Source organism: Ruditapes philippinarum, unplaced genomic scaffold, assembly GCF_026571515.1.
Source record: "Ruditapes philippinarum isolate M1 unplaced genomic scaffold, ASM2657151v2 ctg6517_1_1_1_1, whole genome shotgun sequence".
NCBI classification, from domain to species: domain Eukaryota; kingdom Metazoa; phylum Mollusca; class Bivalvia; order Venerida; family Veneridae; genus Ruditapes; species Ruditapes philippinarum.
Window position 1 is genome coordinate 1 of NW_026852578.1, and position 63,575 is coordinate 63,575.

Genomic DNA, 63,575 nt, shown 5'->3' on the forward strand with positions numbered 1-63,575 from the left:
ACACCCATAAAATTTAGTTGTTTGCACACTGTAGTGCTTTACGCGTATAAAATATCTTTTTGTTGAATAGTCAAAAAGTAAACATCCGTTTCCAACGGAAGTAATTGCAATGTAAATAATTATGTGTCAAACTGGTTGATGCAGACGATTTATGCATGCAACAAAAAATTATTTAACAATTTGAATCAGTGAAAAGATACATATATGGTGGACAGACATAGGATTTCATCGTTTTTTTGTCAAAAACCATGCTTTGAATATTCTGGATACAGAAGGATCAGATTTCACATATCATAACCGTATAAATGGGTTAGTGTTTTGTTTTCTAAATAAAACACAGCTTATTGCATGTTTATGACTAGTAGATATCATCACTTGTTTAAAGAATAAAAGAAAAAGAAAACTTCTCAAGTAGGCCTAAAGTACACTTAAAACTTAAAACAAAATGACAGTTTAGTTATTATTACTCTTGATTTATTTTTGTTACAGTTAGATTTAGTTGACAATTTCAGATCCTCACAGTATTTGTTCGTGGTAATAAATAAATAACACATGGGTTTGTGAGTAACAGTAAAAATATCATCCCTCGTAAAAAAAACTGTTACCCTCGCCTACGCCTCGGGTAACAGTATTTTCCTCGGGATGATATTTTTACTTTTACCCACAAACTCATGTGCTATTTATATACAATTGTGTTGCATCATGTAAGTAGAGTTAATAAAGTACTGTTCTGTTCTGTTTTGTCATAAAATTATATATTTTAATGATAAAGTTTTTGCCTTTATACAACTAGCATTGAAATCAGATAATATATCTGATCACATAATAAAACGATACTTCGTAATTCTTCACATTTTTGCCTAGTCCGATAGTTTTTGGGCTGTTCCGGGTGATACGGCTAGCCAGAAATAATATAGTTATACTTGTTCAAACGAAGTAGCCGGAGATGGAGTGTATCAATAATATAAAAATACATTATAAGATAAACAAATGGTCTTTTGCACAGGTTTTACAGTATTATCTATGGCTATCCTATTTAGGCGGAATCGAATTCAAGCTAGCCGGAACAACCAGAACAACCGGACTAAGCAAAAACAGTTCCGGCTGTCCGGTTTACTTCACGAACTTATTAAATCCAAAGAAAATAAACAGACTAAATTGACCGGTTTTCTTTTCACATGTTTCATATTTTGTCCTTTAGTTTTGACTTAATGTATTTAAAACTAAAAATATTACGAAAATGAACAAGGAATGGCAATCGCACTTTCAATTCATGCATCTTACAAAAAAAATCGCACACGACATGTAATCATGAATCATTTTACTTTTAGATAATATCTAGTACATTTGTCTCAAATTTGATTTTATCACACACCCGTGCCGATTTTGCGACTCCGTAAATATGGTATTGCACGACCGTGCACAACAGTGCATATATTTTAACGCGACACAAACATAGCGTAACGACGCGCTAAATGTTAGCGTTATACTATAGGCGCGTCAATGAAAAATGACGCTTTTTTCACTTTTTGCAGTCTTCATTTTTGGTATGTGACAAATAGAATATTAAATTCGTGTAAGTTCATTACTGTTTTTATTGAACTCGTTGAATAAAACAATATCATGCTCGCCACAGGCTCGCATAATATAAATTTATTCAACTCGTTCAATAAATTCAGTATTGAACTTACACTCATTCAATATCCTCTATTTCTTGAAGTGATAGTCTGCTCATTTTTTGCAAGTTCAGCTGACTTGTCTATATATTTTCATAAGATTGATCTTTTAGATATCAATTTTCCACCGCTGCTCGTAGCTAAATTCAAAGCATCAGAGAGCAACTACAACATAATATTCCTTATTTATTTAATTTTAGGCCACGTCAGTCATAAATCATTCACGTCGCACAATCACGTTACGTCACTCTGATTATATTTGTATGTATTATAATACTGCACGTTTGTAACGTCGCTTTTCATTGTTAATCGTGACGTTTATATTATTAGTTCTAAAGATTTTTGACACGTTATATAGTCCTATATAAACGGTTGTTTGTAAATATAAACCGAGCCGCTAGGTATTTTTAAAATACTGCACGTTTGTAACGTCATTTTTCATTGGATAATCGTGACGTTTATATAGTTTTATATACACTGCTGCTGTCGATTCATGAAGAAATCTTACTTTTTTTTCTATAAAAATGATGCTTGCTGTATTATAAATTCGTTATAAAGATTGTTGACAGGTTATATGGCCGTATATAAACGATTGTTTGCAATATAAACCTCGCCTAGCGGCTCGGTTTATATTTACAAACAATCGTTTATATAGGACCATATAACCTGTCAACGATCTTTATAACTAATAATATACACGGCTGCTGTCGATTTATAAAAAAATATCGCTATATTCCTCTAAAAATGATGCTTGCTGTATTATAAAGTCGTTATAAACATTTCTGACAGGTTATATGGCCGTATATAAACGGTTGTTTGCGATATAACCCTCGCCTAGCGACTCGGGCTATATTTGCAAACAACCGTTTATATAGGACCATATAACCTGTCAAAAATCTTTATTACTTATATAATAAATGCTGCTGAAGAAGGCTAAAAGGCCGAAAGTTACGGCACATTTAAATTAGCGTTTTAAAGTGCATAAGGGTATATATACTAGCACAGTAAAGTAAAACCGAAGAAAAGAAAATGAAGTGGGAAATTATTTATTATATTCCATATAACTCTTCCGGAATTTAAATGGACGTGCCATAAGTAAAATTTCTATTCCATTGGCAAACATAATTTACAAACCGTCTTTAACAATTTATTAAAGACTTAGTATGTACTGAAATCATTCCTAAAATAAATATATAATTTCTTTATTTCAGTCTCATCTTTACATGTATACATAAAATTACATATAAAACGTAAAACACAAACATAAAATACATGAAAAGCCATTCTAAAAAAATTACAAGAGACTATTTATTTTTGCCTCTAAGGGAGACAACTCCACAGACCATATCACAGCAGTTACTGTTTTATGCACTGAGGAGTTTTCCCCCCTAGCTACACAATTATCAGTTGTATTTTAAAAAATATGACCTCAATATATTCAAACTATTGCATGTTTTTCCTACAGAAAGTTACATTGTGGTACAATGAATAAAACGATACTAAAATGTTTAAATGCAAATGGTAAGAAGAAAAATTGACCATTATAAATCATTTAACCTTGGAAAGTATGTCATTTTTTACACTTGATACTTTACAATCTCAAAATATTACTAACTTCAGTATATCAACGATTTGTTTTCTTCAACATAATTTACATGAACATCTGTTTTATCTATACAATATATTGGCTTAAACAATGGATGTTTTATACAGAAGCAACATATATTTGTCCAATATGTAATAAATATGACCATTAAAACTTATACAAGTCAATAAATGACATTTTTAAAACCATATCCTGCCAAATAAAATTTACTAAGACTGTTTTATTATAATTTTTTATACTGTCCAATTAAATTTATCTAGGACTATATAAACTATAAAATAGTATTCACTTTTGAAAAATTGATAGCAATTTAGTCTGGTTAAAATATTTATCTTAAAACCTACATTTCAGTAAAAACATTTACCTATTATTCTTAGTTATACATAATTAACTAAAAATATTGACAGAATATTTTCGAGCCCACCATTTTGATTTCAAAAGACATAATCACATAAATATCATATAAATATCATTTTGAACAAAAACTCTATAAAAACTTTCAACTGTTACAGTGAAACGTGTAAAAGTTCAAACTAAATGTATACTTTTCATCATGATGTAACTTAACACTAGTCAACCTTAAAGATTTTTATTCGATGTTTTGGATCAAGATACCCTATTTCAGAATAAGACACATAAAGTTTTTTAGATTTCTGACAGTATGCCACAGCTTCCGGGTACCAACTATCAAGTTTCTCATTTATCGTTATCTTACACGGCTTACAGATGTCTGATACTCTCCGCAAATTGTCATCACTATCTTGAGTCAAACAAACAATAAATGTACCATCATTTAATTCACAAATATCTCGTAGATATTTTCCTACCTGACGAGGAGTGTGCTGGTTGATAGGTATTTAAAACATTTCCCTGCCAGTCTAGTTGTTTAAAAGCCTGCACAGGATAACCATAGTCACTAACATATATAGACGTTCCAGCTGTATTAACCGTGACATACCAGGGTATGCAGAACAGACTATCATCTTCACTAAAACTTTGCAATATTTTACCTTGTAGGTCAAGAACTAAAACTGTTCCTGGATTAAAGTTACATGACACAACAAGCTTATCTTGGTTGTAAGCAATACCATAACATTTCTCGTTGATATTTACCTTACGTTCAGAAACTATGTGTTGATTTCTTAGCGACATGAAATGAATACTTTTATCACCAGGTACAGTAACGACGAACTTATCATCCGTTATAGCTGCAACATCAAACGGTGACTTAGTTAATTTTATCTCTGATACAACTTTCTTCAGAACTGTATCATAGCATTTAACATTATTATTGTCGCTGTTATCACACATAACTATCTTGTCGAGCTTAATAACTTCTATCCCGGTTATGTCACATTTTGTGCTTCCCGATGAAGAATTCAAATCTATATCTTCAACAACCTCAAGATTTAGCGTCTTATCCTCAGACGGTGTTGATGTAGGTTTCATCACTGGAACATTTTCACCCGTGGATGTTTTCTTTGTAATAAGTTCTCCCAGTTGCTTGTGTCTATCTAACATATCGACAATATCACTGTTTTTGACAAATGATACAGTCTGGAAAACATCTGCTCGACTATATTGTTTTTGCTTCATCCTCATCTCTTCAACTCGTTTCTTTGTTTCTTTCATTTCAACAAACAGCTTATCAAGGCATTTTCTTGGTATCAGGTTATCAATGCGTTTTCGTTTTTCAGTTAGTTTATCTGTGATTTCTTGTACACCTGTTGATAAATCATTTAGATTCGTTTGTTGTTTAAGAAGTATGTTGTCAGCTTCTTTAACAGCATGTTTCTCCATTTCTTCTAGACGTGTATTTATTTCTTTTCTGAATTGATGAATCGCCTTTACTACGTCATCGTGGTTTTTATTTGTTTGGGTCGTCAGACCAAACAAATAATGGTAGCGAAATTTCAGAGTCTAATGTTCTTAATTGCAAATGCCGAAAGTAGTCCACTTTTTTGAAGCGGTTACTTCCCTTTTGTATGTACACTAAAGCCGAAAAATTCAGGGGAGATCACTGCGTAAAGATGGTCAAAGACAGGCGCATCAATTTTCAAGCAAAGTAATTCCCGAATGGTCGAAGATTTCTAATATTGTTTTCTGGTATTTTCTGATCGAAAATAACTAAATACAAAGCGGACATTCAATCTCTGACACAGAAGTTTATGACAAACCTAACAACAAGTAGTTCTCAAAACAGCTTAAAACTAGCGATTTAAAAGAAAGAAATATTTTATTTTGTTACAAGTATCCAACAAATTACAACGCATTTAAAGTTAAACAATAGCGTTGGCTTATAGAATTGTCAATAAATGCACAATCACAAATTACGCGGATGAATATGATTTTATCAATGAAAATACTATTTTTAGCCATGTAGATTACCGAATACTACACAAACCGAGTAGTGGAATATATATAGATTCTACATGTCGGACTGTTTGGGCGAGAGGATTTTCGCTAAAATATTTACTTCAATTTTAAACAACAGGTTTACCCTGAACAAAATACCTCGAAATTAATAAGGATTACAAACCTGAATGCAATGGAAGTTCTAAATTTAGAATGACTTGATATTATTCAGACAGTCTGTGTATAACTTCTCCGTGGTTCAGTGGTAACGCGCTCGCTTAGTGAGTGAGAGGTCTCGAGTTCGAATCCCAGTCGAGGAAATTTTTTTTTTGTTAAATTCTTTTTTTAATTGTTTTTGTTAAGGAAGTAGCCATGATTTACAAGGATAAAGTGTGGCTGTCGTAAAAAAAAGTACATAAATGATTTTTTGATGCAACTCTAGTTATGCAGAATTCCGTATGTGCCTTACAAAATGAATTATAATACATAAAAATAAACTTATACAGGAAAATGCATACAGATATACAGTACGATTTAGATTGCAAAGATCAGAAAATACCAAAGAACTTGAAGCCCTTTGATTCTTTATAAATATACATGCTTATAGTAAGCTTCAGGATTATTTACATCTGTGTTAAACAACAGTTAAAAGTCGTTACAAGCCCTAATTTAGAATAATTTGGTTTTCTTCAGGCCGTTCACATATAAATTTAACCGTGGCTGAAGGGTTTTCGGGCTCGCTTAAGAAGCGAGAGGTCTGGAGTTCAAATCCCAGTAAAGGTAACTCATTTTTTTAAATTGTTAAAGTCAAATAAACATTGGATTGAATATCAGTGTTGCAATTAGTCTTATAGCCAATTTACTACAATTAAAACGCTGGAAAGCATTGGTGGCACTAAACATATAATCTCACAACCTGCACCTTTCTTACATTCTGAGACCCAAACAAATTCAGCGCCTTCTGTGCTTTGATTAGAAATAGCTTTCATCTCATCTTTTATTCTCTTTATCTGTGAGTTATAATTATCCTCCAGTGCTTTCATTTCTGCCATTATTTCATTAAGCTCTTCACTGTCTAGAATATGCTCCGAGAGTTTTGGTATGTAGTCTACAGTACATAACCTGTGTTTCAGCGTTACACAAACACTGCAAGCAACGGTGTCATGATCTTTGCAGTAGAATTTCAGTTGTTCGTTTTCATGATCATCACAACTATCAAATTCGTCTTTTACGATTGGAACGCTTGGTGTAGTTGGCATAGAGTCTTGATCTAGTAGAATATGATGACGTGATGGAGTTTGTTTCTTGTGGTGCTTGTAACAAGTGTCACATAGATGTTCTTTGCAGGTTGAACAATAACCTTTTGCTGGTACCCGGGCACCATCTCTATCACACGGGATACAGAACAAAAGAAAGTCCTCATCAGAGCCCAGTGAAACAGAAAATGTCTTTTTTGGTTTACCAGGAACTTCCATTGTTGGTTCGTTCTGAAATTTATTTATTAATGACAGTTCAAAATAATATGGATGTTAGCACCATAATGGATGTAAGCACCAACTTTTAACAACAAATAAACAAATTATACAAAATACAACGATCTTACTTCTTATTTTTAGATTAATAGTTTCTTTATTCATTGTCCTGAGTTGTCAAGTAGTATGTCAATCTCACCAATCAATTAATATAAACCTGATAACACATACATGGATTTACAATTGATTCATTCGTAATTTCAAACATTAAAAATAACAATAAATGCAAAGATTAAAAAAAAGAACTACATTTAAATGGTAATCAAATAGTCAGTCATCGTAATGCATGAAAAGTGTTATTGATACAACTAAGGTGTTTCTTGTTGTTGTTGTTGTTGTTGTTGTTGTTTTTCCAAAGAATTATACCGGGCCTATGAAATGCGTAATTACGTAAATAGCCAGGAAAAAAAGGGAAGAAAGAAACGTGACACTACATGTGTCCATAAAAATAATCAAAACGTTTATTAAAATTGTATAACATTGTAAAATTCCTTAGTGAAATTGATAAACGCGAAACAAACTGGAACACACTCTTCATATTGAAACAAGATACTATTTTATTACATACTTCTAAATGAAGTCTTGAGAAATATATATGAAATAAAATGCGTATTTTCTTTTTTTCCATTGTCTGTATTGAGTGAAACATATTTTTCCATATTTTGTTCTGAAAACTTGCGACTACTTTCTTCTTAATTCGACCAATACACAAAATTAAAGAAGAGAAGTCTTCAGAGTTGTAAGGTCAAAAAAGGGAACACATAAATAATAAACAGAAAATTCAAGTTCTTTTCTATTCATATAGAAGTTATTCAAGTTTTTTTCAATAAATACAGAATTTATTTTTACTGAGTGAAAATAAATATTCCCAGAGTGATGGTAGTCACGAGTGATATATAATAATTTTCATACCACAAGATGAAAATAAATCCTGTATTTATAGAAAAAAACTTAACTTATCTGTTTATTATATACATTTTTTTCTTCTTTTTTTTACATAAAAATTTGAAAGACTTTCCCCCTTGAATTTTGTGTAAAGGCAGAATTTAGAAACATAGTAGTTCGGCAAGACACCAGTGAAAATACGGAAAATATGTTTCACTGCAGTGAAAAATAAATTTTTACAGTGAAATTACGGAAAATGAACATATGCATTTTATTTCATCAATTTTTCTCAATATTTATTTTAAAAGTACATAATCAACAGGATTTATTATCATCATGTGATATCAAAATTACCATATTTCACATTGGGTTACCGCCACTCGTGAAATACATGTTTTCATACCACACTGTGAAAATTGATACTGTATTTATAGAAAAAATTTTGAGTATCCTCTTTTTATACATTACAAGGTTTATATTATTAGAATAAGTAGAATTAGCGATATATGTTTTACATACGAATGTCCTCGCAAGACATTTACATTCATAAAGTAGAGTGAAGTTACTAGTATTATTACACTATTACATTATCATGTAATGCGAACAAAGAAAATGTAAATCTCAACCTAAAAGACCATGTTTGTCATAATTTATTTGGGAAATATTCAAATTCCAAAATTAAACAAACTTTTAACACGACTATTGAACAGAAAAGTACGGTGGCACAAAGGTGACATGTGTGTGTGTTTTTATTTATCTCGTGGCCACAAGATATATGTCGTGGCCACGAGTTACTAAGTCGTGGCCACGAGTAACTACATCGTGGCCACGAGATACTATGTCGTGGCCACGAGTTACTAAGTCGTGGTCACGAGATAGCTAAGTTGGGCCATGAGATACTATGTCGTGGCCACGAGATACTATGTCGTGGCCACGAGTTACTAAGTCGTGGCCACGAGATAGCTAAGCCGTGGCCACGAGATACTATCTCGTGGCCACGAGTTACTATGTCGTGGCCACGAGATAGCTAAGTCGTGGCCACGAGATAGCTAAGCCAGATAACCTGAGAAGGAATAAGTCCTAGTTTATTTTATTTGGAAGGGACATTGCCCATGGACAGTAGATAGCCTATGAGGTAAATCCTTGTCTGATGAATAATTCAGAAGGGATAAGCCATGGTTTGTATAACCCAGGAAGATCATTTCACCTGATCCGTAGATGACATTTAATAATTCCGAGGTCAATGATCAGTGTCATAGTGACGCTAAATGTAACATTATTGACCAGTCAATAAATTGTATAAATGGCACTTTTACAGACTGGTGAAGTAGGGACATCCTTGTACTATAGCACATGTCTAGTTAATTAGGGAAATTCATATAAATGGTGTAATCTGATTGGTTATTTATCTCGTGGCCACGACATAGCTATCTCGTGGCCACGACTTAGTAACTCGTGGCCACGACATAGTATCTCGTGGTCACGACTTAGCTATCTGGTGGCCACGACTTAGTAACTCGTGGCCACGACATAGTATCTCGTGGCCACGACTTAGCTATCTCGTGGCCACGACTTAGTAACTCGTGGGAACGACATAGCATCTCGTGGCCACGACATAGTATCGCGTGGCCACGACTTAGCTATCTCGTGGCCACGACTTAGTAACTCGTGGCCACGACATAGTATCTCGTGGCCACGACTTAGCTATCTCGTGGCCACGACTTATTAACTCGTGGCCACGACATAGTATCTCGTGGCCACGAGATAATTAGCCAAAAAATAGGGTAGGTAGGGACACCGGAAACAAACAATTCTTTTAGGCCGGCCTAAGAACCTTAAACACAATAGTAAGATTACAAAGAACGGATACGGTATTTTTGGTCTAACCTATGCATGTAAACAATATTTATATAATACTTGAAGTTGTTGACTAAGTTTAATCCAATATATTGAGTAAACATCCATCTAAATTACATAGATATAAAAGTTAACAGTTCATTATCGTGGTTGTAGAAACCGAAAGTACAAAATCATGAACATTTATTTGACATTATTTCGAATAGGATTATAATTCTACTTTTGTAGGCATTTTTAAATTGAAAGATTGTCAGACATACATGTATTTTCAATCATAATTGTAGAACATTTCTGAAAAAAATATTTATAAGGTTGTATGTTACTAGTATTTTCCTTTGTTTTTTTCTCAAAATACAATAAGATATGAGATGCACAAATAAAGTTTTATGTTTTGTTAGATATAAGGATTCTAATTTTTCAAGTATCAACATGTTGACTCGACCTCGTTTGATATCAATATACATTAACTTTCTGTGTAAGTTTCATGCAAGATTAAATATAAACACATGATTACTTTTGAAAGCTTCCTAATGAAAAATTCATAAATACAAGATATGAATACCTCAAAAATGTATTTTCCTTTATTTAAATCGGGATAACTTCTCCTACACAAACGCCCTTCATCGCCATTTTGTCGGAACGCGGAAGTTTTATTGTAATCAAATCAAAATTTAAACCGTCTACATGTTTCAAATGTGCAAATAAACGATGAATTTCACTACTTATTTGAATGTTCGTACTTTAATGACATAAGACGTAAATCTCTTCATCCCAGGTTTTACACTCATCCCAATATTTTTAAACTTGACACATTGATGAATAGTTGTGATAAAAATATTCTTCTAAAATTATCTTTATTTTGTAAAAACATTATGTTAAAATTTAGATAAGTAATACTTCTCATTCTCCGTTCTCATTTGTTACAATATAAAATACATGTCGTATTGAATTCAGAACTTGAAATGAACAATATGATCTCCTTTTTGTTTATTAAGCTAGTCATATTTGTATTTTTATATTGTGATACTAGTGATTTTTGACTGTTATTTTTCTGTTTGTTTGTTGTTATAACCAGTTGCATATTATATGCCTTGGTTTAATAAAAACTGAAACTGAAACTGAAACTGAGCAAATAAACAAATTCTCCAATATAATTCGAACACGATATCTGTCTAACCATTATGATATCGGTTGTGCAGATTTTTTAATTACAATTTTCTTTTCTTTTTTCTTATGTATAATCATATACTCGTAATGGTAATATTGTTTCATTTTCAGATATGCGATGTTTTGCACAGCTGAAAGTTAATTTAAAAGTAAAAATGTTATGCAAAATATTTTTAGCAGTAATCAAACATATCTTAATAGTATTTTTATTCTATATCCAAGTGCAACATTTTCAATAATTTTGGCAAATTTGTTTATATCTATTTTCCTCCATTGCTTATTATTCAGTAGGCTTTAACTCTGCTGAATGCAAACATGTTTAAAACTTAAAGGCCCATTATGCCTTAGAAATGCTTTAGTTTGTTTTTAAATGTTGGTATACTTTTACAGTATCCAAAAAGTTACTCATTTGTCAATGGCATGTACCATCTTTTTCATCAATTGCTTTTTGGCAATAAGTACAGTTAAATTGAAATTAGTATATTGTATTGAAGTCAAAATATTACGTTGTTTACATTTTGCTACTTTTATGACAAATTATTTCACATTTATCATTACTTTCTTTAGGTAACAAGCATCTCACATTCTTTAAAACCAATATTTAAATATTATTAAATTTATTATGAATTTGCTTGTCCTTTCTTTATAAGTAATAGGCATATTGTGCCTTATGTTTAAAATTATCTTGTGTGTGTGAAATTCACGAGGAATTTAAATCCAAGTAGTATTTTAAATTTAGATTTCTTTAAAACAAAAGTGCCACTCTAGGAGTCAAACAAGCGTATGTGCAGAGAGAGAGAGAGAGAGAGAGAGAGAGAGAGGGAGAGAGAGAGAGAGAGAGAGAGAGAGAGAGAGAGAGAGGGAGAGGGAGAGAGGGAGAGAGGAGAGAGGGGGAGAGGGGGAGAGGGGGAGGGAGGAGGGAGGGAGGGAGGGGGGAGGGAGGGGGGAGGGAGAGAGAGAGAGAGAGGGAGGGAGAGAGGGAGGGAGGGAGGGAGGGAGCGAGAGAGAGAGAGAGAGAGAGAGAGAGAGAGAGAGAGAGAGATCAAATGAGAGAGATCAAATGAAACGAGCAGTTAACCTGTACGCTATGATGTAGTGAATGGGTATCAGGTAGTAATAGGTAATGGTGGTTTAGGCGATAAATAGTATTTTTGTATTTTCTGATCGCAAGATCAGTAAATACATAGCTAACATCCACGGTCTAACAAAAAAATTTCCTAACAGTCCTAACAACGCAAAGTAGTTCTTACTCAAAACTGCTTAAAAACCAGCAATTTAAAAGACAGAATAATTTTTAATGTAGGCATTTAACGAATTACAGTACATTGAAAGTTCAGATTAGTCAATAGAAATATGAGGTTACAATCACAAATTTCGCGGATGAATATCATTTTAATCAATGAAAATGCTATTTTTAGCTATGTCGATACTCTAGGGCGTAGTATACAAATAAATCTGACTGCCGAGTAGTGGAATATATACATGTCGGACTGTTTTTGCGAGAAGATTTTCGCTAAATTATTTTTAAATATCAAGATATTGATAAAAATGTTTGTGATGGCAGTGATCTCTGTACTGATAAGGGGAGATCACTGCGTAGGAGATTGGCCCTGTCGCTAACAATGTACGTCAAACGGTGCGTAGTCGTGCGGCGTGTTGTCGGGATGTCACATTGTCGCTCGGTTCAAATCGAAGGACTGGCTTATAAGGCGCACGACAGGGCGACATCGCGACAACGCGCCGTACGACATCGCACCTTTGGCGGGCTCCGCTAGAGACAGGTCGAGAAGACGATAGTGCGACAACGCGCCGTTTGGCGTTTTTCGTTTTGTCGCTAGCGACAAGACGAAAAAGCTATAATACGGAAGCTTGTATGTACCCCCGCTATGAAGACATGAAGTCTTCTCCCTCGACTTGTAGAACACAACAAGTCGTCAAAATTACGACGACAAGTTTATATATACTATGACATTTTGACAAAATATATGTCACCATGTCGAGATACGGCATCCCGACTTTCTTACATAAATATATTTGTCTACTAGAAGTAACATGGATGTCGACATACAATTGTGAGATAACCGTTGAATAAACAACTAATCAACATGTTGAATTAACAAGGTGACATGCAATAAACACTTAATGGATGAAAGTACTGTGATATATCATTTGGCAATACAACCAATTAACCTATATCAGCTTTAAACTTAGTTAAAATAAAGGTAATAAGCAAAATTTTTAATCAAGTAATACTAAAAATAATAAATATAAACATATATAAGCATTTTGTAGTTGAAAACTTGTTTTATTTACTTTATAGAAAAAAATTGGATGAGGGGTGAAGTGTCTTACCGATTTTGGGGGGTGAAGTGTCTTAAGGGGTGAAGTGTCTTCGAAATTTGAGGGGTGAAGTGTCTGGGGGGTGAGGTGTCTAGCTGCCTAAAATATGACAACAAAGTTTTTAAGGCATGTGATCATGTCGATTTATTAACGCAATTTTACAACATAATTTCATCGACAAATGAGATGCTGAACGACGAAAATTTTGACGACGAAAATCAAATCGCTTAAATTTCGGCGTCTTTTAAACTTCTACGTATTGATGACATCATGCACAGAACTTTGCGCGGGTAAAAATGGCGGAGGGAGCACCTATAGCTGAGGTGGGTAGATTTTATTGATAGAATACTTGCATTTAAGTTGCAAATTTTATTTAATAAAATAATAATTTAAATCCCGGCATATTTATATTTATTAAGTGCATTGCGAATTCTGAAAATGCAGTTCAAATCTAGTCAACATAGACGCATAACAAGTCAAAACCTCATTCCCCACCCATCGAACATATCAATAGAGTCTAGAGGAAACGGGGCGTTTCGGCCCCAAATAAAATCGGCCCCAGTGGAAAAATCGTCACCTGGACGTTTCGGCCCTTTCCCGTGGGACGTTTCGGCCCTACTATTGTTTATTTATTTTTATTGTTTACAGATTAATTTGCGGGGTGACTAGGGGGCCTACAGCCCGGAATGGTTCGAGCACTGGGCCTATTTTAGCTGGTTAGCAAAAGTAATAACAAAACAGATAAGATTGATGACATTTAATTTTATGCAATTAATTTATAGAATATAAGTATTTCCAGTGTTTAATTTATTATGCCCCCACTTCAAAGCACAGGCAATCGGTGCGTGGCTTGGATAGTATACATGTATATGACCACGCCCACTTATTTTTTATAAATATTTTTTTTTTCACTAATAAAATATTTTTTCATTCAAAATGTTTTTAAAATATCTTATTTTCAATAAATCACCAAAGGAAATTTGCTTTTAAAAATTTCATCCATATAGATGATCTATACTATAAATATGGTAAAGGTAGAAAGGTTCGCCAGCGGACCTACCACCAGGCCTTATGTTACCTCCCAGATCTTTGTTAATTGTCAACCAATTTTCACCAAATAAAGTGCAATCTACGCAGAAATGATTTCTCTTTCTAAACATGTACAATATTAGACAAGTTGGTATGACAAAAGATGGAATTTTAAAGCGAAAATGCACTTTTTGTCTAGGTCGGCCATCGCTTGACCTAACTGAAACTGAAAGTAGACGATTTTGAACATAAATCGATTTTTTTCTTAATAACAAACTAATGTCAGTGCATGCAAACAGTTGAAACAGAGAAGGCAGCTATAATATTATTGCTTACCGGTCCAAAGTTAATCCAAAACGCCTATAGGTACACACTTTCAGTAGTTATTTGCACTAACTTTTAAAATTTCCCGACATTGTACATGTACACAAATCCTGATCCGGATATTCAAAGTACACATGCTCGGTTCCCGCTTGTACCCAGCTTCGCTCAATCTTTATTATGCGAAAAGGGGTACGCATCACGTACATCCGGGTCAGCATTTGTATACATGTAATGTCAGGAAATTTAAAAAGTTAGTGCAAATAATTACTGAAATGCCTACCTACAGACGTTTTGGATTAAATTTGGAGGGGTAAGCGATAGTATTATAGCTGCCTTTTCTGTTTCAACTGTTTGCATGCACTGACATTAGTTTGTTATTAAGAAAAAGATCGATTTATGTTCAAAATCTTCTACTTTCAGTTCGGTCAAGCGATGACCGACCTAGACAAAAAGTGCATTTTGGCTTTAAAATTCTATCTTTTGTCATACTAACTTGACTAATATTGTACATGTTTCGAAAGAGAAATAATTTCTGCATAGATTGCACTTTATTTGGTGAAAATTGGTTGACAATTAACAAAGATCTGGGAGGTAACATAAGGCCTGGTGGTAGGTCCGCTGGCGAACCTTTCTACCTTTACTATATTTATAGTATATATGGATGAAATTTTTAAAAGCAAATTTCCTTTGGTGATTTATTGAAAATAAGATATTTTAATAACATTTTGAATGAAAAAATATTTTATTAGTGAAAAAAAAAATATTTATAAAAAATAAGTGGGCGTGGTCATATACATGTATACTATTCAAGCCACGCACCGATTGCCTGTGCTTCAAAGAAGTGGGTGTATATATTTATTTGCATTTGTCTGTCGGTCGGTCAGTGGACCAATTGGTTTCCGAGTGATAACTAAAGAACCCTTAGGACTAGGAACTTTTCTACATTTACTATATTTATAGTATATATGGATGAAATTTTTAAAAGCAAATTTCCTTTGGTGATTTATTGAAAATAAGATATTTTAATAACATTTTGAATGAAAAAATATTTTATTAGTGAAAAAAAAAATATTTATAAAAAATAAGTGGGCGTGGTCATATACATGTATACTATTCAAGCCACGCACCGATTGCCTGTGCTTCAAAGAAGTGGGTGTATATATTTATTTGCATTTGTCTGTCGGTCGGTCAGTGGACCAATTGGTTTCCGAGTGATAACTAAAGAACCCTTAGGACTAGGAACTTCAAACTTGGTATGATGATTGGTCATGACCAGTAGGTGACCCCTATAGATTTTGTGGTCAATGGTCAAGATAACATTGAGCTTGTGGGTTAAAAGTGTTTCCGATCAATAACTAAAGATTACTAAGGCCTAGGAACTTCAAACTTGGTATGATGATTGGTCATGACCAGTAGATGACCCCTTATGATTTTGGGGTCAATTGGTCAAAGATCAAGGTCACATTGACCTTTGAGGTAAAAACAGTTTCCGATCAATTACTAAAGAACACTTATGCCTAAGAACTTCAAACTTGGTATGATGATTTGTCATTACCAGAAAATGACCCCTATTGATTTTGGGGTCAAAGGTCAAAGTCACATTGACCTTTTAGGTAAAAACTGTGTTTGATCAATAACTAAAGAACGCTTAGGCCTAGGAATATCAAACGTGGTATGATAATTGTTCATGACCAGCAGATGACCCCTATTGCTTTTCGGGTCAAGGGGTCAAAGGTCAAGGTCACATAGACCTTGTAGGTAAAAAAGGTTTCCGACCTATAACATAAGAATGCTTAGGCCTAGGAACTTCAAAATCTTGGTATGATGATTGTTCTCTACCATCAGATGACCCCTATTGTTTTTTAGGTCAAGGGGTCAAATGTCAAGGTCACATAGACCTTGTAGATAAAAATGGTTTCCGATCAATATCTAAAGAATGCTAAGGCCTAGGAACTTCAAAATCTTGGTAGGATGATTGTTCATGACCAGTAGATGACCACTATTGATTTTGGGGTCAAAGGTCAAGGTCACATTGACCTGGTAGATAAAAATGTTACCGATCAATAACTAAAAAACTCTAAGGCCTAGGAACTTTAATTATGGTTTGATGATTGTTCGTGACCAGCAGATGACCCCTATTGTTTTTCAGGTCAATGGGTCAAATGTCAAGGTCAAAGACCTTGTAGGTAAAAAACAGCTTTGCTGTCTCCTGTGACAGCTCTTGTTCTATAACTTGCGATGCAAATCTAACCCTACTTTGTTTCTGCTCGTCAGTGAGCAAATGGGGCACCAAATAGCGCAGATCTAATGTAGCCCAAGTCATTCACGTAAGAACTAAACACTTGAAGAATGGATGCCACTTAATTCTTCTATCTCTTGAATGGTATAATGTGCGTCTTCAACAATTAACGTTTTCACAGTAGCAATGTTCTTTTCCGTCAAAACGGAAACCGGCCTACCCACTCAAGGGTTATTTTCAATTGACTCCTGACTATCCTAAGTAGTAAAACAAATTATGGACCCACTTGCAAACTAGCATATTTTAAAGCACCATTCCCATAAACTTTTTGAAAATCAGGGCGGAAACCCAAGCTGGCTCGAATCTTACAATATACCCTATATTCAGAGATTTTTCTATCCATATTGATATCCTATCTATTATTTCTTCATATTTCAAGGGATTTTGAAATTACTTTGCACAAACTGTCATAATAATAAGACAATGTCAAGTACAAGATCACACTAAGAGCCCAAATTTTAACATAGTTTGTTATATGGTATAATTTGTGCCCTTCCATAACTTCGCCATAGATCAAGGGATTTAAGAATGCTTGGGACAAAATATTATCGTCACAATAATTATAACAAGACTACATGGCATGCGCAACACTTGCGTCCCTACCTCTAAGTCAAGGTAACACTTAGAGGTCAAAGATTGACAAAAATTATAGGGTATAACTTGTTTCCAATCCATAATTTTTTCCAGAAAATTCAAAAAAAAAGTTTTTTAAAAACGAATAAAAAATAAACTTTTCCACAAAAAAAATTTTTAAGCAAATCACACTTTTAAAATTAAAGATATTTAAGCAGCAGGCCCCCAGATTGAATCATCCTAATTTTTATTAAAAAAAAGACTAAAAAACAAAATATTTGAAATATGAACCATTGCAAACGGCCCCAATAATATGATCCCCTAAAAATTTCCAAAAAAAGGTAAAAATTGCAGAAAAAGGGTCGACTTTGGGGTTAACAGAAATATGGTGAAAATTAACTCCAAAAAAATTAATTCAATAAATAAAATTTTTCTTTAAAAACTTTTAAATGATTACCTTCTTAAAATTTTTGGCAGTTTTTCCCCAAATTTTTAATTTTTTTTAAATTTTTTTTCGCATTGGAGGGAGCATTTAAACATTTCTTTTTTGTTATTTTGGTCTGGTCCTAAATTCTTTAAGATCAAGATATTAAAATACTTGGGCCCAAAAAGTCACAATAATAAGAAAACACCCTACAAACTGCACTGTACTCCATTTGAGGTTTAAATTAAATGGTAGGTTTTTAATCCCTTTTTCATTTTTTTTTTTTTAATTAAATATTTAAAAAATTTTTGTTTTATTTGCAGATTTAAAAAATGATCAAAATTTTATCTTTTGAAAATATATATATATAAGCTGCTGAAGAAGGGCCGCAAGGCCGAAGTAAGGAAAAATTTTAAATTAGCTTTTTTGCTTTATCGGAAAGTTAAGATTTTATTATATATATATATATATATAATGTATGCTTCATATAAAACTTCCCTGAGGCGGGGGACATTGGTAACTCTTTAACACTTTAACAAATACTTGTAACCGCCTCCGTGGTCGAGGGGTTAGAGTCGATGACTTCTAATCCAGTTACCTCAGCTCTCTGGCGTGGATTCGAGCCCCGGGAGATGCTTTGGTAGTTTAGCGCGGGAGGAAGGTAGTTTAGTACTGGTGTAACTCTCCAGGAACAATGGTTAGGAAACTACCCGCCTATATGACTGAAATACTGTTGGAAAAAGGCGTAAAATGAAACAAACAAACAAACAAATACTTGTATTATAAGTAATACTTCTATTTGACTTTTTATGGCTTGACCCCAATTTGGCTTTGACCATTATGACTCAAAGTCAAGTAACTGAATACACCTTCACATATTGATAAAAAAGGGAGAGGATTGCAAACAAAATAAAGGCTTCCATAACTTGATCAAAATTAAAGTAGTTAGGGTGCGGACATTAAATGCCCCCTGAGGGTTGCACCCTAATACTTTGTGTTAATTTGTAACTCTGTTTATTTTTTTTCAGCAGCAATCATCATTTGCATTTAAAGTCACAAACTGTATGAGAAGGAGGACACTAGGGGTGATAGCAAAAGATTTCGGACAGCTAAAATATAAATGTAAGTAATAAGGCCCAATGACTGTAAATGAAACATTTCATGACATATTAACTTGAAAACATCTATGAATAATTTTAAAAAGATATGAGATTAAAACATGCGATTTCTTCACATACAAGTTTGGTAGGTCTTTGAAGTCTGTAACCAACTTAAGAGATGTCGTAAAGAAAAACTTACTAATCAGGGAATATACTAAGAATGATGAATCTATACCAATGTAAAAATGTATTGTAACATTACTACATTTTGATAATGATCTGTTAGACAATCTATGAATTAGTAGCAAAGTTGATATATCACTTAATCTTAATACATCAATTACTCTAAAGTGTATGTATCTTTTTGTGACAACAGGTGAACAGAAGTTCGGGCTGGAAAATACTATGTTTGTGTTGGAAGAGGATAGCTGCGAAGTTGACGACGAATATTTATCAGTTTTACCCCCAGACACAAAATTGATGTGTCTGGGGGAAGGAGAGACATGGTCCATCAAACGAAAGGAACCAGCTTCTGGTAAGCTACTAACTTACTATAGGTACATTCACAATTTCTTGATTAATTTAAGTTTATTCACCATGATGTTTGCAATTTTGCATCTCATTTTAGCTCACCTGGTGAGAATGTGCACCTTTACTATGTCTGAACAATTTCATGGGAGATAAGTGAGCGATTCAGGCCCATCACAAGTTTACAACTCCTAGAATCTGCAGTGTAGTTCCTGAACATAAATATATTTGTCGACTAGAAGTAACATGGATGTCGAGATACATGTTACTTCTAGTAGACAAATATATTTAAGTAAGAAAGTCGGGATGCCGTATCGCGACATGATGACATCTATTTTGTCAAAATCACATGGTATATATAAACTTGTTGTGGTAATTTTGACGACTTGTTGTGTTCTACAAGTCGAGGGAGACGACTTCATGTCTTTATAGCGGGGGTACATACAAGCTTCCGTAATTATCAAATTAAGAAGAAATTGGTGGTTTCAGAAATCAAGAACATTTTAGAAACCAACTTAAGTTTTACAGCAAAAAAATGTTCAAAATATTCCAAATTGGACCTTGGATTTGAAATCGCATCAGTGAAAACAAATCATGAATGGCAAATGCATGCATACAATTTATTAATGGCAGTTTATTTCTTGTCTAAAAATGTCAAAAATTTTACAAAAGTAATTCCTTCACAACTTCTGGCAACAAAATATGTAATGATACTAACAATTGAAGACATGAAAATCATTTAAAAAAATGACCTAACTTGATTCTGGACATTTTAAGTCAACCAACTTTCAAAATTTGGAGGTTGGGTATGATATATATGCAGATGTGAATTTCAAGTCATCCCTGTAATAGTGAAATAATTGCCCTTTTCTATTTTCATATATAGGCTACATAGTACATATAATGAATGCAATCTTGTCAGCCCAATTTTACTGACAGTAATTTATGAATTTCTTGTCCCTCAAGTGTAGGCGAATTATGGCCCACTGACAGGGAATATTCAGTTTGCCTGTATTGACAATTCTTGTTATACCCCCTGAAACAAAGGAGTCACCCAGTGGTTGTGCAGTGCATTCATAACTTGAAAACAGCTAGTTGGAATTGAATACAACTTCATAAAATGATGATTCAAGCACATTGAGAGGAAGTGCAGTGCACAATAACCATAACTCATTCTTGACTAAAGTAATTACAGAGAGTTATTGCCCTTTGTTTCTTTTTCTTGTCCGGAGCATAACTTGGAAACTACTGATTGGCTTTCAAAACTATTTCATACAATTGTCAACTACAATAAGAGGAAGTGCAGTGCACCAGAAATGTAACTCAATAATTCAGAGTAATTAGAGAGTTATTGCCTTTTGTTACACTTCCTTGTCTTGAGGATAACTTGAAAAATACTGGTTGGAATTCAAAACAATTTCATACAATGGTCAAGCACAATAAGGGGAAGTGCAGTGCACAAGAACAATAACTCTTTCTATAGAAATTACAAAGTGATTGCCCTTTGTTACTTTCCTTTGTCTGGAGCCTAACTTTAAAGCTACTGGTTGGAATTCTAAACAATTTCATACAATGGTCAAAAACAATAACAAGAAGTGCAGTGCATTATAACCATAACTCTATCTATAGTAAGTGTAGAGTTATTGCCCTTGCAACTGCATACAACGGTCAAGCGCAATGAGAGGAAGTGCAGTGTACAATAGCCATAACTCTATCTTCAGTATTTGCAGAGATTTTTCCCTTGGTTCATTTTCCTTATTGGCAGCATACTTTAAAAAGTACTTGTTATTCCCGCCGAAAAGGCAACGGGGGATATAGAAATAGTCTCCGTCTGTCTGTCCATCATTCCGTACGTCCCACATTTTTGTCTGGAGTATATCTCAAAAAGTATTAGAGGTATCTATTGGAAACTTCATTGGTGGATAGATCTTATTGAGGAGGAGTGCATTGCACAAGAAAAATAACTCTAACCTGCATAATTTTCAGTTATTGCCCTTTGTTATTTTTCAAACTTAGTTTTTGTCCAGACAATAACTCAAAAAGCCTTTAAGATCATGAACTTTCATAGATGGATAGATTTCACTCAGGATATGTGCAGTGCTTAAAAGTGATAACTCTACACTTCATAATTTTTGAGTTATTGCCCTTTGTTATTTTTCATACTTAATTTTTCTCCTGAGTAGAGCATAACTCAAAAAGTCTTTGAGATGTCAACATGAAACTTCATAGGTTAATAGACCTTAAAGATCACAAGAATGATAACTATACCTTTTATAATCACTTCAGCCATCAGTTTTCATTATCAAAAGACTTCTTAAAATTGAATTATTCTTCTCTACTTCATATACATTCTTCCAATGAGCAAACACTTTTAGCTGGGGATGGCTATGTTAACATGGCTCTTGTTAATTATAAGTTGAGTTCAAATTTTTCTTCAGACCACTTTTTATACACCGTTGAAAAACGGGTCGTATTATAATTTCCCCCTTTTGGCTGGGCAGGCAGGCGTGCGGCCTCCGATTTTTGTCCGGAGCATATCTCCTATAGGCATGGAGGAATTTAAATGAAACTTCATAGAATTGTTAACTACTATTAGGAGCAGTGTCGCGCGCATGAACCAGGCCTCTAGATCAAAGGTCAATGTCACACTTAGAGGTCATTGAAAAACGCTTGTCCGGAGCAAAACTGCTACATGCATAGAGGTATTTCAATATAACTTTGCACAAATATTCACTATTGTGAGGCATCGTGTTGTGTCCAAAATTCAGATCCTTGCGGCCAAGGTCAAGGTTACATACAGGGGTCAAAGTTCAGATAAAAAATCACTAGAGATGATAATATATCCAGATAGTTTCCAGATATTGCCCAGAGCATATCTTTAATGCACACATGTCTGTCAAAAGCTTCTGTGACAGGCATATATTTCGACAATGTTGCCCTTGTTTTAAAAGTCCAAGTTGCTGATGGGGGTATTAATCACCTTCAGTATTAACTCTAGTTGATTTTACTTTCAGAACAGGGAGAGGAAAATATCATGACACTGATAGAAGATTTGAGGAAGAAGAAACTGAAGGCAGAGAGACACCAGGTCAATTTATTACTATAATGTTATTAATTAACTGATTTAATATTGGCCTTGTTATTGGGCTGAAGCCAGTTGTATTGTACGACTGGCTTCAGCCCTAAAACAAGGCCAATATGAATTTAGTTAAGGAATGACAGTTTTCTTAATTAACTGTAAAATATTTTGCATGCATCATTTAAATCATTTTTGAAATGTCTAATAATTGCTAGTTACATCAGAAATTTTCCTTTAATTCAGGTTATCTGTGAAGCAGTTAGAGCGTCCTATATTTAAATTTGTGCTTGGCAGTCACCAATTTAACAAAATTTAAAACATAGTAAGTGGTATCTAGGCTTTTGGTGTTTCCTGTGATGTTATGCCACTGTCAAATTTGCAATTCACGAACTCCGATCATTCATTATAAAAAAAGACCCCTGTACTTGATTTAATAGCTCACCTAAGCACAAAGTGCTTATGGTGAGCTATTCACAGTGACCGTCTCTGCAACTACTGACTGGATTTGACTAAACTGCACAGAAATGAGCCTTGGCAGGTTCTCGACCAAAGTGATTCAGATGGTTTCAGTTGACTGCTTTAGTAGGTTGCAAGGGTCAAAAAAGGGTTTGAAATTTTTTCAAAAATCTTGTTCTCTGTTACCATAGGCATAAGACCCAGAGTACCGTCATCTAGTGGTCTTCTATTAAAAATCTTCAAATAATTTCCCTGGGGTCAAAATTGGCTTTGCCCTAGGGTCACTAAGTTTACATAGACTTATAATAGGAAAACCTTTTAAGATCTCCTTTTGTGAAACCACAAGACCTAGAGATTTCATGTTTAATTTGAAGCATCTTTTATAGGTCCTCTTTTAAAATTATGCTCCTGCTTCATGAAGTAAAAAAAATACAATTTAAAAAAATTTCCTCTGATACCACAAAGCTAATGTTTGGTATATAGCATCACCTATTGGTCCTCAATCAAATTTGTTGAAAATACGCCTCTGGGTTTAAATTGGCTCGGCCTGGGGTTATCATGTTTACATAAACTTATAATGTGAACCTATAAAAAAACCTTCTTGTCTGAAACCACAAGGCCTAGAGCCCATATTTGGTATGTAGCATTATTTATAGGTCCTCTATCTTAGTTATTAAGTTTGTGCCCCTAGGATCATAAATGCCCCCATCCCGCCCAGAGGACTTGTATCATATTTATTCCTCTTTGGTGATACTCATCTTAGTTCTTGAAGTGCTTGATTTTTAGCTCACCTGTCACAAAGTGACAGGGTGAGCTTTTGTGATCGCTTTTTGTCCGGCGTCCGTCCGTCTGTCGTCCGTCCGTAAACTTTTACTTTAAATGACATCTCCTCATAAACCACTAAGCCAATTTCATCCAAACTTCACAGGAATGTTGCCATGGCAACCGAAAGAAAAAACTTTAAATATCTTCTTTTAAAAAACCATAAGAGCTAGAGCTTAGATATTTGGCATGAAACATCTTCTAGTAAGTGTCTACCAAGTTTGTTCAAATAAAAGCCCTGGGGTCAAAATTGGCCCCGCCCCAGGGGGTCATTGATTTTCCCTATATGCATATAGTAAAAACTTTAAAAAATCTTCTTTTAAAGAACCAAAAGAGCTAGAGCTAAGATATTTAGCATCAAACATGTTCTAATAGGTGTCTACCAAGTTTGTTCAAATAAAAGCCCTTGGGTCAAAATTGGCCCCGCCCCGGGGCGTCATTGATATTCCCTATATGCATATAGTAAAAACTTAAAAAATCTTCTTTTAAAGAACTCAAAGAGCTATGGCTAAGATATTGAGCATCAAACATGTTCTAATAGGTGTTTACCAGTTTGTTCAAATAAAAGCCCTGGGGTCAAAATTGGCCCCGCCCCAGGGGGTCATTGATTTTCCCTTTATGCATATAGTAAAAACGTAAAAAATCTTCTTTTAAAGAACCAAAAGAGTTAGAGCTAAGATATTTAGCATCAAACATGTTCTAATAGGTGTCTACCAAGTTTGTTCAAATAAAAGCCCTGGGGTCAAAATTGGCACCGTCCCGGGGTCATTGATTTTCCTTATATGTGTATAGCAAAAACTTAAACAATCTTCTTTGATAAAAACCCAAATAGCTAGAGTTAAGATATTAAGCATGAAACATCTTTTTATGAGTGTCTACAAAGTTTGTTCAAATAAAAGACCTGGGGTCAAAATTGGCCCCGCCCCGGGTGGTCATTGATTTTCCCTATATGCATATTGTAAAAACTTAAAAAATCTTCTTTGAAAAAACCCAAATAGCTAGAGTTTAGATATTAAGCAAGAAACATCTTCTAGTAAGTGTCTACAAAGTTTGTTCAAATAAAAGCCCTGGGGTCAAAACTGGCCCGGCCCCAGGGGTGTCATTGTTTTTAACTATATGTGTATAGTAAAAACTTAAAAAAAATCTTCTTTTAAAAAGCCCAATGAGCTAGAGCTTAGATGCTTAGCATGAAACATCTTCTTATGGGTGTCTACCAAGTTTGTGCAAATAAAAGCCCTTGGGTTAAATTGGCCCTGCAACGTTGGGGGGGGGGGGCCTATATACAGGTGAGCGACCTCAGGGCCATCATGGCCCTCTTGTTACCATAATCATATGGTATTTAAAGATAAAATAAAATTTCAGGCATTTAAGCCAAAGGAGCGAACAGTGTCTGTGCAAGTTGGATGGAGCAACTATTCTTTCAAGGACCAGAGGTATCAGTTGGTTAAGACAACAAGAGATAAACCCAACTCTGGACCCAGAATGATAAAGCTAGACAGGAAGTTAACTATGTCATCAGTTGCAAACACATTGAAGGATTTGTTTTTCCCCCAAGGGAAGAGCCCTCTAGGATCCCAGAGAAACTTCACATTCAATGTGGGTAACTTTCAAGGAGACATCATCAATCGAACAGTAACTGTTGACGAGTATGTTAGTACTCACACAAAACCAAGATTGTATCTACTATCAAAAGCAGTAAGTATTTGTGTTGTCAAATGAAAACTTATAAAAACTGCCGTTATCTAAAAAATGCCTATCCTTTATAGAATGATGTCAGTTAAAAAAAATCAAATTATTGTTTTTAGCACTGCAATGTTCTCAAATTCTAGCAGTCATGAATGGGAAAGATAACACTTTGCTGACATAAACAGGTAGCACTTTTGTAATAAACTGATTTTTTTTTCATATAAAGGCTACACTTTTGTCTGCATTAGATTCTGACTCTGACTCTGATTTTGAATTGCCACCAATTGTGTTCAATACAAGGCAACACCAAGCAACAGCCACAGTGACATCAGACTCCATTGGTAATCTGAATGATGTAAGTAACTCAAGCATAAACAATATTGATAGTGTACATTTGTCTATTTTGTTGTTTTTGTTGTAATCTATATTGACTGGAACTGTTGAAAAAGGCGATATATAGGGGTTACTTTTGCTGTCGGCGGCGTCCCCTAAAGCTTGTCTGAAGCATAACTCAGTCACTATAAGTCTGATTGACTCCAAACTTGGTATGCATGCTTCTTTCAATGGCCCAAAGTGCAGTGCACAAGAATCGCTACTTTGCGCTTCTTAATTTTTTGAGTTATTGCCCTTTGCTAATTTTCATACTTTATTTTTGTCCAGGCCATTTCTCATAAATTATAAAAAGCTATGGACTTGAAACTTCATAGGATGATACATCTCATTGAGAAAAAGTGCAGTGTACAAGAACCGGTACTCTGCATTTCTTATTTTTTTAGTTATTGCCCTTTGTTAATTTTCATACTTTACTTTTGTCCATGCTATTTCTCATAAACTATCAAAGCTAACATGATAGATCTCATTGAGATAAGGTGCAATGTGAAAAAAAACAGGTACCTTCACTTGATTATTTTTGAGTTATTGCCCTTTGTTAACTCTCTTACTTTATTTTTTCCGGGCCATTTCACCTTAACTATGGACCTGGAACACATAGGATAATAGATCTCATAGAGAAGAGCAGTGCACAAGTACTCTGTACCACATGATTTTAGAGTTATTGCCCTTTGTTAGTTATTATACTTTATTTTTGTCCTGGCCATTCTCCTACACAATAGAAGCTTTTCAAGCTACATCAATCCTGATGTAACATTGTTACAATCAGTTCAAATGCCAATAAATTACATGTACTTTGTAAGAGTGGTGTTTATAAATAACCTATATTTAAAGTGACAGCTATACTATTCACAAGGCGACACATTCAACTCGCAGAGTTCTAGTCTTAGATTAATGATGCCAGACTCTGGTAGAAAGCATTGTGGAATAAGTTTCACAGTGCAACTAGCTATATAGGTTTTTCAGTGCTTAATATTGTAATGTAGCCAAAGCCTCGCATCACTTTACCTGCAATGGAGCAATTGTAACATGACTGTTATATTTAAGTCTAAAGTGCTTCAAAGTATTTAACCGAATGCTTGCAGTATATTCTGTCATATCTAGTACCACATATATTCTGTCATATCTAGTACCACAAACAAATAAAATGTCATATTTTTTATTTCATTTATTCTGAATATGTGTACACTTTGTCTCTCTACTGAGGCATTAAAAATACATGTATGTTGTTTCTGGTTACCAGACGTACTCCCCTATTTATTCCTCAGTTCCAGTGTATGTTATTATCCCAAAGACAATCCAATTATGTTCTATTTATTTAATATTACAATAAATTTCAATAATTTATCCGACATTTAAAGTGAAAACACTCTTGTAATACCCAAATGAGACAAAAATACATATTCAATCAATAATGCAGGAATGCTTCAAAGCTCTATTTGTATAACTATTTTTTGTTAAATTCACCAGGTGTATTTTTATTTTCAAACTGCTCTAGATAAGTTGTTGCACATGATCCTTAATTAAATGTAATACATAATTCAATTAATACATGATTCAATTTGAAACCAGCACTAGATTGATCCTCAAAATATGTGTGACAGGGACATAAATTTACTATATAATCAATCATTTGTTCTATATAATCGTGTATGATATGCATATAAATTGATTTGACTTGATTTGATATATGTATGCTAACACTTTTTAGGTTGTTATAAATGTGGACCCAACTGTGACCCCACCTGGTACACCAACTGCACCCACTGAACAAACTGGAAGCACTGATGTATTCTTAAACTCAGGCACACCAACAGTATGTGTTTTCATTTTAATGCAAAAAAATGCGAAATGTTGACTGAAAAATACTTAAAATTTGCAAGCACTTAATTTTATCTCATTTTATTTGATTGGGCGCAAATGCAGAGTGCGAAATAAAAAATGACCCAACATTCAAATTTTGACCCAAACCAGCACTATAGTTTTAACATTTTATAAGAATCACTATTGACTTGCATAAATTAGAAATGTGTTTTGTTTTCTGTTCCCATCTACAATACAAAGTGAATTTGCCTCTTTTCCAAAATATTATTCTCAAAATTATGATATGTACAAATATTTAGATCTCAAAATTATCAATACTCCACTGTTTACACATAATGCATGATGACCTGTTACTGTCAACATTAATATCATTGAATAATGTACAATTAAAGTCCAATGTCTTTAAATTTGAAATATAAAACTTGCTTTTAATGCACTCATATAAAAAAAGAAAATTAGAAGAAGTTTCCTACATAAATGCCAAACCCTATTTTATTTGAGTTGGAAAGGGGAGACATATTTTTATTCATTTTGGCCTTATTGAAAATAATGAAATGGTGAATCATGGAGCTTTATATTACTTCATATTTGAATCCATGGTTTACATAACATTTATATAGATGACTAAATCAATTCTCACATTTGGTAAAAAATGAAAATAATGTTTAAAGTTCATAAGACAGACTATTGAAAAAATAATAGGAAGTTAAACACTTTTCAACATTACTGATATGATCAGTTGTTGTTCTATAGAATTTAGAAAGGGCAACTGCATGGTATTCAGTACTCAAGATTTGTCCTTTTATGTATAAAATATGAATGTATGAATCACAATATGAATTTAGGAAACTATATCATATACTATCTAAATGATATGATAATATTCTGTCATAATTATAATATACCCAAAACAACAGTATAAGATAACAGTATTGTAAACATACTACAATACTCTTTTTAAAGGAAACTAAAAATGTGAGCATTGTCTGAGTGTAAATCCAGTTAGTTATCAGTATTGAACCATTGCATTACAAACATATTTTCTGGTTTCCAGATGATCATGGCAGTTTATAACTATATATAGTAACACTGTAATACCACATTTGACAATTTATTATTTGGCAAGAAACTGACATCAGACAAAAAACATACAAATAAACATATGAGACAATGGTCCTGTGAACGTTGCCTTTGCCTTGTTGATCTTTATTCTTGTTATTGAATGATTTTAATAAGATATTTAAAGTGAATATTTAAACTGACAAAACAGTCGTTAAGTGAAGTTCAAGAAAGTCAATTAAATCACAGGCAGGAATAAATTTATGTTTGTTTATGCTGAATTTAAAAGATGATCTTAATACTGATTATATTACTTTAAAACTTGTTTATCAGTATGACACTTGAACAGATTCAGACTTTTTATGAAAATTAATTTGTTTTTATACCACATTGAGGCTATTGATAGTAAATGCATTATGGGACTTTCTTAAATTCCTGTGTAAATTGTTTAGAATCTTTTATAATTGAGAATGATGTCCCAATGGCGTTAAAATGTTAAAAGTGACTGTTTTGGAGTTGACAAGGGTAAAATATTAGGGAACAAGCAACTTTCTGTGCCACTAACAATAAAATTAATTCACCTATGGAGGTGAATTAATTTTCTTGTTAAATCTTTGTTTAAGCCGATGTTTTAAAAAAAAGATAACGCTTTTTTTTTCTGAACAACTGATTTTTTTAACAAAGATATTTAACAAAAAAATTAACAACACTTTGTTAATTTAACAGAACTTTAACGTTAACAATGTTTGAACAACAGAATTGCTTAATAACAAAATTTAACACAGAATTTAACAATTTGTTGTTAATTTAACTATGATTTCATTGTTAAAAATTTAACAAAAGTTTTGAACAACTGGGCCAATGCATTTATATTTCAGGTAAATTTCAAAGCTGCTGAGAATACCTGTCATTTCCAATTACTGACTGATAAAATTCACAGCTCCTTGTTCTTTTTCTACATAGACCAAGTTTTTCTACATAGACCAAGTTTTTCTCCATAGACAATTTTTTTTTTGTTAGTCCTCTTCAGTTGTCACTTAGACACAACTATGTCAATTAAGCTTGTGCAATTATAAAATTTGTTTTGGAAAACAAAACAAAAACAAGTCATTTCCTAGCTTGGATACATTTCTGATATAGAGTATTAAAATGTACTCATCAATTTCAGAATGTGACAACCAGGGCAGCAACTTTCCTTCGGGCAAATGTATTTTTTCTTAGGGGCCGGTAAACCACTTTCAGAATGTGAAAAACCACTGTACAGTTCTCATTGCATCTGATGGCTTTTCTTGTACTGGTCCCCAATTTGTGAGAAAATTTCCCAAATTATTAACCCCCACATATTTTGGGTCTATATTGGAATCACTTTGTCCCGTCCGTCTCTCTGTCCCGTCTTTCTGTCTGTCCCGTCCTGCTCTTAGTTCTTTAATATCTTTTGAACAAGATAGTGTTGAAATTTGAAATATATATTGAAGGTGACACGACCCTTTTGTAGGCCAGATTTCATAACTCTAAATTTAACTTTAACCTTTAATTAGCATGCTAAGGGCAATCATGTGGCTTTTGCAAACAGCTTAGAATCAGATCAGTCTGGTTAGGTTCCAAGTTGTTTGCCATTCGGACAACAGCAGACAACAATTGGCTTAGTATTCAGAGGTTTAACAAAGTTATGCCCCTTTGTTGATTTTTTTCTTTTTTGGAATATCTCTAAAAGTTTTAAAGATATTCAGTTGAAGCTTAAAATATAAGTAGAGGGTCACCTTCAAGTTCATTCTGCCATGCAACATAACTCTGAATTACATTTTGATAGAGTTATTGACCTTTATCAATTAGAAAAAAATCATAAAATTTAGAAAAACATAAATATCTCAGACACCAGATCAGATATTTATTTGAAACTTAATGTATATATGTTTGGACTCAAAGAGGATTAGCAGTAGATCAAGTTTTATAACTCTGCATTGCATTTTGACAAAGTTATGTCCTTTTTCTACTTGAAATCTTTAAATTTATGTTAACTATAAAATTTCTGAGACCTGAACAGGTTTTTGACTTAAAATTTCAAAGGTTTATGAGTTAAGGGTCACAAGAGAGTTCAGAATGCAATGTTCTATAACTTTTCATTGAATTTTGACAAAAGTTCTGCCCTTTTATGTCTTTGAAAATTTTTGTTAATACTTTAGTATCTCTGAAACAAGAACACATATCCACTGGAACTTTGAAATATACTACTATTTAAAAGATTTCAACCTAGCTAATTGAAACTTACTTTGTTTTTGAAACAGTAATAAATATCTTTCTTCTAACTTAGCAAATATCATGAAATTTACATTATACCCCTCCACACCAGCAATGGGTGGGGATATTCATCACTCCTGTATAATATCTGATGTATAACATGTACTCCTTGTTCCACTAAACTTCTAAGACAGTTTTTATGCATTCTTTGAATTTATTTATTGGAGTATTCTCAAAAAACAATATCTTACTTGAAAGTTATCATTCAGTGAGTAACTTGCAAATTTTGCATTTTTGTGAAAATCTAGTGTTGTTCGAAAGTTAAGACCAAAAATTTTTTGTAAGGCAAGAATAAATAAAATTGAAAACGAATCTTTCTGAAAACTTTCTAATTTTTTGTAAATTTTGGCTAACTAGGATTTCCTGAAAGTTTCTGAAATAAAGTCAAATTTTCAATTTCTGCCCAAACCTCATTGACATTAATGGGTGGGGTAGGGTAGCATTTTTATTCATATTCAGAACATTTTGTTTCGAAACAATCATTTTGCTTGTGTAATTTGTTACATTACCTGAATGTTATTATTTGTTTCTTAACAATGAGCAATAGGAAAACATTTTTCATAATGATGATATTATAGATTATTTAGAATTTCCTTATTTCTGAAAATAAGCCCTTCTAGTTCAGAAATATATCCATAACTCATAAACCACATGGTAAATTTTATTTAAATTTTGCATACAGGTGACCTTGAAGACATATAACTGTCCTATGTTGTCAATTTTACAGTTCCTTATAGTGCCCATTACCCATGGTCTACCTTAAAACCGACAAAGCCTACACTTTGAAATGTGAAAGTGGAGTCGAAGGTCACATATTTGAGTCAGGAAATAATTGACAGTATTATGGCAATTGATGCATGGTTAGTCAGAAGTTATTCACTAAGGCTACTTTTTCTTTGTATTTTAGGTGGTATTCAACAGGCAGTCATTCACCCCCAAGTGTACAATATGCATGGAGAGAGATCGGAATGCATTTCTGATTCCATGCGGCCACCAGTATTGTATGGTTTGCGCAACTCATCTAGAAGGAACAGCTGCACCATGTGCTTTCTGCAGAAGGGTGATATCTTCTGTGGGGAGGCTTATGTAGAAAGAAAGAAAAGTCAAGGTCACAGGTTCATTATACATAGCCAAATATGGGCATCTTGACTTTGTTACCATTTTAGGAAACTTGATGTTGCAATGGGAATGTATCAATGATATTCTGATACATTTAAATGATTATAGGCATATCATATCTCTATATTTATCTCTGACCTAAATGTTCATTTTGGAAGTACTAATTGTTCAGGTGACAGGTGAGCGGCTTTAGGATCTTGATCCTCTTGTCATATTTTTATGCCCCCGGGCATATAGTAATTGAACCGTCCGTCTGTCCGTACGAGGTTAACCTAGAACGGCAAGTTGGATTTTTCTTAAGTTCTACCTGTACCAATGGCTTCTAAGTTTACACACTTACTAATCAATACAAAGTACATGATCTGGGCAAGTTACATAAGTTACTCTGGCTTTCATATTTACCAAGTTATTGCCCTTTTCAGCACTGAATAATGGTTAACCTAAAACGGCAGGTTGGAAATATCTTAAGTTCTATCTATACTAATGGCTTTATAATTTCTATCTATACTAATGGCTTTATAATTTCCACACTTACTTATCAATACAAAGTACATGATATTGCCAAGTTATATAACTGTGTCATCCATATTTCCCAGTTATTTCCCTTTTTTCACTTTGAAAATAGGGCCTTGTCTGTCTGGTTAACCTATTTCCGCAAGTTGGATTTATCTTAAATTTCTCCTAATTGCTTAATTTCTTTAATGATATCTTTCATATTTAGTAGGTGGATACCTTTGATGGTCCTCTAATTTTTTATGGAGTAAGCGGTCTCTAGGGTCAAGGTCACTGGTTAAAAAAAATATATAAACATTTTTGCTCATACAGCCTTTATTTTTTAGTTGATGTCTTAGTTTAATACAAACATGCCAAGGGAGGTCCTCCTTCTTTGGGTGTAGTAAGGGGTCATTTGGGTCAAGGTCAATGTTACCAATGTCAAGGTCACCATTGTTAAAAATAGATTTTTACATTTTTACAGGTGTATTGACCTTATTCTATAGACAGATGTTATTTATAATTGATAGAAACATAAACTTTGATGGAGTTTGTGGTCAGTTGGGTCAAGGTCACCAGTGCTAAAAATAGATTTTTACACATTTGCTCATACAGTTTTTATTAAGTGACAGACATATTTTATATTTGGTAGGAAGATAACTTGCATGGTATTCATCCTTTTGATTGGGGTAGGGATCAGTGGGTCAAGGTCACTTGTGCTAAAAATAGATTTTTACACTTTTGCCCATACAGCTTTTATTTATTGACAGATGAATTTCATATTTGGTAGGAAGATAACTTGCATGATATTCTTCCTTTGGGTGGAGTAAGGGGTCAGTTGGGTCAAGGTCACCAGTGCTAAAAATAAATTTTTACACTTTTGCCCATACAGCCTTTATTTATTGACAGATGTATTTCATATTTGGTAGGAAGATAACTTACATGGTATTCTTCTTTTGGATAGAGTTAGGGGTCAGTTTGGTCAAGGTCACCAGTGCTCAAAATAGACTTTTACACTTTTGCCCATACAGCCTTTATTTAATGACAGATGTATTTCATACAGTCAACTCCGGTTATAACGAACTCAATGGGACATCTAAATATCGTTCGTTATATCCGAAGTTCGCTACAAGCGAAGTAGCAACAACTTGTTGACTTATTAGGATGGGGGAATTTGCCGTGAAAAAGCCATACGTTTCACTGGTTACCGGTGTAACCGGTATTTTACTGCAGCGGTTATTAAATGGTTATTAAATGCGGGGCATTTTATTAAACAATATTTTAAGTAAATGGTACATGTATTTATTCATGACTAGTACTTGTCTATAAAGTATTCTTTTGCTATTTGTTTATTATCGTTTGGTTAATATTGCATACAAAACAATCGATTATTTCGGGTATTTACAGCAATCAACTGAGAGTGCGAAATACAAATTTTCCGTTATAATTAGGAAATGATGTTGTGAGAACATTTCAAAAAAGCTTTATTCCCCGAAGCCCTTACTAACCTGTGCAATCATTCGATTGTATAATTATCGGATAGCGTTATTCATGTACTGCTCCTAATCGAGCGCATTTCGATATTTTAATTATAATAGTTTGTTATAACCGATGAAATTTAAATGTTTTCCGTCATTTGGGGCTTGAAAAAATGGTTCGTTATAGCCAAAAAATTTGTTATAAGCGAGTACGTATTAAGCGATGTGATTTAATATAAGATAAAAAAGGAATCAGCCGGGGATGTCTGATTTAGTTCGCTATTAACGATAATTTGTTATAAGCGAGTTCGTTATAAGTGGAGTCGACTGTATTTGGTAGGAAGATAACTTGCATGAAGTTGAATTTTTTTTTAACTTCACAAGTCAGAGCAATGACTTGGCAACTTATATTTTTCACAATTACAAAATGCCATGACTTTGTCAAGCTATATAACTTGTGTTTACAATTTTTTGGCAATTTTTCTGTCCATAACAGAGTGAATGGAAAAATTGGCTACTGACAAGAATCTGAGCCAGGGGTATTTGTGTTTAACAAACACGTTCTTGTTTTTTTTTCATAGAATTAGTGCTGTATCAATTCTTTAAAATACTGCTAAATTGTTTTAGTGGTATGTGGAAATATTTGATGATATTTTGCCAGAATTTGTGATGGATTAAACTACTGCTAAATGACTTTCACAGTATGTGAAAATAGTTGTTGATATTGAGGCATGATTTTGTGATTCATTTAACTACTGCTAAACGACTTTCACAGTATGTGAAAATAGTTGTTGATATTTAGGCATGATTTTGTTATTCATTAATATACTGCTAAATTACTTTAGTAATAGCCAGAATAGATTTTGTGATGATTTTAACTACTGCTAAATGGCTTTTATCTATGTGTAAACACTTGTTGGTATTTATGCCAGATTTTATTTGTCAAATCTTTGTGGTGCAAATGTATCATTTATCAAACTTTCTAACTGTTTAAACAGTTTAAAATATATTAGTATGAATGTTAGCATGGATGAATTAGTGCTTTTTAGCTCGACTATTCAATAAGAATAAGTAGAGCTATTGTAGTCACCTGATCGCCTGCATCGGAGTCGTTGTAACCACTTATGTTAAAGTTTTTGTAATACCTTAAATATTTTCAAAGTCCATTAACATATGGCTTTGAAACTTTGCACACTTGTTCACCATCATGACTCCAACCTGTAGACAGGAGGAGGTAACTCTATCAAGCATTTTGACAGAATTATGCCCCTTTTTTATGCCACCGCAGCATCTGCGATGCGGTGGCATATAGCGATTCACCTGTGTGTGTGTTTGTTTGTGTGTGTGTGTGTTATATAGATTATATAGTGAACTTAAAAAATCTTCTTGTGAAAAACCACTAGTCCAATTTCAACCAAACTTGGCAGGATTGATCCTTGGGTGAAGGGGTTCCAAAGTTGTTCAAAGAATTTCATTCCATACAGAAATCTGGTTGCCATGGCAACCAAAAGGAATTATAAGAATAAATTTAAAAAATCTTCTTGTAAAGACCCAAAAGGCCTAGGGCTAAGATATTTTGCATAAGGCATTGTCTGGTAGACCTCTACCAAGATTGTTCAAATTAAAGCCCTGGGGTCAAAATCGGCCCCGCCCCGGGGGTCATTGATTTTCACTATATGTACATATAGTAAAAACTTAAAATACCTTCTTGTAAAGACGGAAAAGGCCTAGAGCTTAGATTTTTTGCATAAGGCATTGATTGGTTGACCTCTACCAAGATTGTTCAAATTATAGCCCTGGGGTCAAAATCAGCCCCGCCCCGTGGCAACCAAAAGGAATTATAAGAATAAATTTAAAAAATCTTCTTGTAAAGACCCAAAAGGCCTAGAGCTTAGATATTTTGCATAAGGCATTGTCTGGTAGACCTCTACCAAGATTGTTCAAATTATAGCCCTGGGGTCAAAATCGGCCCCGCCCCGGGGGTCATTGATTTTCACTATATGTACTTATAGTAAAAACTTAAAATACCTTCTTGTAAAGACCGAAAAGGCCTAGAGCTTAGATTTTTTGCATAAGGCATTGTCTGGTAGACCTCTACTAAGATTGTTCAAATTATAGCCCTGGGGTCAAAATCGGCCCCGCCCCGAAGGTCATTGCTTTTCACTATATGTACATATAGTAAAAACTTAAAATACCTTCTTTTAAAGACCCAAAAGGCCTAGAGCTTAGATATTTTGCATAAGGCATTGTCTGGTAGACCTCTACCCAGATTGTTCAAATTATAGCCCTTGGGTCAAAAGCGGCCCCGCCGGGGGGTCATTAGTTTTCCTTATATGTATATAGTAAAAACTAATAGTATGAAAAAAACTTTAAAAAAATTTCTTCTAGCAATTGACAAATGCTAGAGGTTAGGTATTTTGCATGAAACATTGTGAAGTGAACTTCTAGCAAGATTGTTCAAATTATAGCCCTGGGGTCAAAATTGCCCCTGCCCCGGGGGTCATTGATCTTCAATATATTCTTATAGTAAAAAATCTTATTGTCTGAAGGTACAAGGCTAAGAGCTTTAATATTTTTTAAATGATATCATCTATAGGAACTCTACCAAAGTTGTTCAAATTTTGCCTCTAGTGTCAAAATAAGCCCCGCCCAGGGGGCCATAGGTTTTCCTTATATGTATATAAAAATCATCTTCTTTAAATTTACAAAGACTAGAGTTAAGATATTTTGCATGAAACATTATGTAGTGAACCTCTAGCAAGATTGTACAAATTATAGCCCTGGGGTCAAAATTGGCCCAACCCCCAGGGGTCATTGATTTTCACTATGTACATATAGTAAAAAAACTAAAAAAATCCTCTTGTCTGAAGGTACAAGGCTTAGAGCTTTGATTTTGGTATATAATATCATCTATGGGTCCTCTACTAAAGTTGTTTTAATTATGCCCCTAGTGTTAAAATTGCCCTGCCCCAGAGGAGATAGTTTTCCTTATATGTATAAAGTAAAAACTTGAAAAATCTTCTTCTCTGAATTGAAAAATCTTCTTCTCTGAATTGACAAAGGCTAGAGGTTAAATATATGGCATGAGACTTTGCGAAGTGAACCTTTACCGAGATTGTTCAAATTATAGCCCTGAGGTCAAAATTTGTTCCGCCAGGGGGTCATTGATTTTCATTATGTACATATAGTAAAAAATATATTTTTATCTGAAGGTACAAGGCATAGAGCTTTGATGTTTGCTATATAATATCATCTATAGGTCCTCTTCCAAAGTTGTTCAAATTTTTCCCCTGGTGTCAAAATTGACCCTGCCCGGGGGCAGTGATTCTCATTATGTACACATAGTAAAAACAGAAAATAAAACAAATGTTTTCTGAATGGGAGAAAGCTACAGCTTAGATATTTGACTTGAAATGTTGTTTGGTGACTTGTATCAAGATTGTTTTGAATGAAACCCTTGGGTCCAAAATTTTGCTTGCCCAAGGGACAGTGACCTACTTTCTTGTCCTTTGATGTACAGCAATGAAATTTTGACCATGTGCACAGTTTTAGTTGTAAAATTGAAATTTTGATATCAGGTGACCTAGATTTTGATGATGTGACCTACTTTCTTGTCCTTTGATGTACAGCTATGAAATTTGAACCATGTGCACAGATTAAGACATAAAGTGAACTTTGATTTCAGCTGACCTAGATTTTGACAAAGTGTCTTACTGTGTTGTTCTTTGATGTAGTCATGAAATTTAGGCTGTGTGAAATATGACCTTCACCACCAAATTCACTAGACTTGAGTGCATTGATATATTCCTACTCTGATCTTTTATTGAGTTAACAACAGATTTAACCACTAATCTGATAATAAGAATAAGATAGGTCAGGGATCTATGCATTATGACAATCTTCAAAATTGTATAGAAACAAAAAAAATCTGTTCAGACACTACTATTTAGTGTTGTATTAATGCGGTGGCATAGCATTTTTCTCAAATGCAATCTTGTTTTACTTAGAATTTACGTTAAAGTTTTTGTAAAACCTCTAATATTTTCAAAGTCCATTGACATATGGCCTTGAAACTTTGCACACTTGTTCACTATCATGACCCCAATTTGTAAACAGGAGGTGGTAACTCTTTCAAGCATTTTGACAGAATTATGTCCCTTTCTGACTTAGAATTTACTTTAAAAGTTTTTGTAATACCTCAAATATTTTCAAAGTTCATAAGTTTTTCAAACATGTTGAAATTTTATACTTTCTTTGACAGCATTATAAATAGGACTCTCTCCAATGCCTATAACTGTAATATGGATTTAAAGAAAAAATTTGCCTTTTTCTTTACTGAGAAAATTTTACCTTTTAATCAGGCTTTTTTTACTTTCAAGCACTAAGAATAGTCGAGCGTCGCTGTCTTACCGACAGCTCTTGTTGGGTTTTGTTTGATACTAGTCAGTTTACTGAGGAAAGTAAGAATTATAACTTTTTACAGTATTTCTGTTCTTATCTTTATATTTTTACTTGAACACCTGAATTGTATGCTTTTTTATTTGCCAAGAATGTGCAATGCAAATGTTTTTATCAAATGTTTGTAATTTTTAACGGTTTCTCATATAATTTGTACTGCACCAGTTTTACCTGAGGGGACTTTAGCTCTAATCTCTGTCAGTTCCGAAAATATGCTACCTATGATAGCCTGAAAAGAACTAAAGCCCGAAACTTTGCAAGTGGGTAGAGAGTTTTAAAACTTTTGTAATAGTTTGTCAAAATAAAATATACTGTAGAACAGTTTAAAACTGTGCTTCTTTTGATTTTTTAACTCCTAGCATCAGATTTTAATCACTAGCTTGTTACGTGTATAAAGCACTTACAGGTTTAAATCAAATCATTTGGGACCATTGAAATAGTTTAAATAGCTACTGCGAGGCCTTGCGATAGGTATTACATGCGCACGCGATAGTATTACGTGGCAATTCAATAACTATTAGGTGCGCACATGATAGCATTACGTGACTCATGTAATGCTGTCCTGTGGCCAAGTTATACTTTCACATGCGCACGCAATAGTTATTGCATGGCCACACAGTAGCTATCGCGTGAGCACATAATAATTTATCATGTTGCCACGTAATATTATCGCGTGTGCACGTAATAGATAACAATATTTCCTATGTCCCCTTCATGCCATCGTAGTTTGGAAATGAGAAGGAAATGTCTAGAAAACCTCATCAGAATAAATGGTGTAACACTGTTTTCAACACCGTTTTTAAGATACCATCTAAAATGGTTAATAACCCTCATATCACCTCCGAACTAAAAAAAACCCTGTATATAGTGGTCACCTGTTTATAGTAGCCACTTCATATTGTGACATAGCTGACCATTCTTGACATGTTATGCTGTAATATACCAGACTGTAGACTAAGTATACAAGACCCGTACACTCATACATTGTCATAGTAGTCTAAGGTGCATAGGAAATCCATTACTGGTAATGAAACATCAAAATAAGATTAACATATACTGAATACATAATGAGAAAGCCATTGAACATTTTCCTAATATAATCTAAATGTGCTGTAAAGCGGACTTGAGAATACATACTGGAGAGAATAGAAATATCTAAAACAAAAATATTACAATATTGCAATACGTTATGAAGAATACATACTAGTGAGATGCAGTGCATCCTATAGAGGGAACTGAACACATACATATCCAACATAATAGGACAATGCATTGTAGAAAGAATTTGTGTAACACATCAACAAAAGCATCATAATTTATAATGAATTCAAAATACAACCAGAGAGAATGGGAATATACTGCAAAGCCAAAGAGGATTTGAGTGTGCATACAAGAGGTTCACCAAATTCTGATGAGCTGTCTTGAGAGTACATTCAATTTCAATGTTAGCTCGACTTTTCGAAGAATAAGGAGAGCTATTCAAGTCACCCCAGCTCTGCGTTAGCATCGGCGTTGGTGTAATTTTAATATTAAAGTTTTGATACACCCCCATTTATTTTCAAATTCTCTTGAAATATTGTTCTGAAACATTCCACACTTTTTAACCATTATGATCCCAATCAAAAGACAAACGAATGTAACTCTATCAAGCATTTCATCAAAATTATGCGCCTTTTTCCACATAGAAAAATGATAAATTCATGACAAAGTTTTGGTATAACCCCAAATGTTATTTAAGTGCTTTCAGTTATATCAGGCGGAAAATTACCTAACCAATGTTTCTACTAGAAACCCATCCTCCGCAAGTAACTGCCAACTTTTCCCACATAAAGACACTTGGTAAAAACGGGGTTTCAGACCCACGCCCCTATCAGTGAGACGCTTTTTGATTACAAAAATCTGGAAACAAAGAGATCCCTCGGAAGCATTAATCACAACAAAATTACAAGAGAATTGCAGACTCGGTTTGATTGAGTCTGTACATGAGGGATAATGAATAAGTGCAACATCCCTCACGCCCCTAGCACCGGCTTGAGCGGTACTCAATTCTCAATAATGATCCCGAAGGACCAGAAAAATATAACAACACTGAAGTGAAGTACGGGGCAACTTTTTACAGCTGCCACACAGCACTTGACACCTGCTGTTGTGATGTATAAAAATCTGGAAACAAGTCGGCGACTGAACCAAAGTGCAATGAGATATTGCTTTGATACTTTGCACTGTTCTTTGAAATCATGATTCAAAGCTTTAGACAGGGGCAGGTAACTCTGTCGTACATTTTGTCACAAATATGCCTCATATTCGACTTAGCATATTATACTATCGAGCACTGAGAATAGTCGAACGCGCGCTGTCAAGTGACAGCTTTTGTTTACACGAGTTGTGGTACTTGTTTTGGTAATGTAACGATTCGCCACATTAACGATTCGTCACATTACGCTATGCGCTACACAATCTTTTTACAATATTAAATAACGTAGAACTGCCAATATATCAGAAATGTAAGCTATTTGATTCATTGGTATCGCCCATCTTAAATTTCGGATCGGAAATATGGGGTATGCACCCTGCTAACGATATTGAGCATGTTCACACGAACTTCCTGCGCCGTATGTTAAGTGTAAAAAAAATTTACAAACTTAAATGCACTCTATGGAGAATTAGCTAGAATACCTATGTCCGTAACACGCTTTCGAAAGAGAACGGTATTTGGAAGTTATAACTGACCAAAGGTTTAAAAATGCTTTAGCCCGCTTCAGAACCTCTTCTCATAGACTTAATATAGAAATCGGAAGATATAACAATGTGCTGCGAGATCAAAGGGTCTGTTTATCATGCAACATGAATATATTAGAGAATGAATACCATTTTCTGTTAGTTTGCCCCAAATATAGAGAACTAAGGCGTAAATATTTGAAGAACTATTATTGTCACTGGCCTACGTTAACGAAATTTAAAAATCTTATGTCTTCTACATCAAACGCAACTATTATAAGTTTGTCGAAATTTATATATTTTGCAACAAAATTACGTGTCTCCTAATCATAACTTTATGTATATGAATTGTTTTTTTAGGTAAACAGAGATATACATCAATACATCAATACACTTCATTATACTGTATAGTTTAAAATTAACACAGTGTCGCCGTATATTATTGTAATTGTTTATGTTATCACATAAAATCTTACTTCGTAAAATGTTTAGAAAAAATACTATGTATTTGTCTTTACAGTACTCTTCTGTAAATGATATAAACATGCATGTCTTTCTATTATCACTGAACTGGTTATATTTTGTATGGCTATAAACTTGTTATTTGTTTTATGCCAATAAAATTATTTGAGTTGTTGAGTTGAGTTGAATTTTCATAATGAACGCATGTTTTTTTTGTTTTGTTTTTTTGCAATACCTGTTTTTTTATATTTGGCATGTATATACATCAATAAAAATATTAATTGACATATATTACCGTGCATATCGAGTATCGCAGGAATGTGCAAATAAGTTAACGTAAAAGTAACGCCGAATCTGTGCAACGCTATTCCCCAAACTAATAACACGTGTACAGTAAGGAAATGAACCCAAACATTTGATTCTAAATCAAATTTAAGGAAATGAATTAGCCCATACGGCAACTACATTATACTTTAACTAGCATTACAATTATTTTCTGGAATATGTTTACTTCTTTAAATCAAAGACAACCTGGTTGCCGTTTTAAATTGAAGGTGACTTTTGTGTTTTCGTAAAATAAATATGTACATTTAAAACATTATGGTTTCATATTTTGTATGTAGGTCTAAGACATTTGTCAAACTGCACGTGTCGTTTAACGATAGAAGGAAGCTGGTAAAAATTTTTTAGCTACTTTTAATGAGATAACCGCCGTTGCTTCAGTTCTTCATTCACGAATTCGGCGTTACCTCGTAAAATGGCATCAATTACGTCTTTTCTGCTAAATTAAGTGTAATATGACAGGAATAGATTGGAAAATGTCTCAGGTACACCGAATATAAAAAAAAACATAATTAAGAGCACAGGAACCCGAAAATTTTATCCAAAAACAAACAAACAAAAAATAACGATTTAAAAAAAAAAATCCCGTATATATATACTATAAAAAAGTTTTTGTAGTATATATATGCACGGATTTATATGTCATATAAACCCGTGATATATGGGATTTTTTTTAAATCACTATTTTTTGTTTTGGATAGAATTTTTGGGTTCTTGTAAATAAAAGATTGCTTACGTATTGTTATCAAAATGCTTAAAATTGAAAAATCTGCGCTGGGCCATAACTTCACATTACTTATATTAATTTAGAAACATTATTATTGTCCTTGTCGAATTATTTAAAAAAATGTTGATAAAATTGAACTAGGACTAGTCAAACTAAGAAAATTATTGTTATAATCATACTGTGGCGAATCGTTATTTGACTGTGGCGAATCGTTATGTGGCGAATCGTTATTGTGGCGAATCGTTACTAATTCCTTGTTTTATGCATGTATTAACAAAGCTATCACCAAGATATTTAGTCTAGTGGCAGAGAAACGGACAGACCGATGGTCCAAATGATTTGATTCCGTAATTTCCGCTAACCTTATAATAATCAAACAATAAGACTAACTGATTATTGACTACAAGTGCTGGATAAGTCAAGTTTGATAATGAAGGAAAGCATTTAAAAACATTTCCATGACAGAGTTTATTTAATGAAATTGATGAACACGAACAAAATAGACATTAAAGAAAGACATTGTACATATATACAACATTTCACTGAAATAATCAAGCTGGCATGAATAATAATGCTTTCTGGACACAGTTTCACATTTTAGACTGTTTAAAATATTAAAGGAGTAAATGAGTTGCAACAAAACGATACTCGAGTAAATAAAAACAAGATATCTTTCTAGAAATGTCAGTATTAAATTAATTTTGATGTTCGCTGTTGCAAGTTTGTAAACAATGTTTAAAAATGTTTCTTATAAAGTATCCAGTAGCTTATTTAAAATTTTTAAACATAGTACAATTTAAAACAACGGTGTTTTCAACACAATAGCTTTTCGAATGTCCTCCTTAAAACGATTCGTCAAATTACTATTGATGTGTGAATAGAGAATCTATTTCGTCACAGTATTTTTCGAAAAAGTACAGAAATGTTCTGTAAGCTTCGATAAACTTCTTTATGGAATACATCTTTGGTTAATTTCGGGTAGAACTATGTTTTAATATTCTTTAAATATGCTGCTAGATCAAAAGAAAAAATACCCTAAGCACTGCGGTGCATCTATCGGAGCGATTCCCTGACGTTTTAAAGTTACGAAGTTTAAAAAATATTTTTCAACAGTGGACTCTCAAGGAAACGTTATATAATGTTCAGTATATAATGGTTTTTGACCAACAGAATATAAGGATGTGTAAGTAAGCATTATGAAAACAGCTTTTATTAGATCCCTGATGAACCTAATATCTCAAAAGGTTCCAAGGTTTAAAATAGTTTAAATATACATGTATGCCCTATAAGCATTTCGTTTTCCTTCTTTGTTACTTTATAGGTTATTAAGGTATTCTGATAATTCTTTAAATAAACGAATAGCGCTGTCAAGAGTGTGTGGCTCTGTCCTTGCCAGTTATTTCTTCAAGCAGCTTTACAACCGAACGTTGGACACTTGGTTGTATACATTTGAGCAATAATATCGATGTCATTAACTTCACATGGAAGTGGATATCCACAGTTAACACCATTATAAATTTTAGGCTGATAGTACAACACATTGGGTGACACACCACTGGGGCACTCGTTTTGAGGTTGACGACGAATTCGATGACAGTTACACATGTTTACTATTTCATCAAGATCTCTTTGTATTAAAAACATAAAACAGAATCAACACATTCAGTGGGAACGGGGTCACCGTCATGCAAGTATCCAGAGTCGCGAAGATCTTTAAACAGATTTTTCCAAAACGTTGTGAAATTATTATTTAAAACACCCCAGAAACTTTCTATTCGTTGGTTTAATGTTGATCTTCCATACAAGAAGCATTTTCTTCCAGACATAAGATCTCCGTGGTGGTATCGTTAAGCAATTTGAAGATCCCGAATCACACAGTTTTCTGTGCCTAAATCAGCTCGAACAATCATCAGAACTTGACGAATCGTCTTGATATAATTGAGGTAATACCTGACAACTATCTTTGGGTCATTATTAGTATAAGCAGCTTGTTACCACATAATCTTTCTCGAATAGCCGTCTATAGTTTTGTTATGCAAAATGGCTTAAATTTATCGTAACCATCTATGTGAATAATAATATTCTTTTGGTCCCTTGTTGATATAAGTAGTCGATGATTTGACCTTAAGGAAACACCAGATAGATCAATTGCTTTTAATATACGCCTGACAGTGTATTGAGTCGCATTCACTTTGTTTGCTGACTTCAGTATTCTCCATATTGTACGGTATCCGGCATTTGCGAGACCTCTTCTGTGTAGCTTTCTTATCTCATTTAATACAGTCATCTGGAATTGGCGAAGAAAGACCATTTCGCCTTAGTCCTAATCGTTGGCAGATATATTATCTTAACTGTCGTAGAGTCATCGCAACATTATGTGTAACAAGAACCCACAAATCTCCTTCCACGTGTATCCTAGTCGGAAGTAGTATGTGACAAGCTCATCCCTGAACGGATTGGCCGTAACCCCAGTTAATACAGCTTCCACACTCGGATGTTGGACAGAATACAGACATATATACGCCTGATATGTAAAGATAAAGAATGTCCGGCAAGCAATTATATTATATTGGTGACATATTGTATCATATATAATTTGAAAACATTTGAAATCACATACTTTACTTGAATAAACAATCAATCAATCAATCAGTCATTAATCAAGGATAATTTCTTACCAAAATTATCAGAAAATGGAGCACTTCCATTGTAAAATCCTGTAAGAAGCGAGCGTATCGATCTATACTTTTTTTATAATGAATTATATTACCATTAGTGTTGCTGAAATATTGTACACAAGCGAGTTATTTTACGAATTCATATAAAAGTAAAAAGCTTGTGATATATTTTTTGTGAACAAAGGGGTAAAAAATATTGATTACTTCAAAAGCTGTTAGAGCTCCAAGAGTTTTGTTTTGAACAAGAGTTTGCTTAAACCAAGTTATGGTATTTGTCCAACCATTTTATGTTTGCCAATGAATTAGAAATTCATTTTTGTTTGAAGCTTTTTTATGTCCCCGGCATATAGTAATCGCACTGTACGGCTTTCCGCCCATTCGATAATCATGTCATTGCTTCATCTCTGAAACGACTTGGGGGATTTCACTGAAACTTAACAAGATTGTTTGACACCATGCCTAGTTGTGCATACTCCCTTGATTTTGCGCTTGACTTTTTTGTGCACAGTAATGGCCCCTTAATGCTTATTTTCTTAGTAAAATTAGCTTGTCCTCTCTTCATCTCCAAAACCGCCTGGCTCATTGAAACTTCAAAGGATTTTTTGTCACTAGGCCTAGTTTTGCATACTCCCTTGATTTTCCCTTTGATTTTTTGGTGGCGCACATTTATTTCCCCTTAATGCTTAATTTTTGTAGTAAAATTAGCTTGTCCTCGCTTCATCTCCAAACCGCTGGGGGGGGGGGGGGGGGTTTAAGTAAAACTTCACCATGTCTAGTTGTGCAAACATGCATACACTTTTTTCTGCTTGAATTTCTGTCTGGCACAGTTATGGTCCCTTAATGCTTAATTTTCAGGTAAAATAAGCCTGTCCTTGCTTCATCTCTAAAACCGATGGGGGGATTTCAGTAAAACTTCACAGGATTGTTTGCCACCAAGCATAGTTGTGCATACTCCCTTGATTTGCCGCTTGATTATTTTTTGCACAGTTATGGCCTCTTAACGTTCAATTTTTTAGTAAATAAGCTTCTTTTATTAAAATTTAACCTATTTCTCCTACACTTCTAATGGAAATTTTAGAAATGATATTTATCAAAGGCGGTTATTGGTATTTTGGCAAACATTTGGCATGTTATGTCAAAGCATTCTTTGGGGGCATAAGTCACTTTTCAGTGACAGCTCTTGTTTCTTTTGTGCTTTTTAGTACATACTTTGATTAAAAGTATCTTTTGAACTGTAACTGTTTACTTGTTTCTTCTGTGCAAATTAACATTTTTTGCATTACATTGTATTAGTGCAGTTACGGATCATAAAGTGGTGAATTTTGTATGCTTTGCTGGGAAAAAGTACTAATTGTTAGGACCTTGTACTGATGTATTTGTCAATTTAATTCCAAATATTTGTTGATCAATTTACTTCTAACAGCTTTATTACGTGTCAGGAATACATTTTGTTTCAAAATTTTCAAAATTTTGGTGTTTAAATTGTTGATAAAAGTATTAAATATTTTGTTCTGCAACTGCTTATGATACATTGTCATAGCAACCAAGTTACACATGTGTGGAACATGTACCAAAATCCTTATATTTATGTTTCGTACATTTTTTTGTGTCACCAGACTGTTGTCGGTATTACTTGCGTCAGTGGCAGGGGTATCCCTTTTCCCTTGTCTGGGGCATTACTCTAAACAATAGCTAGGCCAAGTTTGAATCTGAGTTATGCGGGATAAAAACTAGGTCACAAGGCTAAATCTTAGAAAGAGCATGTTTATACTCTAAAAGTCACAATTTTAGTCGAATGTTGATGACATTTAGACACCATGTTTGTCTAGACAATATCTAGGCAAAGTTCAAATGTGGGTCATGTTGGAATAAAACTAAGACACTAGGTCAAATATTGATTGGCAAAACTTTGTTATCACTCTAGAAGCCACAACATAAGTCCAATCTTGGTGAGGTTTGGTCACAATTTTGTCCTATCAATATCTAGAAAAAGTCCAAATAAGGGTCTTGTTTGTTATAAATCTAGGTCACTTTGGCAAATTTTAGGCAAAACTTGTCTAAATGCAAAATGTCGCAATTCTGGTCTAATCTGGGTGAAACTATGTCACAATTTTCCTCATGTCAAAATCTATATGAGATTTCAATCTTGGTCTCATGAGGTCAAAAGCCCGGTCCCTATGTCAAATATAAGAAAATGTTTGTGAATGATGTTCTCAGGGGAGTAACCCAGGACCCCCGGGGTCCTCTTACAGTTATCTTTTGTCCAAGTTTAGAGTAATAACGGGATAAATAAACTGTTTGATAATTTTTTTTCATAAAAATAATAAAGAATTGATTATGAGCTTTCTCTCTTTCTTATCATGTAAAGGTTTTCTTAAAAAATGGCAATGTCTATCCACAATTGTATGTTCTTCTGAAACATGGTTTGCAAGGTACATGTCATTGTGAAACCAGATTAAAAACTTGCATGGATATTTATGCACACAGTGCCATGAAAATCATGAATGTCTTAAAATTCTTAACTTAATTTAGTATTTCTCCTTTTGAAAGTACAATGTATCAAAAACATTTAAGTTAACCAATGAGTACTACAGCAAAATTAATGGTCAACAGATACAAAAATTGAAATATTTATTCATTTTTGGGCAACAAGGTATCCATGTTTATCGTGCAAGCAAGGATGAAAATTGAAATGATCCAATAACAAAATGATGAGTAGAGCCCACAAACTTGTACTATGTGTGTATATGGGCGAACCCATTATAGGGCTGTAAATCAATGTCAATGTTAATGCTCACTTTCCACCTATGGTGCATGCGAGCTAATAAGACATTGTTCATGTTAATAGCCAATGTTTTATTCATTTGTCATTTATATATAGATTCCAAATGTTATAAACAATGTGTACTCAAATACATAAACTAACATTAGTCTCGTAATACTTTTACAACTGTGAGAAAAACTGTTTTTTCTAACAAATCAGAAAATATCGCCATTCATTCAAAAGTCATTAATTATTTCTGTAATAGCACAAAATAAATCAGTCGCTAAGTCGACCGTTTTCGGCCTTGGTATTTGGTCAGTTGGTAGACCACACACCTCTTCTAGAATTGGCAAGAATTCGTCTTTGCATCCGAATTTGGGTTTGGCTTTTGCATAGTCATTTTGTATACGAGTTATCACTTCAACATTGCATGGTAACGGAAGCGAATGATCGTACGAATGAAACACTTCTGGCTGGTGATACAAAACATCAGGAATACCACTTGGGACCTCAGAATTCCTTTGACGTCTAATTCTATGTAGGTTCCATACTTGAGTAAATTTGTCAAGATCGCGTTGTATGATAGGCAGAAAGCAAAATCTTAAAACTTCCAAATGTATTCTATCGTCCATGTTTAACATTCCTCTGTCCGTCATATCTTTAAAATGGTTTCTCCAAAACACACTGAAACTAGCCCGTAATGTGCCCCAAAACTGTTCAATTCTTTGATTCGAAGGAGATGTTCCTGTTAAGAAACTATTAACTGCAGCCATATTGTCAGAATGTTCATATCGTAGAGCAACCTGGATATCACGAACTATAACGTTTTCAGTCCCAGCATCCCCTCTAACAAGTCGTGGTACGCGTCCTATACGTTTTAGAAAGGTTAGATAATATCCGGCAATTATATGCGGGTTATTATTTGTATAACACGCTTCTAACCACAGTAATTTTCGAGAATAACCATCGATCGCCCCATGTATGCCTATTCCAAAGGGTTTAAGTTTGTCATATCCATCTAGATGTATAGCATAATTTGGTCCTCTATTAGTGTAAGTTCTGCGCCGTAAACGGTGACGAGCTCTCAAATTCACACCTTCGGGGTCACAAATTCTCAATAAACGTCTAACTATGTCTTGTGTCACATGTACAGTTGTTGAAGATTTGATCAGTTTCCAGACTGTCCTGTATCCACATTCACCGAAGCCCCTTTCAAGAATATTGGACAAAGCATGTATTATATCCGGTAACGAAATCGGCACATTCCGCCTTCGGAGTCGTAATCGTTTAAGGATCCGTTTCAACTGACGAAGACTCACTATGGTATTATGTGAAAATAGCAGAAAGCCACATATTTCTTTATATGTATAACCTTTTCCGTAGTAATACGTAATCGCAACATCTCTTTCATCGTTTGAAAGGACTGCCAATGCCCGTTCGATTTGAAGAAGTATCAGGCATAACCATATCTGAAATACACATACATATAACTTAGATAAAAAAAAATAACCTATGAACATTATTATAACTCTTTTTATCACATTATTCACGTTGCAGGAGTGTAATAAAGCCATTTAATAATCAAAGTGCTGAAAGCACTGTTGGGGCGCAAGTTGTTGCAAGATCGAGAATTTTAGAGCAATCTATTTAAGATGTTCCAAGCTGATATCATTACTACTTTCAACGCAGAATAAGTCCCATTTTTCTGAGTACAATATGAAAGTAATGCCCAAGACTCTTGACAAGAACCGGTTGATGCTCCCCGAGTATAGGTTTAGGACACAGAAAAATATACCTATTAAAGTGTCAGAGTAATGTCCCTGACATAGTTCAAAGTGTCAAAATGAACAAAGGACAATAACTCCAAAATTAAGCAAGGCAGAGTTATGGTTCCTTTGCGCTGCACTTCTATTAAATGAGATCAATCTACCTACAAACCTCTTATGGTCACAAAGTTCAAAGTAAAAAAATTACCAAAGGGCAATAACTCCAAAATTAGGCAAGGCAGAGTTAGTTATGGCTCTTTGCATTGTACTTCTATTCCATGAGATCTATCTACCTATAAAGTTTCATGTTGATATCTCTTATAGTTTTAGAATTATGTCACGGACAAAGTTGAAAGTGTGAAAATAAACAAAAAGCAATAACTCCAAAATAAGGCAAGGTAGAATAACGGTTCTTTTGCACTGCAAATATCTATCTACCTTCAAAGTTTCATGTTGATATCTGTTAAAGTGTTAGAATTATGCCCCGGACACAGTTCAAAGTGTAAAAATGAAAAAAGGGCAATAACTCCAAAATTAGACAAGACAGTTGTGGTTCTTTGGTACTGCACTTCTACACAATGAGATCTATCTACCTACAAAGTTTCATGTTGATATTTCTTATAGTTTTAGAGTTATGTCCCGGACAAAGTTCAAAGTGTAAAAATAAACAAAGGGCAATTATTCCAAAATGAGACAAGGCAGACCTACAGTTCTTGTGCATTGCACATCTACTTATTGAAATCTATCTACATGATCTACCTACAAAGTTTCATTTTGATACCTCTTGTTGTTTCAAAGTTATGTTTCGGACAAGAATAGTGGACGGACGAACAAAGCGGCGAATATACATTGTATGCTCACCTTTTGGGAAGCATAAAAATCATGTACTGAAAAGATACTAACAAACAAACCCAGCCAAAATGCACAGTTGAGATGATATATATCGTGAATAAACATTTCAAAATATAGCATTTGGAGTTGGTTTGGAAACGATATTCTGTCATGTTTTTTTAAAATTTTTTCTTTAAACCAATTTTCATGCCAAGGACTTCCATATACATGTGAACTGAAATATATCACACACAAATCAGTGTTCTTACTGTATAAGTAATGATTATATAAATAAAAAGTTTAACAGTCAACAAAATAAGTATAAAACAAAAACCATGTAAACAAACTTATTTCTGAAGAAACATTTCAAGCATTATGCACAATACATGTGATAATGTTAATTGGAATGGATTCATGTTGTAATATAGTTGGCAAATAAAGAGCCACGTTCTAGCTGGGCCTTGCTAGGTCTTTTCTTACTTCAAATTCAATCTATATTTGACCTGTCAAGGGCATATAAGTTAAGGCCATAGTTGAATAAATTACCTTGTTCTTTCATAAGTGTTCTTATGTCCCAGAATGAACCAAATCAAAGATAAATAACAACTTGATGACAATTTAAGCAAATTCCAATTGTTTAACATTGAAGGCAATAGTCAGTTAAAGGTCAAAGTTATATCAGAATTATGTCGGCTTTGTCATATGTGTTCTTTTGTGCATGTATGAATCAAATAGGTGAACAAATATCAACGCTATGGCAATTTTAGCAAACTTACAATTTTAGCAAACTTCAAAAATTTGTTGTCAAATAATGTCAAGGCCATTTATGAATTATTAAACATGCCAGTTGTGCCAAATTATCAATTAAATCCATAAATATATAACAAAGTGATGACACTATCGGCTTAATTAAATATTTGTTTTTGACAGTCAGTTCCTTTATCGGTCAAGGTCATATTTAATTCCTAAATATGTCAGTTTTATTCTTTTGTCCAAGTATACTAATAGATAAAATAAATCCATAAATGAATAACAAAATAAAATTCTCTAATTTGACCTTAAGTGACAAGGTCAAGGTCAGGTAAAAACATAAAGATCAAGGTCAAGTTCAACTAAATATTCTTTGATGTCTTTACAGAAGGAAAGGTGCGTCTGTGACAGTCATGCTGGAAAGTAGCTATATAGGACCTTCACTGCAATAATATGACGTGAAAATAAAAAAATAACAAAGTTTTAGGGAATTGTGGCTAAAATTGCAAAATACAATAATTTTATCGCCAAGTTCATCTATGAGTCAATGTCAAGAAAAACTCACATACAACAAAGATAAAGAGATCAGGATATGTTTGTTAAACATGTATGCCCCCTATCGGCAGCCAATGTGTCATGTGGCCAGGTTAATGTGACTGACTTTTGACCTAGTAACCAAAAAAAAGTTGAGTTATTGGTCAGAAACCATTTTTAGTACAAGGATCTCTGACCTCTGACCCTTAAATCAATAGGGGTTATCTTCTGGCCAAGTCCAATGCACCTGTGAAGATTGAAGGTAAAAGGCCCAGGAGTTGTTGAGATATTGATCAGAGACCGTCTTTACCTACTATGTAAATGTAATCTTGACCTATGACCCTTTGACCCCAAAAATCCATTAAGGTCATTTTTTGACCAAAGCAAAGCATTATATAAGTTTAAATGTCTAGGTTCCATGGGATGTCGAGGTATTGATAGGAAACTGTTTTAACATACCAAGTCAATGTGACCTTAACCATTGACCCCTGACCCCAAAATCAATAGAGGTCATCTACTTGCCAAGACCAAGATTGTCAAGTTATTGATCTGAAACCTTTTTTTACCTACAAGTTCAAACATGAAAATGGATGGTGTAAAATAATTATTGTAACAAGTTCTAGAACAAAAAATATAAGAATATATATTATCGTTTTACGTACCAGCTTCATTCTTCAATGTTACGGCCATTCAAAAAGTGCAAGCGTTTTACTCAAGTCATAAGTTGTCCTATCGTTAGACGGCAACACATGGTGATACAATTTTGTTGTAATGTTGTTTGACATCTTGTTCTCTTTTGTACACTTTGTCGACTAAAAGTATGTCGACACGCATGTACCTGGTAGATCAGCATCTCGTTTGTCGATAAAATTATGTTGTAAAGTTGCGTTAATAATACGACATGATCACATGCCTTAAAAACTTTGTTGTCATATTTTAGACAACTTATATTTTTTTACTCTGTATGTTGACAATAAGTATGTCGACATCCGTGTTACTTCTAGTCGACACATATATTAATGTATGAAAGTCGGGATGCCGTATCTCGACATGATGACATATATTTTGTCAAAATGACATGGTATATATAAACTTGTCGTCGTAATTTTGACGACTTGTTGTGTTCTATAAGTCGAGGGAGACGACTTCATGTCTTCATAGGCGGGGGTACATTACAATAGCCTTGTCTTTTTGCCCAAATATGATGTAAAATTTCACATGTTTTATATGCTAAAATGACAAAAAAAATATTTATTTATTTTTACAAGATTTGCAAAAAAAATGGAAAGCTTAATTGAAAACCCCCGGGAAAAATTTCCGTGGTCCTTTATAATTTGTATTTGGTTTATGTTACATATATTAGGCACATGGCGATTTTTTTTGGGAAATTGAATTTACCCCCTAACCATTTTTTCGTATTTTAAATCGATGGTCGGGATGTTCACGTCTTTTTTTTAGGCGGGGGTACATTACACCTTTCCCGGCATGTTGACATATTTTTTGTCATAACCCTTTTCCGGGCATATTGGGGCGTCTTGGGGATATCCCCTAAATTTCACTATTTCCCCTTTAAAGTATTCAAAAAAGGGGTTTCAATTTAAAATGTCAAGGTATTGTTTACTGATGGGCCGGGGGGTTTTTTTTTTTCCTTTTTTTTTTTTTAACATTTTTATTAATCTCTCAGACCTTAAGTAAAACCCAAAAGGTTTTTTTTAATTTTAATTTATTTTAGGATTATTTTCTTTTAAAAATGCCAAAAAATTTAAAAGCAAAAAATATTTCCAATATTTCCAAAGGGTTTTTTTAAAAAAAAAAAAACTTTCACGGTTTAAAAGTAAATTTTATATTTTGCTCTAGACCAACCCAATTTTTACATGTTTTTAAGAAAATTAAGGCCAAACTTTAAAAAACAGCCCCTCCATTTTGGAAAATTTTTAGGGATATTTTTAAAAAAGGATTTTTACATTGGGAAATGGTCCCAAATAAGTGTTTTAAAAGTGGGTGGGGTTACGGATTACATTTTTATACATATTAAAAACATTTCATGTAAAACAATCATTTTGCTTGTTTAATTTTTACCTTATTGTCATTATTGGTTTTTTTTTAACAAATGAGCAATAGGAAAACATTTTTCATATGTTGATAATACTATAGATTATTTAGAGTTTTCCTCATTTCTGAAAAAAAGTCCTTCTTAATGGCAAAGATTTAGTTCAGAAAAAAAAAAAAAATCTCCCATAACTCATAAACCACACGTTTTAAAAATTTTGTTTAAAATTTTGCATACAGGTGACATTTAAGGCATATAAAACTGTCCTATGTTTGGTCAACTTGGACAGTTCCTTATAGTGCCCCATTAGGGGTGTACTACCTTAACTCAAAATGTCATTGATGTTAAGATGCAATGCTGTATAAAGACACGCATTATAAAACATTCAAATCTTACTTATTAAATTTTTTTTATTAACTTGATTTATAATTGACGACAGTGCAAATGTATCTTAGTTAGGATGGCTGTCAATTTTTGGAAGAAAATCAATTTCTTTCAATAAAAAAGACGCTTTGCTCGTGTTATATATTTGTTATGAAACTTTTACGGGTTAAATGGCCCGTATATAAACGATTGCAACAAAACATTAGCTAAGCGGTTCGGCAACAAAATGGCCAAACCTGTAAAAAAAAAAACAACAATAACAAAAAAACAAACAAAAAAAACCCGGTCATTAAACTTGTCAAAAATCTTTATAACTAATATTTTAACAAACGCTTGCAATATTATTAAAGGACATATAGGCAAAATTAAAGGATGTTTGACATGTTTTTTTAAAAAATTTCATTATTTTTTAATAGATAAAAAAATTTTAAACCCCAAAAAACTTAAGGGCACCCCAAATTTTATTTTCTGAAATTTATGAATTTCCTTTTTTTTTATTTTAAACCCCAAAACGGGCCAAAGACTGAAATTGGGGTTTTTCCCCGTTTAGGTACTATAACACAGTGACATTCAAAAAAAGAGATTGGTTTTTGTATTTAAAAAAGTATTTTTTGTTAATCCCTTTCGGGGAAATTTTTTTTATATGTTTTTTTTTACTTAATCAAAGGTTGGAAACCCCAAAACCTTTCTACCCAAAGGGAAATTTCCCAAAGGAAAGGGGAAAAAGGGAAATGGGAAATAAACTTTTATTTCCCCTAAAAAATAAAATTTTTTTTAAACAAAAAAAACATGGTTTCTCTGATATCAAAGTAAGAGAAGTGTTGTACTTCTATTTAAAAAAACAAGAGTAATGTCAAAAGGGTAAAAAACCCTCATTATGGACAAAAAATTGTATCCGGACCAAAACGCACTGCGTTGCAATCAAACTCGCCGCCGGCTTTGCGTTGTAATCACTTTTTGTTCAATTCTTTTATAAAAAGGAAAAATAACAATTTTCAAAAAGTTCAAAAAAATATGTTGTTTTGCTGCATTTTATCATACATGCCATGTAATGTTGGCGTATTTATGGGTGAATTTTGCACACATGTGTACATGTTTTAAGCAAAATTAGGCAAAAATGCGTCCCCTCCGTCAAACTGTACAGAAGTGATTGCACAAATGGCAATTAATTGCACCGGCACCGCCTGTGCGTGTGTAATTAAGTTGGAAAAGTACATACTGTGGGCCTCCAGTCTCACTAAGTGTTTACCAGTTTAAACATTAAAGAATAAAGCAAAATTCCGTCATAAGCTTACCGACAGCAGCAAACAGCCCATATTTTATCCACCGCTTCTGCGACGAAATTCTCCACCGCCGCTTCGATGACCCACCCGTGTCTGCGAAAGCTATTCACCAGTGTGATTATTATGTTCTTGGTTTATACAATTGTGTAAATCATTCTACTTTATTTTTACCCTTATGGTTTCTTTTATTGTGATTTGTTTTAAAAAATTTAACAGTCCCGCTTGAAAATTCGGTTATGCGTTATATTTATTCCTTTTAACAAATAATGACAATTTTGTTTCTTAGTTGTATGATTCTTTTATTTTTCTCGTATGTATGATACATTTTGATGCAGCAAAATTATATAAATATAAGACATATAATGCGTTTATTGCGGTAGCAGAAGGAAGGTTGCGGACATTACAAGAGCTCATATAAAAATCATACAGGTCCCTATTACAATACATACAAGACCAGGGAATTTGACAAACCATCAAGGGGCGCTCCAAAACCCAAGAAAAGCCCGCAAGCAACCCAAAATGAACTTTGTAGACATCTGGGTACCCGATTTCTTATAAACTTTTTAATGGTTATTTGGGTTTTTAAAAAGTTCGTATTCCCCCCATGAATTGGGGGGCGAAAGACCCTTGTTTATCATGAAACTTTTTAGCCCTGATAAAGATTTTTGGAAAATTTTTAAAAATGTTTTTTTTCCCCAAAGGGAAATTTAATTCTACCCAAAGTTTTAAAAATAATATCCAAAATATACAGGGCTATAATATCCAAAAAATAACCCCCTATATTGGTAAATTTTTTTTTATAAAAGGGGGATTTCTGGATATTTTCATTAAAAATTGGTCCCCCTTTGCTTTGGGAAATTTTTCAATTCATGTGGTATTTTCTTTGGAAAATCAACATAATAGTCAAAATGAGCAAAAGTCTGTTAATTGATTTATTTGGAGGTCAATCTACTATTTTAATGGACCTAGTCTTGACCCATCAGTGTGTTTACATGCCTATCAATAAACCATGTTAACATTGCAGACGAAGAATGATAATACTATGATAAATAATTCGTAAAAAATTGCCTACTTAAAGATTGCAATTAATTGTTCTAATATGTTTCCATTTCATTTTCTGCAAAATTATCCAGTTCGTTGCGACACCAATGACCGTTTCGGTAAACTAAAAACTACTTCTATAAATAGATTTTTCGGACTTTCACAATGTTCAGGTCATCATTCTATTTATAGGTAAAGCCAATAACGCACATAATAACCCACTGTGTACTACAAAATGATTAATAAAAAATACCGAAGAGCGCGATTAATTGACGGGATAAGATAATTTCATTTGAATATGTTTACATTGCGAAATTATCCAGTTCAACTATTCATTTTACATATCGCGACATTTCATTTTTGATTATCAAAACACTCATACCAATCGGAATGTTTGGCTATTATGGCCGACGAAAAGCGCTTCGAGAATTTGCAATTGCCTTTTCACAAAATATGATTTCGTTCTATAAGGGTGTCGCGCTTCGGCCGCGGACGCTAATGATACGTGTGGGGGTTTTTCGTTTATTATACTCGCCACCGGATTTGCCCATATGGGCGAGTCCTCCAGAGGAGTATTAGTCATAGTGCAATTACAGATACAGAAAGATGCCCCAATTCCAGAAGCTTCTTCTGTTTCTTTAGCGTGCCCAAATGTTTAAGCACCCATACACGGGACCTCGATTTAAAGTCTCATCCGAAAGACAAAGGACTGATTAGTAATTTTAGTTTGCCACCGCCCGGGAATCGAAACCCACAATGTCGAGATTACAAGTCTCACGCTCTAACCGATTTGCAAGCTATGCGGGTGGCCAATGATAAACCGACTTGTTTTACAGAGTATTTATATATAGGCCAGTGGATCAGACATGTAAAAAAAATGGTATTGGCCTACTTCGTAAAATGAGGGGGGGGAAACGCTTGCGACCGTCGTTAACGTTTCAAATTTCAAAGGTTTATACCGTCCGCCGGGTCACTTTACATGCAAATTGCATTAACGGCATAACATTATTTCATTTTGTTAATGCTTCTTGTTGCGGATATATTCCCGAATTTACGTTCCCCTGTATTTTATGTAAATGCATCTTACATGATATCCTCACATAGGTTCATATCGTGGGGTTAAATTATTAGGCATATGAAGACCATTACTATTGTATGTCCTGAAGATTTTTAAAATTTATTTCCATTTATTAGACATACATATACATTTATAAGGAGGATAAAAGCATTTGCTCTATTCACAGGACGCTGTTCATTTCCCCTACACTATAGTCTAGTTTAATGATGATGATAACGCCTTACCATCAATTCGTGCTTAATTTATAGGCGGTATTTGTATGCTCTATCCCATGATTCAAGTTATCGAATAAATATTTTTCAGTAGATCTATACAATAAATATTTTTAATTATACAATATAAATTTTCAAATTATACCACATACATATAGAAAATTATCGCACACAAATATTTTTTATGATTAACAAATATTTAGCAGGATTGAATAAATAGTGTGGTATAGAATATAAATAATAATAATATAATAATAATAATAATAATAATAAAATTATTATTATTATATTATTATTATTATTATAATTATATTTTATTATTATTATTATTATTATTATTGTATGCCAAACTTCTTAAGCACTTTTTTCATGCCACATTGACACGTTCAAAAGTATGTACAGTATAACTAAATAAATGATACAATATTTTAAAGAAAAAAAAAATTAAAACATCAATATTGCTCAAGTCACAAATTCAAATCAAATGTGAGTTATACAAAATAGAATATTGGATATAGAACAAAAAATTTAATTTATTGAATATTTAAAGCTTAACATGCCATAATATAGATATTCTTTACCTACTATTTTATAATGGAAGAAACTATCCTTTAAATTTTAGCATCGATATATCAATTATTTATGTAAAAATGGTCAATGAGATTTCCCAGATTTCTTTGTATATTTTAAAAATGACCAATGAGAACTTTTTCTTTATATTCAGTTTCTTGTCTGTAAATTATACAGGAAATGATTTTAGACCGGTCATTGACCGGAAAACATACCAGGCATAGCTGAGAGAACAAAGAAGGGACCATGTTTTATTTAAGTTATATAAGACACTTGTTAGTTTATTTCTTTCTGAAACTTCAAATGGAAATAGCCCTTTCGACCGTATGTCTGTACGTCTCGCCGAATAATATGCTAATGGTTATATCGATAAGTTATAGTCCTGATTTTTTTGTTTTTAATGTACGAGAGACTTAAATGTTTAAAATGTCTTTTAAATTAAAAGTTTTATCAGTTTTTTAATATTTTCAAACTAGTAGGAGGTTAAAAAAAAACCATTGTTTTAATTTTATTTCAATATGTATTAATGAGCCCCCCCCCCCCCCCCCCCCAAAAAAAAAAAGCAACAACAAATCAAAAGAAGCGTTGTGTTAAATTAAAGATAAATAAGGTTTCTGTTAAAGCTGTGGTCTTGTAATTTTTTTTAAGTTAATTATCAAAAACACTATAAAAATAGCATTTCGTGCCGTGGCGATTCTTATTCAGCTACCCTGAATTAATACACACTTGCTTATGTTAATTTAATATGTAATAAAATGTGATTTCTGATTCCTCTACTAAGACTCGGTTTTTTTGTTTAGAACCATACTTATTAATTTACTTGTTATCCTTAAATGAATCTCATGACAACTTAAAGAAATTATGAATGAGAATTGGTACTGTACGGAAAGGCCGTTGGGACTTTTCAACTTTCGTGAATTTCCCAATGACATTCTTCGTGAATTCAAAAGTTTTTAACATTGTGAAGTTCGTGTTTTCAACATACGAAATTCACGGATTTTACGATTTCAACTTCATAATTTCACGAATTAACATTCACTTGAACTTCATGATCTAAGATTCACTAATTCACAATTTCAACTTCATGAATTGAAATATTGAAACTCTCAATTCAGGGAAACCGTTTTGTCTTTTGTGCTGCAGCAGATATTAGAAAATTCACGACAATTTTGAATGAATTAATTACAAGTTGGTTCTACAAAGATTTATACCAGTTTATCTATATGATAGAAATGGAAAAAAAAAACCCAATACATATAACACGGAAATCGCAAAAAATTTATTTCAAAAGTATAGTTACTTTCACAATAAAAATAAATAAAAGATTGATTAGTAGAAGTATGAATGTTTTAATTCCGCAACTGTTATTGCATTATGTAACTTAAAAAAAAACATAAAAATGGGGCTTTGTTTTAAATGCGTTTCAATAAAACTTTATTAAACAACATTATTTTACAAATTGTCAAGGTATTCCGTAGTTCTTTAAACCAGAACCGTAGCGTTTTAAGTTGCTTTTGGGTATTGAATTGATTTTCTGTCCCCACCATGCATTACTTTTTGCTAAAAGCTTTTAAAAAAATACCCCACATTACCCTTTTTTGTTTTATTTAAAAAAGTTAAAACCCTTTTAGAAAAAGGGCATCTATATCATTGAGTTCCCCACAGAATTTAACAAAGCACTTTCAAAAAGTTCTTCCAGACGAAAAAATCGCATTTGGAAAAACTTTGAACGACCCAAAAAATTTTTGTGCCGTTTAAACCGCAAAAACAAAACCCTCTGGGAGTTATTTTTTGTTTTAAGTATTCAAATTTAAAATTTTTGAAAAAAAATCTTTTGGGTCGGGTTAAATTTGTAGCTTTCTCTCAGCCCCAGCACATTTTTTTGAGAAAACCTCAATAGGGCCCCCTGTTTTTGATATCCCAAAAGGGTTTTAAACTTCGAAACCCCTCCCAAAGGGAAAAAAAAGTTAGGACCCCCATTGACAATATTCCGCTTTAAACCGGGCCCCCTTTAAACCCTAAGTTGACACCAGTGGTCCAAACGCCTTAAAAATATTTGCTCACTTTTCTTGAGTTGCAGAACTTTAAACCCTTTTGGGCTGTTTTACCCCTCCAGATTTTACGGAGGGCCCCAAAATTTTAGAAACCACATTTTTAAAGGCCTTAAAAAGGGCCCCCGGTTTTAAAAAAAAATAAAAACCGGGATCTTCTTTTCCTAAGCGTTGAACATCCAAAGGATCTGTTTGAAAAATTATTTATAATGTTGTTGCACAGCAAATGAATCCACATATCTCTTTCCGGGATTTTCCCTAGCCGGGAATAATAGGTCACGAGAAACATATCTTAAAATTTTTTTACCCCCTTAAACCCCCGGAAAACTGCTCCCCCAATCTTGATTTTAAAAATAAAAATTTTTAAAACCCCCTGGTCACCTTTAAATTTTTATGAATTGTGAAAAAAAAAGTATAAAAATCTAAAAAAAAATTTTTCCAATGCATAATAAAGGGAAAAACAACAAGTTTAGAATTTTTTTTTCCATCAAAAAATTTTTTGACTTTTTAATTTACTTTTTATAGAATTAAAAATTTAAAAAAACACCCAATCGATTGGGAAAAAAATTAAAAAAAACAAACGGCCCCCAAACCCAGATAGTATAAAATATGTCTTACCAGTAATTTTTAAAAAAAGCCATAAAGGGCAGTGACAAGAAGAGAATTTTTTTCAATAGACACCCTAAAAATTCATTCACCTTTTCCCTTTTTATCCCCAAAATTAAGGGATGTTAAGTTGCATGCTTGATGGGGGGAAAAAAATATTAACATTTTTCGACAAAAAAAAAATAAACGATATAAATTAGATCGTTCTTATGGAAAAATGTAGGGCAAAAAAATTTATGAGTCTGAAATGATGTCCCGCAAGAAAAGGAAAGAAAAAATTTCAATGGGAAGACCCCCCTTAATTTAAATTTCCCTTAAGCGACGACACAACACATCCCATTTGCCCTTTTAAAAAAAGTCGACATGCACACATGCGTATTATCTCGAACACGCCATCTCGGGGGGTCAATTCAAGCTTCCATACAAAAACATTGATAGCATAAGACAGTCACGGCGTTCCATATGTTCATATCATCAGGCTATAGTGAAAAGTCGGATCATAAGGATGACATGCTGACATAATTTTTATGCCCCCACAATGTGGGAGCATATAGCGTTGCACTTGTCTGTCCGTCCGTCAGTCCGCACTACCGAATAAGGATAGGGGGCCATCTAACTGTAAACAGAACAAAAGAGAACAATAGAGTTCATTCCGTAACAATAGAGTAAGGGGCCATTGGCCCTGTATTAAACAATAGAAAATAACAAAAGAAATGGCCCCTTATTCCATTTCGGCCGGACGTCCGTCCGTACGTCCCGAAATCTTGTGAACGCAACTCCTCTTAAACTGGATGGCAGATTTTGCTTAAACTTACAGGGATGAACAACCTTAATGTGTAGATGGTAGTATAGGAAGGAATTTTTGCTGCGACCAAATTTAACAGAATTATGGCCCTTTGTTTATTTTTTTACTAGATACTATGTAGAAATTTTGTGAACGCAACTCCTCTTAAACCGGATGGCAGATTTTGCTTAAACTTACAGGGATGAACAACCTTAATGTGTAGATGGTAGTAAAGGAAGGAATTTTTGCTGCGACAAAATTTAATAGAATTATGGCCCTTTGTTGATTTTTTCACTATATACTATGTAGAAATTTTGTGAACGCAACTCCTCTTAAACCGGATGGCAGATTTTGCTTAAACTTACAGGGATGAACAACCTTAAGGTGTAGATGGTAGTAACTTAGGAAGGAATTTTCTCTGCGACCAAATTTTACAGAATTATGGCCTTTTGTTGATTTTTTCACTATATACCATGTAGAAATTTTGTGAATACTCCTCTTAAACCGGATGGCAGATTTTGCTTAAACTTCCAGGGATTAACAACCTTATTGTGTAGTTGGCAGTAAAGGAAGGAATTTTTGCTGCAACTAAATTTAACAGAATTATGGCCCTTTGTTGATTTTTTCATTATATACTATGTAGAAATTTTGTGAATGCAACTCTTCTTAAACCGGATGGCAGATTTTGCTTAAACTTCCAGGGATGAACAACCTTATTGTGTAGTTGGCAGTAAAGGAAGGAATTTTTGCTGCAACTAAATTTAACAGAATTATGGCCCTTTGTTGATTTTTTCATTATATACTATGTAGAAATTTTGTGAATGCAACTCTTCTTAAACCAGATGGCAGATTTTGCTTAAACTTCCAGGGATTAACAACCTTATTGTGTAGTTGGCAGTAAAGGAAGGAATTTTTGCTGCGACCAAATTAAACAGAATTATGGCCCTTTGTTGATTTTTAGTTTTCAACTTGTGGCACATGTAGTCCAAAAAATATTTGACCTAGAGTCATAAGATTGATAGAACAGTGGCGTGTGGGGGCATCCGTGTCCTACGGACACATTTCTAGTTGTACAGTACAGATGTTCA

The 63,575-nt window shown here is 33.5% G+C and overlaps 3 protein-coding genes across 3 annotated transcripts; 1 reads left to right on the forward strand and 2 right to left on the reverse strand.

The window, feature by feature from the left end:
* Positions 1-5,140: 5,140 nt before the first annotated feature.
* Positions 5,141-10,602, reverse strand: LOC132717515 (E3 ubiquitin-protein ligase TRIM33-like). The gene is made up of 2 exons (XM_060701005.1): positions 10,474-10,602; positions 5,141-7,124 (listed from the first exon to the last, which is right to left on the reverse strand). Exon 2 carries the CDS (start codon positions 7,110-7,112, stop codon positions 6,486-6,488), a length of 627 nt encoding a protein of 208 aa, XP_060556988.1. The 5' UTR covers positions 7,113-7,124; positions 10,474-10,602; the 3' UTR covers positions 5,141-6,485.
* A 2,915-nt stretch (positions 10,603-13,517) lies between these two features.
* LOC132717506 (uncharacterized) lies at positions 13,518-32,399 on the forward strand. The gene is made up of 9 exons (XM_060700993.1): positions 13,518-13,741; positions 19,096-19,189; positions 19,544-19,702; positions 22,710-22,783; positions 25,415-25,747; positions 25,965-26,093; positions 27,840-27,944; positions 30,180-30,218; positions 32,217-32,399. Exons 1-9 carry the CDS (start codon positions 13,715-13,717, stop codon positions 32,397-32,399), a joined length of 1,143 nt encoding a protein of 380 aa, XP_060556976.1. The 5' UTR covers positions 13,518-13,714.
* Positions 32,400-43,136: 10,737 nt separating this feature from the next.
* Positions 43,137-53,589, reverse strand: LOC132717525 (uncharacterized). The gene is made up of 2 exons (XM_060701015.1): positions 53,091-53,589; positions 43,137-50,016 (listed from the first exon to the last, which is right to left on the reverse strand). Exons 1-2 carry the CDS (start codon positions 53,097-53,099, stop codon positions 48,784-48,786), a joined length of 1,242 nt encoding a protein of 413 aa, XP_060556998.1. The 5' UTR covers positions 53,100-53,589; the 3' UTR covers positions 43,137-48,783.
* Positions 53,590-63,575: the final 9,986 nt, after the last annotated feature.

Bases quoted from the DNA above. Each gene is read 5' to 3' on its own strand.
- LOC132717515 (XM_060701005.1), bottom strand. From the start codon at position 7,112: ATGGAAGTTCCTGGTAAACCAAAAAAGACATTTTCTGTTTCACTGGGC.
- LOC132717506 (XM_060700993.1), top strand. From the start codon at position 13,715: ATGGCGGAGGGAGCACCTATAGCTGAG. The intron at 25,748-25,964 runs GTAAGTATTTGT...TTTCATATAAAG, and splicing joins TGTATCTACTATCAAAAGCA to GCTACACTTTTGTCTGCATT. The intron at 27,945-30,179 runs GTATGTGTTTTC...CATCAATTTCAG, and splicing joins TAAACTCAGGCACACCAACA to AATGTGACAACCAGGGCAGC.